The following is a 65,261-nucleotide window of genomic DNA, read 5'->3' as shown; positions in this document are numbered from 1 at the left end:
GATTACTGAGCCTCGAAAACATTAGTTGCTTAATCTGTTTTTGTTGAATCTTTAATGATCAAATGAACTTCTTGATGGGAAGGCGAATAGGAGGAGAGGAAAAAAGAGAGGGAGAGAGGAGAAACATTTAAATTCATTTCAGAATGACCAAATTTGGACTTTTCTTAAGTCATCATGGTCACAAGTATGAGTCATAGAGTACTGGCTCTTAAAATTACCCATGCGGGCCAATCTTACTGTAATTGGCCATGACCAGTCTATGCATAACTTCATAAGCCTGAAGTCAATTCACATTATTTACAGATCCCTTAAGATAGATGTATCTGAAATATAACCCTCTTTGTGTGTTTCTGCAGCATTTTCATGTTTTACCAAGTCATGTATATGTACTTTGAACATAGTTATTATAACTACGAAACAACTTTGCTACACCTTTAAATTATTAAATTTTTATAAAAATTTTCTCGGTATCTTATGTTCCTATTTGTCTACTTTTTAATACTTTTTTTTTGGAATCTTAAATTTCATATTACTTAAAATTGAGAAAAATAAATGGTACTGAGAACAGTGGCATTGGAGTGGACTTAAGTTATAAAACATTTATGTTGAAACTATGTTTAATTTTTAAACTACATAATGTAAAAGTTGCTAAAGAACTTTGATGTGTTTTGTACTTTACAGATAAGGTTTCTGAGCCAGATTCTCCACTTCCTTATTTTTATTGGAAAGATTCATTAATCTGAGTAATTGGCCCCTCTCCAAAATTGCCAAACTGAATTCCTGTCAGCATGAGATACTTTTGATATCATCTGCCAAGAATATGTGGGGTGAACACGGGCACAGACTCAGCTATTGGATGGTAACTTCATTACTCATAAACTGTCTCTAGAGAAACAGTATACACTCCCCTACCAAAATGAAAAGTCAAAACCAGAGTTCTGTGATTGAGTTCATCCTCTTGGGCTTTTCAAATTTTCCTGAACTCCAAGAGCAGCTCTTTGGGGTTTTCTTGACTATGTATCTGGTGACCCTGGTAGGAAATGCCATCATCATAGTCATCATCTGCCTGGAACAGAGCCTCCAAGTTCCCATGTACTTGTTCCTCCAGAACCTGTCTGCGGTGGACGTGAGTCTCAGTGCAGCCATCATGCCGCAGATGCTGGTGGTTCTCTCCACTGAGAAAACACCGATTTCATTTGTGAGATGCTTTGTGCAGATGTATTTTATTATGTTTTTTGGTGGGACCGAATGCTTTCTCCTTGTGGCAATGGCATATGACAGATTTGCTGCAATCTGTCAACCTCTGAGGTACCCAATGATTATGAACAAAAGGGTTTTCTTGAAATTAGTTACCTTCTCATGGGCCTTTGGTTTTGTGGTAGGTACTGTGCAAGCATTGTGGGTGTCTAGTTTTCCCTTTTGTGGTCCCCGTGAAATCAATCATATCTCTTGTGAGACTCCCCCAGTTTTAGAGCTCACATGCGCAGACACCTTTCTGTTTGAAATCTACGCATTCACTGGCACCATTTTGATGATCATTTGTCCTTTCTTGTTGATACTCTTGTCTTACATTCGAATCCTCTTTGCCATCCTGAAGATGCCATCAAGCACTGGGAAGCAAAAGGCCTTTTCCACCTGTGCCTCCCATCTTACGTCCGTGACCCTCTTCTATGGCACAGCCAGCCTGACTTATCTACAACCCAGATCTGGCTACTCTCCAGAAACCAAGAAGCTGATGTCATTGGCTTACTCACTTCTTACACCTCTGCTGAATCCACTGATCTACACCTTGCGAAACAGTGAGATGAAAAGAGCTTTGATGAAATTCTGCCGAAGAAAAGTGGATTTGCACACATTCTGACAGCTGGGAAGCCTCGTGATAATTGGTCATTGCTTGACTGAACTCTATTTTAATGTAATAAATGGCCAAACATTCTGTATTCCTTGGTGTGAATATGCTTAATTGGTTGAGTTTTTGAAGTTCAATAATATATTAGGGCTCCTTCCCTAATATATTAATAATGTACTATTGTCATTTATTTTCATAGATATATGTTTTCATAATGTATAATACAATTATTTATTTATCAGTTCTTCTAGAATGATCATCCAGGTCATTACTGAATTATTGTCATTAAGACAAAGCTTCAATAAACACCTAGTTTCATATATTCTTACGAATTGATGTTTTATTTCTGCATGATAGACTCCTCACAGTTTACCTGATGGGATGCCATAGGCATGTTTATAAATTTTAACAGCTGTTGGAAGATTACTTTTCAAGATGATCGTAACACCTTCAGATGGACCTGAAGGCCCTCCCACTCGGCTGTACTGAGAGGGTCAAGTTCCAAGAGACCAACAAATAGATGAGAGTTTTATTTCTGGCGTGAAAACCTGTTCCATGAATGACTAAGAAAGTAGAGTTATTTTGGGGAAACCAAACTGGTTCTACTTCCTGAACTTGCACAGATTATTATTCCAGATATTCATGAGAATGTTGGTGACCAGAGAACTAGATGGGAACCTCCCTGAAGTCTCACTCGGTAGTTTTAGGATCTTTTTCAGTTATAGACCACTGTTTGTAAAACTTTTGTTAAATTTCCCTTTGTAGGCCCCCAGGTCTTCTAGTACTTTGTTTATAAACTTATGATTCTTTTATTATCATGGAAAACTAAGTGATTAAGTATATCTGCTACATGCTTGAGTCACATCCTTAACTATCACATGGAGAGAAAGGGATAATACTTTCTCATCTAGCAACATGTGAAACTCTTAACGTTTGCCTCCTATTTTAATGCTGTTCGTCATAAGCAGAGAGGCGTCCCTTCATTGAATCTATAACACATGAGCTCCTACTGCTCTTAATTTCTGCTCTAGGGATGATGACCAAGAAGTAAAACACTATGTCCATTGTCCTTCTGAGTGGGAAAAACAATCTTTTAGGTACTACTGCCTCTGCTAAATATGAGAAGCAGAGATGAAAAACTGATTGTATTTTCACGAAAGGAAATTTTGTCATCAAATGATTGAAACCAATTTGAGTAATATTTGAATGTTGTATAATGTGTACAGTAGGGATTAAACAGGCATTTGGAAGGCCTTCAATCAGATTATGTCTCTTGGTATCCTGAAATGTTCTTCTCCTAGCCCTTAAAGGGTTCAATTAAATAGGGCCATTCAAGGGAAAGAAATCTCCCAAAGCCTAATGCCCAAGACAAATATACAACTTCATTTTGAATTTTGTTCTTTTTATTTGTTTGCTTAGTCATTCATTGATTTTGTTAGGAGTGACTCAGTTTGACTGTCCCTGGGGAAATACAGTCTGTGTCCTTGAGGAATTCAAAGTTTATTGAAAGATCACTAATTTTGGGAGATCACAGAAGCCAGCCACACCGTATCTTATGTCTCCACCCTAGGTGAGGAATAGAGGTTGAATGTTCAAGGGCAATATTCAAGGTTTGGTTGCATATGCGATGATTTCAAAGTCACAATGATTCTCCATTTAGTTATGATTTTGACAAAACAGCCAGTCCAGAAGGACCCTGTTATGATTCTACTGTAAATAGCAGCAATACTGGCAATACCAATTTTACCCTCATGGTTGCTAATAGGACTGATCCTTGAAATCATGCTTTCCTGGCTTTGAAGCTGACACCAAGATTTTGAACCATAAAAGAAGAGTAAATTTTCAAAATAGAAAACTTAAAATGTCTCCCTTTGCTTAAAGCATGTCAAAAACATGCCTTTCTCTCATTTGAAATGTTTTTTCAGCTAATTAATTTTCTTTATGTTTTCCTTTTATTGAGTTTTTATTTTTAGAGAGAGAGGAAGAGAGAGGGAGAGAGAAATAGACATGTGATGAGAGAGAACATCAATTGGCCGCCTCCTATACGCACCCCTGGGAACCAGCGTTCTCTTGGTGCATGGGTTGATGCTCAACTACTGAGCCACACTGGCCCGGCTAATTCTTTCTTTATTTAAAATTGTTTTTAAATTGAACTTATTGGAGTAGCATTGGTTCAAAAAACCACACAAGTTTCAAGTGTACAATTTGGAAAAACATCCTCCGCACACTGCAAAGTGCTGCTTGTTTAGACCTTAAAGTGTGCTTTCTTAAGGCAACCATTCTTGACTCTCTATTCTTCATCTTCTTCCAAATTATTCTCCCTCTGAACACTTCGTCTTTTCCTCAGAGCCCCTTATTAAGTGTTATTTCTTGCAGGAGTTGCCTGGTTGATATTTGACAGGTCCAGGCTGCTTTGTGTTCGTCTCCGTTCTCCTTATCAGGCCCAGCCTGTTCCAGGGTGGGATTTGTTGTGATTTAACCCTATGTATAGGCCTGGTGTCCAGGAGAGAATGTGAAGGTTCTTAATGTGGTACCTTTAATATCATTATCCTGCTCTTAATGGGAGGGAGTGGCCACTTCTGCAGTTTCCGAAGGTTCAGAGATGTCTTGAAAGTGAAAATCACTGGGGACATCCATCCAGATTTGCCATCTCGTGTCGAGTCTTCAGATTTTTTCAACTCTGGTTTCAGTTGGGCATCATAGAACCTCCTCAACTGAGCACTGAACTATCTTTGAAGTGAAGCCATTCGGATGATTAAACCTTGGACTGGATCCTCTGCTTGGCCATTGCAAGCAATGAGGGTGCTTGTGAACTACTGAAATGTTCTTTGGCTCTCATACTTCGTTTGCAGTGGTTTGTTGATTGCACTCAGCTATTTGGTTGTCTCTCTGCAGGGATCAATACAATATCGTAACAACTATATAATTCTATTATCCTTTGATTTATTAATCTTCATCCCCTCCAATGTTTGGATGCTTGAATTGTTGTACTGGCCAGTACATTTCCTGCCACAGTTACATATTTCCAAGTCACCATTTCTGAAAGCTTTTATTGCTAAACTTGGTCGCCTAGTATATGATCAGATTTTTAAAAAATGTTCTGTATGTGATTGAAAAGGATGTGCTTTCTTTCAAGTTTTTGATACAATGTTCTCCATATGCATACTAGACTAAGTTCTATTGTGAATATTTTCTTTATCCTTACCGATATATTTCTTTCTTCTATCAATTAGGTAAAGAGGCATGTTACAGTCTTAAGTTTTCTTGTGATTCAGTCAATAATTGCTGGATGTATTTTGCAGCCATATTAATGGATATCCTTAGGTTTAGAATTATTATATCTTCTTGGAGAATAGGACCATTTCTCATTATGAAGTGACTTTCTTTATCTTTAGTAATGTTTGTTGCTTCATAGTTTGCTTTTTTCTTCATAATAATACAGTTACATAAATTTTCTTTTATATAACTATCTTATTTTGGATTATCTTGTTATTTTTAACCTTTCCATTTCCTTATGATTTATCTGTATCTACACCGAGGAGTGCTGTGAAGGAAAAAAAAATAAACTAGAATAGCATCATTTTGGTTGGGATTCCATTTTAAATAGGTTGATTTGGGAAGATCTCATGGAGAAGATGCCACTTGGGCAAAGGGACGTAAGGGAGTTAGCATTTTAGTGCATGTTCAGGGAAACACAAAGGCAGGAGCTCTGAGATGAGAACATGGCCAGAGGATTTGAGAAATAGCAAGGAAGCTGCATGGCTGAGTAGGATTGAACAAGGACTGTTCCAAGGATGACTCCAGAGAACCCCGAGGGGGAAACAAATCTGTATTTATTTATTTATTTATTTATTTTTTGATTTAATGATTGATTGATTGATTTTTAGAGAGATAGGAAGGGAGAAGGAGAGAGAGAGAGAGAGAAACATTGATGAGAGAGAACCTGCATCCTCCATGCCCCACATTGGGGATTAGACCCACAACTTGGGCATGTGCCCTGACCAGGAATCGAACCAGGAACCTCCTAGAACATGGGTCGACGCTCAGCCACTGAGCCACACAGGTAGGGCAACAGATCTTTATTTAAAAAAAAAAAATTTTTTTTAATCCTCATCTGAGGACATTTTTTGCATTTATCTTCCTATAGAGTGAGAGGGAGCTAAGGAAAAGTGAGAGATAAATACATCGAGTGGTTGCCACCCACATGACCCCTACCGGGGCCAGGGACAAACTGCAATTGAGGTGCGTGACCTTAGTGGGAACTGAACCAGGGACTCTCTGGTCCATGTGCTGACGCTCTAACCACTGTCAATACCAGCCATGGAAAGGAAACATATCTTTAATCTCTGTTTTCGAGTTGGGCTTCTACATGGAATGGGATAGGGTACTACTGAAGTATGCTGAGCAGAGGAAAGGGCGGAAGAAAGCAGAAGTTTGGAGACTAGGGCAATTATCCAACTGAGAGAAGATAGGTTGAATCAGTGTTAGCTTTGGGAAAGGTGACAATTTTTAACACTGTATTTTGATATGTTATGGGTTAGACATGGTTTGGGAGGAAAAATGGATTCATGGATGACTCTGAGGCCTTTGGCCACTGTAACTAGAAGCTTGAAGCTACTATTACCTGGCATGAGGAATGCAGAGGGTGGAGAAAGTTTTAGGAAAAGACCAAGAGTTCAGTCCAAAACTGAATGAATTGTGTTTTACTTAATTACAAATGAATTTATTAGTAGTCTCTATTTAATTTCTGAATTGCTGTTAAATAAGAGATACTTCCAGAATATTTAAAAAGTTCCAAGACTTTAGTTTTCTTTTCTCTATTTGGTTGTTGTTTTGCAGTTTTATTGCAAAGTATGTTATGTGTATGACTCCCAAGTATTTGGATTTATTAATATTTTCTTTTAACATATACATAGTCAAATTTTATAAATATCCCATGAATATTTCGGGAAGAAAATATAGAGTTAGCAGCATAAAAAGTATTGTTTCTGTTTGATATTTACTCTTTCATTATCACATCTTAAATAAATATTTTATTAATAAAATCTTCCCATTTGTATGTCTTCTTTTTGTCTCTTTTTTCTGTCATTCATTGAAGGAGACATGTTAAAATTTCCACATTTTTATTTCTGTTTTATTAGTTAATACTATTGGCTATGAATTATAGTTTGATATTAATATAACTTTCCTTTTATATCACTTAGCATGTACTTGAAATGTTTCTACACACTTTTCCTTGCAGTTGGATACACACAGAGGAAAGCGTAACGATCATGGCTCTGTCTTGCTGACTTCTCATAAAGTACACATCACCTGCGTTCCCATTGCTGACACCAGTGAACAGAATGCATCAGTATAATAGAAACCCACAGGGGATTGTATGGGGTTTGATTCATGGAAAGTACATAGTAGGCAGCATTTCCCCCGCCTGGTGCAGGTGACTTGTTCATGCACCGGGTGTAATCTCACCATGGTGAGTGACATGGGAAGGTCCCTTGAACTTGAATCTGTGAATGAAAATCTCTTTTCCTCAGGATAACTGGTACATTTTCCACTGCATACAGATTACAAAGAATGAAGCCTTATTGCTGCCAGGAGGAGTGAACTACCTTGAGAATGAAATCTACTCCAGGAAAGGGGTGGTGAGAAATAGACGAAGGTAACCCGCATTCAGGCCACATCATCCCATCTCGACAAAGCCAAGTATGCAGACTTGTTTATCTCTTCACTCTGCCAGGACTGAGCTAATGGCCTATTCATTGCTCAATCCAGTTTGGCCTGATCCCCAAGTCCCATTCGCACATGTATTCCATGAGATTAATGATGATGTTATGCTTATTTTATAAGGAACGTAATAGAATCAGGGGAGCTAAATGACTTACTCAAATCATACGAACTAGTCCAGATCTTTTGACCTAGATTAAAATTTCCATCCATGTAAACAATTGTAATGACACTTTTCTCGAAAATTATCAGTGCCCTTATGGTTTTTCTAGAAATGATCAAATATTCATGGAGGGGTGGGGCATCTAGGCTTCCTACAAAGCTTCAGTAGATTTTCCCTAATTTGTTTGTGGACACTGTCCTAACTGTGCATCTCATCTAACCATATTCTGTACCTCCAGCTCACCTGCATTTGCTTACACCCTCACCCTCACCCCACCACCCTCTTCTCTCCCCATTTACAAACTTTATTCAGCCTCTTCTTCTACCCACTATTGGGAGTTGTCACGGTGAAATTGAGTCTCTTGTGTGAAGAGGCATTTCCCTACAGGAACATGAAGGAGAGGTGGCTCCAGGTTCGTGCTCTTGAGCTTTCTCACCAGAGAGGCCAAGTGCAAGTCTCTTTAGTTATCCTGGGAGATCATTGTTTATGAAGTGATTCCACATTCTCCAGGGTGGGACTCTTTAGGACATACTATTCAATGACATATAATGTTCTGGAATCAGTGCACTAAATCACTGAGTTGTATACACGAGAAGGTGGCTCTGGTTTGGGGTAAAATTTATGATTCAGTAGTGTGAAATTAAAGAGACAGAGTCAGTAGGTAAGGAAGTGAAGCTTCTGCTTGTGTGCTTGATGTTGGATTTTCCATGCACATTTCTTCTCCCTGATAGCTAGAGATGCTGTTGGAGGGATTTCTCTGTGCTCAGGAATCATCAGACACAGCAGCAAAATTTAAATCAGTAGCTGTTAGTTTTGATGCTATTCAAATTGTTCTCCTCTTCCTTTTAGAGAAGAGTTCAGGCAATAATTAGGGGTAGAAGTACTTTGGGTGAACTAATCATCAAATCTTATACGTTTGCAACTGGAAGGGAATTTGGTGAGTAAGTATAATTCTCACCTTTTTCAATGGCAAGGATGAAACCTACAGAGGGGAGTGATCGGTGAGTTATCAGAGGCAGCATAAGGGTCTTCAAAGGTACAAAGAAAACGTGGAGTATCTGTGCTCAGTGGCTCTTTACCACTCACAACCATTCTGTTCCATAACATGCTTATGGTCAGTCCTACAAGGTTTTCTACTTTGTTTATAAGATACCCTAAGTTTCTAATAAAAAAAAATAAACCATCCACTTTTAAATATTTGCAAATGAATGCATGTTATACTTTTCTCCTATTTAGAGATTTTTTTTTTAAATTAGAAATAGGATTTTTTATTTGTCCCCATTAAATGTCTGAATTTTAAACAGATTCTTGGACTGGGGGCTCACATCCATCAGCTTGTTCAATTTTAGCCCCTGTCTCATCCCCAGTAGCTTTTCCAGGACTGCTACCTACACCATAAAGCTCCATGAGTTTTCCCAGTTCAAACTTGGGCTTCTTCAACATTTTGACTTTACCAACAAAGACATCATAAAGCATCGGAAAAATTGAGTGGTGAGCCTTTTCTATGTCTTTTCCAATAATGCCTGGAATCAATTTATTCATGAATTCTTTCAAGTCATTTGTCTGCACCTCCTGGGTCATGATTTCCATCTTCTTCTGGATTGGGCGGACCTGTTGATGCTGAGCAGAGGAGGTCTTCAGAATCTGATTGCTGTGTTTTTTCATAAAACCAACACTGAACACTGGAAGCAAATGCCATCAGTAGTCTATATATCAACATGGGCTTAAATCGTGGTCTACCATTATTTGATCATGAAGCACCTTTTGTCACAGGTATAATCCATGCCATAGAAATTAGGCAGTCTTTACCCTGAACATCCTCAGTAATAAGCTTGAATTTTCTAAATGCAACGTCATCATTCTGCAGATCAGCTAATCTCACTTCAAAAACACTACCTTTGATATAATCGGATGCGATTTTGTTTCCTTGAGTTCCAGTGCCTGGTGTTTTCTGATATTTCTCACATTGAACACAGCGGGTGCTTTCACATCACACCCATCTTTCTTAGGACTGAGTCATCCACTCTCTGCTTGGCTCCCTTTTTGTCGCCTTTGTCAGGCACTTGTTCTTGCTCACCGCCCTGGTGCTGCTCAGGGAGCCGAAAAGGCTTTAAATGTTTCATCATGCGACTACATTTTACTAATTTCAGGTGAGTTTTCGATATCCAAATTATAATTATTATGGTTAATGGGTGATTATGGTGAACCACCGAAGCAAATCAAGTTGCCTTCTGTCTGCTAATATGCTACTGATCTGCACTCAAGACAATATTAAATGACTTCAGCTTACTTTGTCCTTACTGAGTTCCCCTGGGTTTCTCACCTCCCACAAGTGTATCTGCTGGTTTTCAAATCATCACATAAAGGACAGTAGGCCTTCTTGTAATAATAAGGTGTCATCCAATATCCCCCACCTGAGCAAGTCACCCGTCCTTTTGCCTTTGTCCTTCCACCTACTATAACTTCCACTGATGACATCCCATGATTACAGTTGTACACTCTCCCTCCCCATTAAAACTAATCTGACTCTCATTGAAATGTCTAAGGCACTTTTTAATATTTCTGCTTCCCAAAAGTTTTGTGAGGTGGTTTCACTCTTAAAAAGACACTTGCCCTGGCCAGTTTTGCTCAGCAGTTAGAGCTCAGTCTGTGGTCCAGAGAGACCCGGGTTCGGTTTCTGCTAAGGGTATGTACCTCAGTCACAGTTTGTCCCTGGCCCCAGTTGGGTTTGTGTGACAGGCAGCCACTCGATGTGTCCCTTTCACATCGATGTTTCTCTCTCTCTCTCTCTCTCTTCCTCTCTCTCCCTCCCACTCTACCTGAACAAAAATAGAAAAATGTCCTTGGGTTGGGGGGGTGGGAAAGACACTTTATTCCTTAAAGTTATCATGGATTTTCCTTAATTTTTAAAAATTCCTTATTCATCAAACATGGGTTTAGCATTTATGACAGGCTAGGCACTGTTTAGATGTTGTGAATATAGCAAAGAACAACAACAACAATTTTGAATTCTGGACTCTACATTTTTGAGGGATTTAGATTTCAATATATATTAAACATACATTATATATAATATATTGTGTAATATATTATATAGATAAAATTTGCCTGTTTGTATGATAATGTTAGTCGGTGATAATGGAGAAAATAGAGCAAGGGGTAATGGGAGGAGCTAGAGTGAAGTGAGAAGAGGCTGGAATGCTAGTTCACGTAGTGTTTCCAGTTCTCTGCTGAGGTGTAGGATCAAATGTGTGCCTGAGATTACTGAGCCTCGGAAACATTAGTAGCTTAATCTGTTTTTGTTGAATCATTAATGATGAAATGAACCTCTTTATGGGAAGGCGAATAGGAGGAGAGGAAAAAAGAGAGGGAGAGAGGAGAAACATTTAAATTCATTTCAGAATGACCAAATTTGGACTTTTCTTAAGTCATCCTGGTCACAAGTATGAGTCATAGAGTACTGGCTCTTAAAATTACCCATGCGGGCCAATCTTACTGTAATTGGCCATGACCAGTCTATGCATAACTTCATAAGCCTGAAGTCAATTCACATTATTTACAGATCCCTTAAGATAGATGTATCTGAAATATAACCCTCTTTGTGTGTTTCTGCAGCATTTTCATATTTAACCAAGTCATGTATATGTACTTTGAACATAGTTATTATAACTACGAAACAACTTTGCTACACCTTTAAATTATTAAATTTTTATAAAAATTTTGTCGGTATCTTATGTTCCTATTTGTCTACTTTTTAATACTTTATTTTTTGTATTCTTAAATTTTATATTACTTAAAATTCAGAAAAATAAATGGTACTGAGAACAGTGGCATTGTAATGGACTTAAATTATAAAACATTTATGTTAAAACTATGTTTAATTTTTAAACTACATAATGTAAAAGTTGCTAAAGAACTTTGATGTATTTTGTACTTTACAGATAAGGTTTCTGAGCCAGATTCTCCACTTCCTTATTTTTATTGGAAAGATTCATTAATCTGAGTAATTGGCCCCTCTCCAAAATTGCCAAACTGAATTCCTGTCAGCATGAGATACTTTTGATATCATCTGCCAAGAATATGTGGGGTGAACACGGGCACAGACTCAGCTATTGGATGGTAACTTCATTACTCATAAACTGTCTCTAGAGAAACAGTATACACTCCCCTACCAAAATGAAAAGTCAAAACCAAAGTTCTGTGGTTGAGTTCATCCTCTTGGGCTTTTCAAATTTTCCTGAACTCCAAGAGCAGCTCTTTGGGGTTTTCTTGACTATGTATCTGGTGACCCTGGTAGGAAATGCCATCATCATAGTCATCATCTGCCTGGAACAGAGCCTCCAAGTTCCCATGTACTTGTTCCTCCAGAACCTGTCTGCGGTGGACGTGAGTCTCAGTGCAGCCATCATGCCGCAGATGCTGGTGGTTCTCTCCACTGAGAAAACACCGATTTCATTTGTGAGATGCTTTGTGCAGATGTATTTTATTATGTTTTTTGGTGGGACTGAATGCTTTCTCCTTGTGGCAATGGAATATGACAGATTTGCTGCAATCTGTCAACCTCTGAGGTACCCAATGATTATGAACAAAAGGGTTTTCTTGAAATTAGTTACCTTCTCATGGGCCTTTGGTTTTGTCCTAGGTACTGTGCAAGCATTGTGGGTGTCTAGTTTTCCCTTTTGTGGTCCCCGTGAAATCAATCATATCTCTTGTGAAACTCCCCCAGTTCTAGAGCTCACATGTGCAGACACCTTTCTGTTTGAAATGTACTCATTCACTGGCACCATTTTGATGATCATTTGTCCTTTCTTGTCGATACTCTTGTCTTACATTCGAATCCTCTTTGCCATCCTGAAGATGCCATCAAGCACTGGGAGGCAAAAGGCCTTTTCCACCCGTGCCTCCCATCTTACGTCCGTGACCCTCTTCTATGGCACAGCCAGCCTGACTTATCTACAACCCAGATCTGGCTACTCTCCAGAAACCAAGAAGCTGATGTCATTGGCTTACTCACTTCTTACACCTCTGCTGAATCCACTGATCTACACCTTGCGAAACAGTGAGATGAAAAGAGCTTTGATGAAATTCTGCCGAAGAAAAGTGGATTTGCACACATTCTGACAGCTGGGAAGCCTCGTGATAATTGGTCATTGCTTGACTGAACTCTATTTTAATGTAATAAATGGCCAAACATTCTGTATTCCTTGGTGTGAATATGCTTAATTGGTTGAGTTTTTGAAGTTCAATAATATATTAGGGCTCCTTCCCTAATATATTAATAATGTACTATTGTCATTTATTTTCATAGATATATGTGTTCATAATGTATAATACAATTATTTATTTATCAGTTCTTCTAGAATGATCATCCAGGTCATTACTGAATTATTGTCATTAAGACAAAGCTTCAATAAACACCTAGTTTCATATATTCTTACGAACTGATGTTTTATTTCTGCATGATAGACTCCTCACAGTTTACCTGATGGGATGCCGTAGGCATGTCTATAAATTTTAACAGCTGTTGGAGGATTACTTTTCAAGATGATCGTAACACCTTCAGATGGACCTGAATGCCCGCCCACTCGGCTGTACTGAGAGGGTCAAGTTCCAAGAGACCAACAAATAGATGAGAGTTTTATTTCTGGCGTGAAAACCTGTTCCATGAATGACTAAGAAAGTAGAGTTATTTTGGGGAAACCAAACTGGTTCTACTTCCTGAACTTGCACAGATTATTATTCCAGATATTCATTAGAATGTTGGTGACCAGAGAACTACATGGGAACCTCCCTGAAGTCTCACTCGGTAGTTTTAGGATCTTTTTCAGTTATAGACCACTGTTTGTAAAGACTTTTGTTAAATTTCCCTTTGTTGGCCCCCAGGTCTTTTAGTACTTTGTTTATAAACAAACGATGATTCATTTATTATCATGGAAAACTAAGTGATTAAGTATCTACATGCTTGAGTCACATCCTTAACTATCACATGGAGAGAAAGGGATAATACTTTCTCATCTAGCAACATGTGAAACACTTAACGTTTGCCTCCTATTTTAATGCTGTTCGTCATAAGCAGAGCAGCGTCCCTTCGTTGAATCTATAACACATGAGCTCCTATTGCTCTTAATTTCTGCTCTAGGGATGATAACCAAGAAGTAAAACACTATTCCCATTGTCCTTCCGCTGTGGGAAAACAGTCTTTTAGTTACTACTGCCTCTGCCAAATATGAGAAGCAGAGATGAAAAACTGATTGTATTTTCACGAAAGGAAATTTTGTCATCAAATGATTGAAACCAGTTTGAGTAATATTTGAATGTTGTATAATGTGTACAGTAGGGATTAAACAGGCATTTGGAAGGCCTTCAATCAGATTATGTCTCTTGTTATGCTGAAATTTTCTTCTCTTAGCCCTTAAAGGGTTCAATTAAATAGGGCCATTCAAGGGAAAGAAATCTCCCAAAGCCTAATCCCCAAGACAAATATACAACTTCATTTTGAATTTTGTTCTTTTTATTTGTTTGCTTATTCATTCATTGATTTTGTTAGGAGTGACTCAGTTTGACTGTCCCTGGGGAAATACAGTCTGTGTCCTTGAGGAATTCAAAGTTTATTGAAAGATCACTGATTTTGGGAGCTCACAGAAGCCAGCCACACCGTATCATATGTCTCCACCCTAGGTGAGGAATAGAGGTTGAATGTTCAAGGGAAATATTCAAGGTTTGGTTGCATATGTGATGATTTCAAAATCACAATGGTTCTCCATTTAGTTATGATTTTGACAAAACAGCCAGTCCAGAAGGACCCTGTTATGATTCTACTGTAAATAGCAGCAATGCTGACAATACCAGTTTTACCCTCATGGTTGCTAATAGGACTGATCCTTGAAATCATGCTTTCCTGGCTTTGAAGTTGACACCAAGATTTCAAACCATAAAAGTAGAGTAAACTTTCAAAATATAAAACTTAAAATGTCTCCCTTTGCTGAAAGCATGTCAAAAACATGCCTTTCTCTCATTTGAAATGTTTTTTCAGCTAATTAATTTTCTTTATGTTTTCCTTTTATTGAGTTTTTATTTTTAGAGAGAGAGGAAGAGAGAGGGAGAGAGAAATAGAAATGTGATGAGAGAGAACATCGATTGGCCGCCTCCTGCACGCCCCCCCTGGGAACCAGCGTTCTCTTGGTGCATGGGTTGGTGGTCAACTACTGAGCCACTGGCCTGGCTAATTCTTTCTTTATTTAAAATTGTTTTAAAATTGAACTTATTGGAGCATCATTGGTTCAAAAAACCACACAAGTTTCAAGTGTACAATTTGGAAAATCATCCTCCGCACACTGCAAAGTGCTGCTTGTTTAGACCTTAAAGTGTGCTTTCTTAAGGCAACCATTTTTGACTCTCTATTCTTCATCTTCTCCCAAATTATTCTCCCTCTGAACACTTCGTCTTTTCCTCAGAGCCCCTTATTAAGTGTTATTTCTTGCAGGAGTTGCATGGTTGATATTTGACAGGTCCAGGCTGCTTTGTGTTTGTCTCCATTCTCCTTATCAGGCCCAGCCTCTTCCAGGGTGGGATTTATTGTGATTTAACCCTATGTATAGGCCTGGTGTCCAGGAGAGAATGTGAAGGTTCTTAGTGTGCTACCTTTAATATTATTATCCTGCTGCTAATGGGAGGGACTGGCCACTTCTGCAGTTTCAGAAGGTTCAGAGATGTCTTGGGAGTGAAAATCACTGGGGACATCCATCCAGATTTGCCATCTCGTGTCGAGTCTTCAGATTTTTCCAACTCTTGTTTCAGTTGGGCATCATAGAACCTCTTCAACTGAGCACTGAACTATCTTCGAAGTTAAGCCATTCGGATGATTAAACCTTGGACTGGATCCTCTGCTTGGCCATTGCAAGTGATGAGGGTGCTTGTGAACAACTGAAATGTTCTTTGGCTCTCAAACTTTGTTTTCAGTGGTTTGTTGATTGCACTCAGCTATTTGTGTGTCTTTTGCAGGGATCATTGCAATATCGTAACAACTATATAATTCTATTATCCTTTGATTTATCAATCTTCATCCCCTCCAATGTTTGGATGCTTGAATTGTTGTACTGGCCAGTACATTTCCTGCCACAGTTACATATTTCCAAGTCACCATTTCTGAAAGCTTTTATTGCTAAACTTGCTGTCCTAGTATATGATCAGATTTTTAAAAAATGTTCTGTATGTGATTGAAAAGGATGTGCTTTCTTTCAAGTTTTTGACACAATGTTCTCCATATGCATACTGGACTAAGTTCTATTGTGAATATTTTCTTTATCCTTACTGATATATTTCTTTCTTCTATCAATTAGGTTAAAAGGCATGTTACAGTCTTAAGTTTTCTTGTGATTCTGTCAATAATTGCTGAATATATTTTGCAGCCATATTAATGGATATTCTTCGGTTTAGAATTATTATAACTTCTTGGAGAATAGAACCTTTTCTCATTATGAAGTGACTCTCTTTATCTTTAGTAATGTTTGTTGCTTCATAGTTTGCTTTTTTCCTGATAATAATACAGTTACATAAATTTTCTTTTATATAGCTATCTTATTTTGGAATATCTTGTTATTTTTAACCTTTCCATATCCTTATGATTTAGCTGTTTCTACACCGAGGAGCGCTGTGAAGGAAAAAATAAACCGGAATAGCAGCATTGTGGTTGGGATTCCACTTTAAAGAGGTTGATTTGGGAAGATCTCATGGAGAAGATGCCACTTGGGCAAAGGGACGTAAGAGAGTTAGTTAGCATTTTAGTGCATGTTCAGGGAAACACAAAGGCAGGAGCTCTGAGATGAGAACATGGCCAGAGGATTTGAGAAATAGCAAGGAAGCTGCATGGCTGAGTAGGACTGAACAAGGACTGTGCCAAGGATGACTCCAGAGAACCCCGAGGGGGAAACAAATCTGTATTGATTGATTGATTGATTGATTGATTGATTGATTGATTTTTAGAGAGACAGGAAGGGAGAAGGAGAGAGAGAGAGAAACATTGATGAGAGAGAACCTGCATCCTCCATGCCCCACACTGGGCATTAGGCCCACAACTTGGACATGTTCCCTGACCAGGAATCGAACCAGGATCCTCCTAGAATATGGGTCGACGCTCAACCACTGAGCCACACAGGTAGGGCAACAGATCTTTATTTTTTAAAAAAAAAATTTTTTAATCCTCATCTGAGGACATTTTTGCATTTATCTTCCTATAGAGTGAGAGGGAGCTAAGGAGGAAGTGAGAGATAAATACATCGAGTGGTTGCCACCCACACGACCCCTCCGGGGCCAGGGACAAACTCCAACTGAGGTGAGTGACCTTAGTGGGAACTGAACCATAGACTCTCTGGACCATGTGCTGACACTCTAACCACTGTGAAAACCAGCCATGGAAGGGAAACATATCTTTAATCTCTGTTTTCGAGTTGGGCTTCTACATGGAATGGGATAGGGTACTACTGAAGTATGCTGAGCAGAGGAAAGGGAGGAAGAAAGCAGAAGTTTGGAGACTACGGCAATTATCCAACTGAAAAAAGATAGGTTGGACCAGTGTTAGCTTTGGGAAAAGTGACAATTTTTAACACTGTATTTTGATATGTTATGGGTTAGATATGGTTTGGGAGTAAAAATGGATTCATGGATGACTCTGAGGCCTTTGGCCCCTGTAACTAGAAGCTTGAAGCTACTATTATCTGGCATGAGGAATGCAGAGGGTGGAGCAAGTTTTAGGAAAAGACCAGGAGTTCAGTTTTGGACATATTAATAAATGAATCGTGTTTTACTTAATTACAAATGAATTTATTAGTAGTCTCTATTTCATTTCTGACTTGCTGTTAACATAAGAGATACTTTCAGAGTATTTAAAAAGTTCCAAGACTTTAGTTTTCTTTTCTCTATTTGGTTGTTGTTTTGCAGTTTTATTGCAAAGTATGTTATGTGTATGACTCCCAAGTATTTGGATTTATTAATATTTTCTTTTAACATATACATAGTCAAATTTTATAAATATCCCATGAATATTTTGGGAAGAAAATATAGACTTAGCAGCATAAAACGTATTGTTTCTGATTGATATTTACTCTTTTATTATCACATCTTAAATAAAAATTGTATTAATAAAATCTTCCCATTTGTATGTCTTTTTTTTGTCTCTTTTTTCAGTCATTCATTGAAGGAGACATGTTAAAATTTCCACATTTTTATTTCTGTTTTATTAGTTAATATTATTGGCTATGAATTATAGTTTGATATTAATATAACTTTCCTTTTATATCTCTTAGCATGTACTTGAAATGTTTCTGCACACTTTTCCTTGCAGTTGGATACACACAGAGGAAAGCGTAACGATCATGGCTCTGTCTTGCTGACTTCTCTTAAAGTACACATCACCTGCGTTCCCATTGCTGACACCAGTGAACAGAATGTATCTGTATAATAGAAACCCACAGGGGATTGTATGGGGTTTGAATCATGGAAAGTACATAGTAGGCAGCATTTCCCCAGCCTGGTGCAGGTGACTTGTTCATGCACTGGGTGTAATCTCACCATGGTGAGTGATATGGGAAAGTCCTTTGAACTTGAATCTGTGAATGAAAATCTCTTTTCCTCAGGATAACTGGTACATTTCCCACTGGATACAGATTACGCAGAATGAAGCCTTATTGCTGCCAAGAGGAGTGAACTACCTTGAGAATGAAACCTACTCCAGGAAAGGGGTGGTAAGAAGTAGACGAAGGTAACCTGCTTTCTGACCACGTCATCCCATCTGGACAAAGCCAAGTATGCAGACTTGTTTATCTCTTCACTCTGCCAGGACTGAGCTAATGGCCTATTCATTGCTCAATCCAGTTTGGCCTGATCCCCAAGTACCATTCGCGCACGTATTCCATGAGATTAATGATGTTATGCTTATTTTATAAGGAACGTAATAGAATCAGGGGAGCTAAATGACTTACTCAAATCATACGAACTAGTCCAGATCTTTTGACTCTGCTAGTTTAAAATTTCCATACATGTAAACAATTGTAATGACACTTTTCTCTAAAGTTATAAGTGACCCTATAGTTCTTCTAGAAATAATTAAAAGTTCTTGGAGGGGTGGGGCATCTAGGCTTCCTACAAAGCTTCAGTAGACTTTCCCTAATTTGTTTGTGGACACTGTCCTAACTGTGCATCTCATCTAACCATATTCTGTACCTCCAGCTCACCTGCATTTGCTTACACCCTCATCCCTCACACCACCACTCTCTTCTCTCTCCATTTACAACCTTTATTCAACCTCTTCTTCAACCCCCTATTGGGAGTTGTCATGGTGAAATTGAGTCTCTTGTGTGAAGAGGCATTTCCCCTACAGAAACATGAAGGAGAGGTGGCTCCAGGTTCGTGCTCTTGAGCTTTCTCACCAGAGAGGCCAAGAGTAAGCCTCTTTAGTTATCCTGGGAGATCATTGTTTATGAAGTGATTCCACGTTCTCCTGGGAGGGATTCTTTAGGACATACTATTCAATGACATATAATGTTCTGGAATCAGTGCACTAAATCACTGAGTTGTATACATGAGAAGGTGGCTCTGGCTCAAGGTAAAACTTCTGATTCAGTAGTGTAAATTAAAGAGACAGAGTCAGTAGGTAAGGAAGTGAAGTTTCTGCTTGTGTGCTTGATGTTGGATTTTCCATGCACATTTCTTCTCCCTGATAGCTGGAGATGCTGTTGGAGGGATTTTTCTGTGCTCAGGAATCATCAGACACAGCAGCAAAAATTAAATCAGTAGCTGTTAGTTTTGATCTATTCAAATTGTCCTCCTCTTCCTTTTAGAGAAGAGTTCTGGCAATAATTAGGGGTAGAAATACTTTGGGTGAAATAATCATCAAATTTTATAGGTTTGCAATTAGAAGAAAACTTGGTGAATAAGTGTATTTCTCACCTTTTTCAATGGCAAGGATGAAACCTACAGACGGGAGTGATCGGTGAGTTATCCGAGGCAGCATAAGGGTCTTCAAAGTTACAAAGAAAACGTGGAGTATCTGTGCTCAGTGGCTCTTTACCACTCACAACAATTCTGTTCCATAACATGCTTATGGTCAGTCCTAAAAGGTTTTGTACTTTATTTAAAAGATATCCTAACTTTCTAACTAAAAGACAAAATAAAGTATCCACTTTATATATTTGCAAATGAATGCATGTTATACTTTTCTCCCGTTTAGAGATGTTCTTCTTCTTCTTCTTCTTTTTTTTAAAATTACAAATAGAATTTTCGTATTTGTCACCATTAAATGTCTGAATTTTAAATAGATTCTTGGACTGGGGGCTCACGTCCATCAGCTTGTTCAACTTTAGCCCCTGTCTCATCCCCAGTAGCTTTTCCAGGACTGCTACCTACACCATGAAGCTCCATGAGTTTTCCCAGTTCAAACTTGGGCTTCTTCAACATTTTACTTTACCAACATAGACATCATAAAGCATCGGAAAAATTGACTGGGAAGCCTTTTCTATGTCTTTTCCAATACTGCCTGAAATCAATTTATTCATGAATTCTTTCAAGTCATTTGTCTGCACCTCCTGGGTCATGATTTCCATCTTCTTCTGGAATGGGCGGACCTGTTGATGCTGAGCAGAGGAGGTCTTCAGAATCTGATTGCTGTGTTTTTTCGTAAAGCCAACACTGAACAGTGGAAGCAAATGCCATCGGTAGTCTTGATATCAACATGGGCTTCAATCATGGTATGCCATTATTTGATCATGAAGCACCTTTTGTCACAGGTATGATCCATGCCATAGAAATTAGGCAGTTTTTACCCTGAACATCCTCAGTAATAAGCTTGAATTTTCTAAATGCAACGTCATCATTCTGCAGATCAGCTAATCTCACTTCAAAAACACCACCTTTGAGACCATTAGATGCGATTTTGTTTCCTTGAGTTCCAGTGCCTGGTGTTTTCTGATATTTCTCATATTGAACACAGCGGGTGCTTTCACATCACACCCATCTTTCTTAGGACTGAGTCATCCACTCTCTGCTTGGCTCTCTTTTTGTCGCCTTTGTCAGGCACTTGTTCTTGCCCACCGCCCCGGTGCTGCTCAGGGAGCTGAAAAGGCTTTAAATGTTTCATCATGCGACTACATTTTACTAATTTCAGGTGAGTTTTTGATATCCAAATTATAATTATTATGGTTAATGGGTGATTATGGTGAAACACAGAAGCAAATCAACTTGCCTTCTGTCTGCTAATATGCTACTGATCTGCACTCAAGACAATATTAAATGACTTCAGCTTACTTTGTCCTTACTGAGTTCTCCTGGGTTTCTCACCTCCCACAAGTGTATCTGCTGGTTTTCAAATCATCACATAAAGGACAGTAGGCCTTCTTGTAATAACAAGGTGTCATCCAATATCTCCCACCTGAGCAAGTCACCCGTCCTTTTGCCTTTGTCCTTCCACCTACTATAACTTCCACTGATGACATCCCATGATTACAGTTGTACACTCTCCCTCCCCATTCAAACTAATCTGACCCTCATTGAAATGTCTAAGGCACTTGTTATTATTTCTGCTTCCCAAAAGTTTTGTGTGCTGGTTTCACTCTTAAAAAGTCACTTGCCCTGGAAGGTTTGGCTCAGCAGTTATAGCGTCAGTTTGTGGTCCAGAGAGACCCGGGTTCGGTTCTTGCTAAGGGCATGTACCTCGGTCACAGTTTGTCCCTGGCCCCAGTTGGGTTTGTGTGGGAGGCAGCGACTCGATGTGTCCCTTTCACATTGATGTTTCTCTCTGTCTGTCTGTCTGTCTCTCTCTCTCTCTCTCTCTCACTCTCTCTTCCTCTCTCTTTCTCCCACTCTACCTGAACAAAAATAGAAAAATGTCCTTGGGTGAGAATTAAAAAAAAAAAAAAAGACATTTCATTCCTTAAAGTTATCATGGATTTTTCTCATTTTTTAAATTCCTTATTCATCAAATATTGGTTTAGCATTTATGAAAAGCTAGGGACTATTTTAGATGTTGGGAATATAGCAAAGAACAACAACAAAAACGTTTCAATCCTGGACTTTACCTTTTAGTGAGTGAGTTAGATTTCAATATATATTAAATATACATGTTTGCCTGTTTGTATGATAATGTTAGTCGGTGACAATGGAGAAAATAGAGCAAGGGGTAATGGGAGGAGCTAGAGTGAAGTGAGAAGAGGCTGGAATGCTAGTTCACGTAGTGTTTCCAGTTCTCTGCTGAGGTGTAGGATCAAATGTGTGCCTGAGTTTACTGAGCCTCGAAAACATTAGTTGCTTAATCAGTTTTTGTTGAATCATTAATGATCAAATGAACTTCTTTATGGGAAGGCGAATAGGAGGAGAGGAAAAAAGAGAGGGAGAGAGGAGAAACATTTAAATTCATTTCAGAATGACCAAAATTGGACTTTTCTTAAGTCATCATGGTCACAAGTATGAGTCATAGAGTACTGGCTCTTAAAATTACCCGTGTGTGCCAATCTTACTGTAATTGGCCATGACCAGTCTATGCATAACTTCATAAGCCTGAAGTCAATTCACATTATTTACAGATCCCTTAAGATAGATGTATCTGAAATATAACCCTCTTTGTGTGTTTCCACAACATTTCCATATTTAACCAAGTCACGTATATGTACTTTAAACATAGTTATTATAACTATAAAACAACTTTGCTACACCTTTGAATTATTAAGTCTTCATAAAAATTTTGTGGGTGTATTTTTTCCCATTTGTCTACTTTTTAATACTTTATTTTTTATAATCTTAAATTTTATATTATTTAAAATTGAGACAAATAAATGGTACTGAGAACAGTGGCATTGGAGTGGAAGTTATAAAACATTTATGTTAAAACTATGTTTAATTTTCGAACTACACAATGTAAAAGGTGCAAAAGAACTTTGATGTATTTTGTACTTTACAGATAAGGTTTCTGAGCCAGATTCTCCACTTCCTTATTTTTACTGGAAAGATTCATTAATCTGAGTAATTGGCCACTCTCCAAAATTGCCAAACTGAATTTCTGTCAGCATGAGATACTTTTGATATCATCTGCCAAGAATATGTGGGGTGAACACGGGCACAGACTCAGCTATTGGATGGTAACTTCATAACTCATAAACTGTCTCTAGAGAAACAGTATACACTCCCCTACCAAAATGAAAAGTCAAAACCAAAGTTCTGTGGTTGAGTTCATCCTCTTGGGCTTTTCAAATTTTCCTGAACTCCAAGAGCAGCTCTTTGGGGTTTTCTTGACTATGTATCTGGTGACCCTGGTAGGAAATGCCATCATCATAGTCATCATCTGCCTGGAACAGAGCCTCCAAGTTCCCATGTACCTGTTCCTCCAGAACCTGTCTGCGGTGGACGTGAGTCTCAGTGCAGCCATCATGCCGCAGATGCTGGTGGTTCTCTCCACTGAGAAAACACCGATTTCATTTGTGAGATGCTTTGTGCAGATGTATTTTATTATTTCTTTTGGTGGGACCGAATGCTTTCTCCTTGTGGCAATGGCATATGACAGATTTGTTGCAATCTGTCAACCTCTGAGGTACCCAATGATTATGAACAAAAGGGTTTTCTTGAAATTCGTTACATTCTCATGGGTCTTTGGTTTCCTGGTAAGTACTGTGCAAATATCGTGGGTGTCTAGTTTTCCCTTTTGTGGCCCCAGTGAAATCAATCATATCTCTTGTGAGACTCCCCCAGTGCTGGAGCTCACATACGCAGACACCTTTCTGTTTGAAATGTACTCATTCATTGGCAGCATTTTGGTGATCATTTGTCCTTTCTTGTTGATACTCTTGTCTTACATTCGAATCCTCTTTGCCATCCTGAAGATGCCATCAACCACTGGGAGGCAAAAGGCCTTTTCCACCTGTGCCTCCCATCTTACATCCGTGACCCTCTTCTATGGCACAGCCAGCCTGACTTATCTACAACCCAGATCTAGCTATTCTCCAGAAACCAAGAAGCTGATGTCATTGGCTTACTCACTTCTTACACCTCTGCTGAATCCACTGATCTATACCTTGCGAAACAGTGAGATGAAAAGAGCTTTGATGAAATTGTGCCGAAGAAAAGTGGATTTGCACACATTCTGACAGCTGGGAAGCCTCGTGATAATTGGTCATTATCTGACTGAACCCTTAAATTTAGTAAATGCTGAAAAAATAGTTTTAATTTCTTGGCATGGATATGCTTAACTCTCTGAGTTCTACAAATATGCTAATATATTGCATCTATCTATATACGTTTTTATTTTCTTAGATGCAGTATAATCCTCGATATTGGGTATAATGCAGTTTCTTTAAAAAATTGTTCATTGGAGGACATCCAGTTGTTTGTTAGATTTTTGTTCCTTTAGAGAATGTTAAATATGAAACCTGGTTTTATACATTCATACATATTGGTGCTTAATTTCTACCGAGTAGGTTTACCAACATGAGTTTGATGGGTTAAAGCAAAGAAACTGTGTTTGCAAACTTTCATAAATATTACAGTAGTTTAAAAAATTTCATTAGTAGATGGCCGAAACTGTGGGTAATACCTGAATGTTGTATAATATTGTTTTCAGTTAAACATCAAAGAAGTATCGGTAAAAAAGTTTGGTTGAATTCTATTCCTTGATATCCTGAACTTTCCTTCTCATAGCTCTTAAAAGAAACAATTAAATAAGGCTTATCTAAAACAAGGAAACAAGCCTGGCCAGTGTGGCTCAGTGGTTGAGCATCGACCCATGCACCAAGAGGTCACTGGTTCGATTCCCAGACAGGGCACATGCCCAGGTTGTGGGATAAATCCCCAGTAGAGGGATGCAGGAGATGGCCAGTCGTTCTCTCTCATCGATGTTTCTCTCTCTCTCTCCCTCTCCCTTCCTCTCTCTAAAAAGTAAATAAAGAAAAAATATTTTTTAAAAATAAAAGAAGCAAAAAAAAAAGGAAGCTAAATAGTTTCCTTTTAATTATTCTTTAGTTCATTTGTTCATTCACTGATTGTATAAACCATTTTTTCTTTTTTAATACCTTAATTTATTTATTTTCCCAGCTTTAATGAGATATAATTGAAACTTAAAATTGTATGTATTTAAAGTGCAATATAATGATTTGATATACATACATTGTCAAATGATGACCACAGTCAAGTTAATTAACACATTCATCACCTCATAACTGTTTGTGTTTTGGTTGAAAACATTTGAGATATATTAGTACATTTCAAGTATTTAATAAGTTGTTACTAGCTATAGTCACCATGCTGTACATTAGATTCCCAGAACTTATTCATCTTGTAACTGAAAGTTTGTATCCATTCACCAACATCTCCCCATTTCCCCCACTCCCAGGCCCTGGACACCACCATTCTACTGTTTGTTTGTACGAGTCAGACTTAAAATAGTTGTTAATTAATTAATTTATAATTCCATGGATAAGTATTTGTCTTTCTCTGCCTGGCTTATTTCACTTATCATAATGTCCTCCAGGTTAATTCTTATTTATAATGAATCATAAATGGCAGGATTTCCCTCCACCTCCCTTTTTTTATGGCTGAAGAATATTCTTTCATATTATATATACATCACATTTTTAAAAACCCATTCTTCCATTGACAGTCCAATTGTAGATTGTTTTCATATCTTGGCTATTGTGAATAATGTAATAAACATGGGAGTGCAGATGTCTCTTCAAAATCCCTTTTTCACTTTCTTTGGATATATATACCCAAAAGCGGGATTTCTGGATCATAATGTAGTTCTATTTTCAACTTTTCGGGGAATCTCTTTTCTGTTTTTTATAGTGGCTGCATCAACAGATATTTCTACCAAGAGTGCACAAGAGTTCCATTTTCTCCACATCCTTGCCAACAATTTTTAGCTTGTCCTCTTGATGATAAACATTCTAACAAGTATGAGGTGACACCTTATTGGGATTTTGATTTGCATTTCCCTGATGATGAGTGATGTGGAGCATCATTTCATGTACCTGTTGGCCATTTTTATGTCTTCTTTGGAAAAATGTCTCTTCAGTTCCTCTGCCTAATTTTTAATCAGGTTGATTTATTTTTCTGTCATTGAGTTGTATGAGTTCCTTATACATTTTGAATATTAACCCCTTAACAGATGCATGATTTACCAATATTTTCTCCCATTCGGTAAGTTGCCTTTTCATTTGGTTAATTATGTCTTTTGTTGTGCAAGAGCTTTTTAGTTTGATGTAGCCCCACATGTTGATTTTTGCCTCTGTTGCTTGTGCTTGTGGTCTCATGTCCAAAAAATCGCTGCCATGAGATTTTCATTGTCAAGGAGATTTCCCTCTATGTTTTATTCTAGGAGTTTTACAATAGCAGGTCTTAGGTTTAAATCTTTAATCCTGTTTGAGTTAATTTTTGTGATGGTGTTAGATAGGGGCCCAGGTTTTATTTTTCTGTATGTGGCTATCAAGTTTGCCCAACACCATTTATTGAAGAGATTATCCTCTCCCCACGGAGCCTTCTTGGCTCTCTTGTCAAATATTACATGACCATATGTGTGAAGTTTTATTTCTGTGCTCTCAATTCTGCGTCTCATTCAACTACATGCCATTTTTTATGCCAGTCCCATATTGTTTAATTGCTATACCTTTGAAGCATAGTTTGACATCAGGAAGTGTGAAGTCTCCAGCTTTGCTCTTGTTTCTCAGCATTGCTTTGCTTATTTGGGTCTTCTGTGGTTCCACATGAATTTTAGTATTGATTTTTCTATTTTTGTGAAAAATGCCATTGGAATTTTGATAGGAATTATATTGAATCTATAGATGGTTTTGGGTAGTATGCACCTTTTAACAATATTAATTTTTCCAATCCATGACCAGGAAATATATTTCCATTTATTGGTGTCATCTTCAATATTTTTCACCAGTCTTGATGTGTTCATTGAACAGATCTTTCATTTCCTGAGTTAAATTTATCCCTATTTTATTTTTTGATGCTTTCATGAACAGAATTTAGAAATTTTCTTTTTTGTATATTTTGTTTTCAGTGTATAGAAAGGTAACTAATTTCTGATTGTAGATTTTATATCCTGCAACTTTACTGAATTTGTTGATTAGGTCTCACAGTTTTTTTGTTTGGATCTTTAGGCTTTTCTATATATAAAATTATACTGTCTGCCAACAAAGATAATCTTACATCTTCCTTTCCAATTTGGATAGCTTTTATTTCCTTGTCTTGCTTAATTGCTCTGACTAGGACATCCGTTATTCTGCTGAATAGGAGGGGTTGGGAATGGTACTCTTGACCTGATTTTAGAGGAAAAACTTCAACCTTTCACCTTTAGTGTAATGTTCCTTGTGAGCTTGTCACATGTGGCCTTTATTATGTTGAGGTACATTCTTTCTATACCCACTTTGTTGAGAGGTTGTATCATGAAAGGATGTTGAATTTTGTCAAGTTCTTTTTCTACATCTGCTGAGATGATATAATTTTTTAAATCTTTCTAATGTAGTTTGATTTACTGGTTTGCATGTGTTGAAAATCATCCTCATTTCATAGAGATAAATTCCACTTGGTCATCAAGTATAATTTTTTTAGAACACGGTATTTTTTTTTTAATCCTCACCCGAGGACATTTTTCCATTTTTTGTTCAGATAAAGTGGGAGGGAGAGACAGGAAGAGAGAGAGAGAGAGAGAGAGAGAGAGAGAGAGAGAGAGAGAGAGAGACAGAGAGAGAGAAAGAGTGACGTGAAAGGGACACATCAAATGGCTGCCACCCACATGACCAACCAGGACCAGAAACAAACTTCAACCAAGGCACGCGCCCTCAGTGGGAACCAAACCCGGGTATCTCTGGACCGCAGGCCGATGCTCTAACTGCTGAACCAAACTGGCCAGGGCTTTTGTTGAGAATTTTAGCATCATTATTCATCAGGGGTATGTGAGATAGTAGAAAAATATATATTGGTTTCTGCTCCAGGTTCCAGACACAGGTCCCCCAAAACCCTTGTAATTTCCAGGGTGAAAGGAATGTCTTTTGTTCTAATGAGGCAACCTTGGGTGGCTCCTGAATGAGGTACTGGTCACTAGAAAGACCAAGCCATGATTAGAAACTTGGAATTTTCAGCAACCCTACCCTGTCCATTCTCTTGAGAAGGGAAAAGGGCTGAAACTGGAGCCAATGATTGATCAGGCCCCAAGGGATGAAGCCTTCATAAAAATCCCAAGAGTAGTGGGTTTGAAGACCTCCCAGGCTGATGAATACATCCACGTACTAGGCACATTAGTTATGGCACTTGGGACCCTCCCAGACCTCAGCCTATGTATTTCTTCATCTGTATCCTTTATCATATCATTTAATGAACTGGTAAATGTAAGGAAGTGTTTCTTTGAGTTCTGTGAGCTACTTTAGTAAACTAACTAAACCTCAGGAGGGGTCATGGGAACCTGTGATTTGTAGCCAAGCTGGAAAAGCTGTGGGTAACCTGGAGACCTACTCCTGGTGACTGGCATCTGACGTGGAGCGGGAGTAGGCCCGTGGGATGGAGTCCTTAACCTGTGGGATCTAATGTGATCTCCAGGTAGATAGTGTAAGAGTTGAATCAAATTGTAGGACACCCAGCTGGTGATGTAGAGAGCTGCTTGGTGTGGGGAGAAGCCCCAATGTGCTTGCTGACCAGAAGTGCCATGACTGTGGTAGGTGGTAGGGGGAGAGTAAGGAACAATACCAGTGGAAAGCAGTTTTTCCCCACTGTGTGAAAGCAGAGTGTTCCCATGAAGCCTGTCATAGGCCAAAATGGTAAAGAGGCAATTACCATTAATATATACGGCAAAATATTTGAGTGTTTCCAGAGAGTTTCAACGGAGGCACAATATCTATTTTGTTCACCGTGACGGAAATGCTTAATTACGTCCAGTTTTACCCCAAGTGTGACACCCTTCTGAGCTCCCTTGGGTTTTTCTGATACCTTAGGATTCATCCTGCAAGCAAATGCACACAGTATGTCAAGGTAAAGCCCGGATGCTCACAGAACTCAAAGCCACAGGCTTCATGCTGAGGTGCTGAGGGCAGTTTCCGGGCAAAGAGCTGGGAGGCTCCACTCTCAGTGCATGGGGAGGAGCCGCCTCTTCAGAGGCGCTCTGCAGAGCCAAATCTGACCGCTGTTTTTGCTTTTGCTTTCTCTGGCAAGAACAAAAATCCTCTTTGGATTTCTTTTGGTTAGCGGAAACAGGTACAGGTACCGCTGCTTCTCAAAAGTTTACTGCATGCCACTTTGCTTTCACAAAAGACCTACGTCACTACGTTACTACGTTTTCTCTAATCAAAAAAAGAGAAGAAGCAGCCAGTACTGTACTGATGTAGGCCTTTCAAGAGAGAAGCGGTGGAAAGGGGACTTTCGGAAAGGGGGGATGTCCGCACACAGCCCTAGCAAACTAACACAGCTTGTGACACTCGAGGCCTGGGGTCCGGTGCTGGAATTAGCTCAACATAAGGAGCCTTTTGGGTTTCTGTGGTCCCTCAATTTGCTCCCTGCCACCAGGTCACAGGCTCGCCTTTCCTTTGCCTGGTTCCATAAGGTCTTGGAAATACCTGTGACTGTGCAGACCCCAAGGGATAAAGAAATAGACTTACTATGGAGACGGAGGAGCTAAGGGGGCACTGCTGCTGTGCCAACTTCTTTTTCTCTAGGCTGGTTGTGGCAGACCACTTCTATCTGATCTGACCATGCCCACGAGCGCCTGCTGAGACAAAGATGTCATTTTACTCAGTATACCACCCGGGCTGAGGCTGAGCCAGCTGCCTGATTCCCAAGGACTCTCTCGGGGAACACCCTCACTGACTTACAAGGATGGCCCTGTTATTTCCTGGTGGTACAACCAGGACCGGCTTTTCAGTGTATGAAATGTCGAGATTACCTGACACTGTTTAACAAGGCAGAGCAGGGCTGCGCCTCTGCTTCCAGAGGGAGGAAAGGAAGCAACCTCTCCAAGCTGCCTTCCGGGAGAGCGCAGCAGCTGGCAAACAAGGGCAAGATGTGCAAGACTCACCTCCTTGTGACCTCCAGCTAATGAGAAGGTCAGAGAAATGCCCCACTGGGCGCTCCCAGTCAGCGACCCATGTTATGGCGAGTGTTCAGTATCTTTGCCAAGCAAACAAACTAAAACAACTAAGAACAGAAGCCGATGGAGTTCTAGGGCCAGCCTGCATTAAGTGTCCAATCAACATGTCAGCCAAGCCGAATGCAGTTACCTTGCAGCAGTGAAGCAGAACAGCTGGGAGGGACTGGAGACCTCGGAGCCCAGTTTCCGGAGTCCTGCATGAGCCACAGGGCCAGAGGCTCCCCTGTGGTGCCAGGGTCCTGAGGGAATGGCAAGATGATTGTCTCTTAATCCTGTGTCACCATTAATTAGGACTACTAAATTTCTTAGAATCTGCAGTATATCAATACCTTGTGTGTTTCTACAAGGATTATTAAATAGGATTGTTGTGGGTTGAATTGTGTCCCTCCCAATTTCCATATTGAAGTCCTAGTCCCCAGTATCCAAGAATGTGACCTTATTTGGACATAGAGTCATTACAGACATGAGCAAGTTAAAGTGATATCACTAGGGTGAGCCATCATCCAATATGACTGGTGTCCTTATAAAAAGTGGAAATGTGATAAAGACACATGCAGAGAGAAAAGACAACGTGAAGAGACAAAGGGAAAAGATGGGCCTCTACAAGCCAAGGAGAGAGACCTGGAACAAACCCCTCCCTCACAGCCCTCAGAAGGAACCAGCCTGCTAACTTGGTTTTGAACTGCCAACCTCCAGAACAGTGAGATGATACATTTCTGTTGTTTCAGTTACCCAGGGTGTGGTACTTTGTTATGGCAGCCCTAGCAAACTAATACATGGATATTTTGGAGGGATATTTAGGTTTAGGTTTTAGTGAAATGCAATATTTGTTCATTAAAGAAAATTTGTAGAAGCTTCATAACTTGAAATCAACCAAAAAATATTTTGGTATCTATAAATACATATTTAAGGAGTACAATAAGAATTGTACAATCCAGATTATGCTTGCCAGAATGATTCTTTGAAAGGAATTTCTTCCATGCAATGATAGGATTATTTTATAATGAGGGATAACAATCAGTAGTTAAATAATCTGCCTTAAGCTTCATATCAATTCCATCATGAACATTAAAACACTCCACTTACATTCTTGAAGGTTCATTACTTTAGGATTTTAAGCAGGTTTGGTTTGCTGAAGTACTATTTCCCCTGAGGATTCTTATTATGAGTTGGAAGCTGGGTCAGTACAAAGCTCTGATGGTTCTGTTGGAAGAGTATGCAACATTCTATTTAACCAACTATCACTATTCTTCTTCTTCTTCTTTTTTTTATTAATTAAAAATTAATTAATTTTTCCCCCCTGATTCACCCCTACCCCTCCCTCTCTGCCCTGTCCCCAGCTTTGTTGTCCATGTCCATTGTTCATGCATACATACATATAAGTTCTGTGGTTTATCTCTCCCCCACCACCCCCTCTTCTGGGAATTGTCAGTCTGTACCCCACTTCCATGTCTCTGGGACTACCCCATTCCTCAGACTGTTATGTTCATTATATTCCACAAATAAGTGAGATCATATGATACTTGTCTTTCTCTGTTTGGCTTTTTTCACTTAGGATGATACTTTCCAGGTCCCTCCATGTAGTCTCAAAGGATAAGATATCTTTCTTTCTTATAGCTGCGTAGTACTCCATTGTGTATATGTACCACTGCTTTTTTATCCATTCATCTACTAATGGACACTTGGGCTGTTTCCAGATCTTAGCTATTGTAAATAGTGCTGCTACAAACATGGGGGTACATATATTCTTTCTGATTGGTGTTTCAGGCTTCTTAGGGTATATTCCTAGAAGTGGGATCACTGGGTCAAATGGAAGTTCAATTTTTAATGTTTTGAGGTAACACCATATTGTTTTCCATAGTGGCTGCACCAGTCTGCATTCCCACCGGCAGTGTACTAGAGTCCCCTTTTCTCCACACCCTCGCCAACACTTGTAGTTTGATGATTTGTTGATGGTGGCCATTCTGACAGGTGTGAGGTGATACCTCATTGTTGTTTTAATTTGCATCTCTCTGATGATTAATGATGTTGAGTATTTCTTCATGTCTCTTAGCCACTTGTATGTCCTGTTTGAAAAGGTGTCTATTCAGCTCCTCTGCCCATTTTTTCATTGGGTTCTTTGTCTTCCTTTTGTGGGGTTGTATGAGTACTCTATATATTTTGGAAATTAACCCATTATCTGATATATTATTGGCAATTATGCTCTCCCATACAGTGGGTAGCCTTTCTGTTTTTGATGATTGTATCTTTCGCTGTGCAGAAGCTTTTGAGTTTTATGTAGTCCCATGTGTTCATTTTCTCCTTTGTTTCTATTGCCTTAGGTGATGTATCAGTGAAAATTCTCCTGCATATGATGTCTGAAATTTTGTTGCCTACAGTTTCTTCTAGGATTTTTATGGATTCATGAGTCACATTTAAGTCTTTTATCCATTTTGAGTTTATTCTTGTGTAGGGTATGAGTTGATGGTGTAGTTTATTTTTCTGCATGTAGCTGTCCAATTTTCCCAATACCATTTATTAAAGAGGCTGTCCTTACTCCACTGTATGCTCTTGCCACCTTTGTCAAATATTAATTGAGCATATTGCCTTGGGTCCATTTCTGGGCTCTCTGTTCTGTTCCACTGGTCTATATGCCTGTTCTTGTGCCAGTACCAGGCTGTTTTGATTACAGTGGCTTTGTAGTATAACCTGAAATCTGGTAATGTGATCCCTCCAACTTTGTTCTTCCTTTTCAAGATTGCTATGGCTATTCAAGGTCGTTTTTGGTTCCATATGAACTTTTGAAGTACTTGTTCTAATTCTGTGAAGTATGCCATTGGTATTTTGATGGGGATTGCATTGAATCTATAGATTACTTTGGGTAGTATGGACATTTTAATGATGTTAATTCTTAGAATCCATGAACAGGGTATGTGCTTCCACTTTTTAATATCTTCCTCTATTTCTTTTTTCAATGACCTGTAGTTTTCTGCAAATAGGTCCTTTATTTATTTGGTTAAGTTTATTCCTAGGTATCTTAATTTTTTTGCCACATACTAAATGAAATTGTTTTTTTAGTTTCTCTTTCTGTGAGTTCATCATTGGTGTATAAGAATGCCAACGATTTCGTGACGTTAATTTTGTATCCTGCTACTTTTCCAAATTCATTTATTAAGTCAAGTAAATTTTTGATGGAGTCTTTGGGGTTTTCTACGTATAGTATCATATCATCTGCTAATAATGACAGTTTCACTTCCTCCTTTCCAATTTGGATCCCTTTGATTTTTCCTTCCTGTCTGATTGCTGTGGCGAAAACTTCCAGTACTATGTTAAATAAGAGTGGTGAAAGTGGGCATCCTTGCCTTGTTCCTGTCCTTAAGGAAAATGCTTTTAGTTTTTGCCCATTGAGTATGATGTTGGCTATAGGTCTTTTATATATGGCCTTTATTATGTTGAGATATGATCTCTATTCCTACATTGCTGAGCATTTTTATCAGAAATGGATGCTGGATTTTGTCGAAGGCTTTTTCGGCATCTATTGATATGGTCATGTGGTTTTTATTATTCATTTCATTTATGTGGTGTATCACCTTTATTGATTTGCAAATATTGTACCGGCCTTGCATCCCTGGGATGAATCCCACTTGGTCATGGTGAATAATTTTTTTGGTGTATTGCTTGATTCGATTTGCTAGTATTTTGTTCAGGATTTTGGTGTCTATGTTCATCAGGGATGTTAGCCTGTACTTTTCTTTCTTTGTAGTGTCTTTTTCTGGTTTTGGAATTAGAATTATGCTGGCTTCATAAAACGAGTTTGGAAGTCTTTCTTCTTCTTGAATTTTTTGAAATAGTTTGAGGAGAATGGGTGTTAGTTCTTCTTTGAATGCTCGGTAAAACTCCCCCATGAAGCCATCCGGGCCTGGGCTTTTGTTTGCTGGGAGAGTCTTGATTACATCTTCAATTTCTTCTGTTGTTATTGGTCTGTTCAAGTTTTCTATCTCTTCCTGGTCCAGTTTTGGGAGACTGTGTGTTTCTAGAAATTTGTCCATTTCGCTTAGATTGTCGAATTTGTTGCCATATAGTTGTTCATAGTAGTTGTTAACAATCTTTTGTATTTCTATGGTGTCTGTTGTTACCTCTCCTCTTTCATTTCTGATTTTGTGTATTTGGGTTCTCTCTCTTTGTTTCTTGGTGAGTCTAGCTAAGGGTCCATCAATCTTGTTTATCTTTTCGAAAAACCAGCTCTTTGTTTCATTGATCCTTTGAATTGTTTTTTTGGTCTCTGTGTTGTTTATTTCTGCTCTAATCTTTACTATTTCCTTCGTCCTACTTGCTCTGGGGTTTTCTTTTTGTTTGCTCTCTAGTTCTTTAAGTTGTGAGGTTAGATAGTCTATTAGAGATTTTTCTTGTTTTTGAGGTAGGCCTGTAGTGCTATGAACTTCCCTCTCAGAACTGCTTTTGCCGCATCCCGTAGATTTTGTGTTGTTGTGTGTTCATTTTCATTGGTTTCCAGGAAGTTTTTGATTTCTTCCTTGATCTCCTCGGTGACCCATTCATTGTTTAATAACATGCTATTTAGCTTTCATGTGTTCAAATGTCTTTGTATGTTCTTCTTGCAATTGATTTCTAGTTTCATGCCATTGTGATCTGAGAAGATGCTTGATATGATTTCAGTCTTCTTGGACTTGTAGAGACTTAGTTTGTGTCCTAATATGTGGTCTGTCTTCGAGAATGTCTCATGTGCACTTGAGAAGAATGTGAATTCTTCTAGTTTTGGGGTATAATTCTCTGTAGATATCTATTAAATCCATTTGGTCTAGTGCGTTATTTAGAGTCTTTGTTTCCTTGTTAATTTTTTGTCTAGAGGATCTATCCAGTGATGTCAGCAGGTTGTTGAAGTCCCCTGCTATGATTGTATTGCTATTGATTTTTCCTTTGAAGTCTTCCAGAAGATTTTTGATATATTTTGGTGCTCCTATATTGGGTGCATATATGTTTATTAAGGTTATATCTTCCTGTTGGATAGATCCTTTAAATATTATGTAGTGGCCTTCTTTGTCTCTAGTTATGGCCTTCATTTTGAAATCTATTTTATCAGATATGAGTATTGCTACCCCAGATTTTTTTTCTTTTCTGTTTACTTGGATGATTTTTTTTCATCCCTTCACTTTCAACCTATGTGAGTCTTTTGTTGTGAGGTGGGTCTCTTGTAAACAACATATAGGTGAGTCATGCTTTCTTATCCATTAGCTACTCTGTGTCTTTTTATGAGAGCATTAAATCCATTTACATTTAAGGTGATTATTGATATGTACTTATTTATTGGCATTTTGATTACCATGTGTCTTGGTGTGGGCCTGTTTGGGTTCTTCTTACTTGGGCCTCTCTGTGCTTCTTGAACTTGAATGCCTTCTTCCTTCACCAAATTAGGGAAGTAACTATTTCTTCAAATATATTCTCTAACTCTTGCTCATTTTCTTTAGTGTGGTTCTATTTTTCTTCCCATATCTCCTGCTAATTATAGCAGTCCTTTTAACATTTCTTGCAGTGCTGGTTTGGTGCTAATGTATTCCCTCAGCCTTTTTTTTTGTCTAGGAAGCTCTTTATTTGACCTTCTATTTTGAATGATAGCCTTGCTGGGTAGAGTAGTCTTGAATTCAGATCCTTGTGTTTCATGACCTTGATTACTTCATGCCATTCCCTTCTGGCCTGTAGTGTTTCTTGTGAGAAGTCAGCTGAGAGCCTTATGGGGTTTCCTTTGTAGGTAACCTGTTGCTTATCTCTTGGTGCTTTTAGGATGATCTCTTTGTCTTTAATTTTTGGCATTTTGATTACCATGTGTCTTGGTGTGGGCCTGTTTGGGTTCTTCTTACTTGGGGCTCTCTGTGCTTCTTGAACTTGAATGCCTTCTTCCTTCACTAAATTAGGGAAGTAACTATTTCTTCAAATATATTCTCTAACCCTTGCTCATTTTCTTCTTCTTTGGGGACTCCTATGATGTGAATATTATTACGTTTCCAGTTGTCCCACAGTTCTCTTAAGCTGTCTTCCTGTTTTTTAATCGTTTTTTCCTTTTGGTTTTCTGATTGGTTGATTTTTTCTACCCTGTCGTCTAATTCACTGATCCGGTTCTCAGCTTCCTCTACTCTGCTTTTTAGACCTTCCAATGTGTTTTTCATTTCTGATATGTCATTCATTTCTTCTTGGTGGTTTTTAATTTTTAACTGGTTGATTTTCAACATCTCTATGTGTTTACTCATGGTGCTTATATTCTTACACATGCTGTTGAGCTTCCTCAAGATGATGGCTCTGAATTCTAGTTCTGTTAACTTACTTAAGTGCACCTCATTTATCTCATCTTCGGTAGAGGTCTCTTGTTCTTTCATTTGGCTTTTGTTTCTGTTTTTCACCATTTTGGTTATCACAGTGGTCTTTGGAGTCTGCCAAATTTTCGCTTTGGGTGTTGGTGTTCTGCTGTTTGTGGCTCCCTCTCCTGGGTTTGGATGAGGCAGGGAGGACCCGCTTTAAACACCACTGTCAAGTCTTAACTTTCCTGGTTAGAGTTGCTAGCCCAGGGAATGGTAGTTATCCTCTAGCTTTTTTGCCTGGAGGCTATTAGGAGCAGTTACCTGAAGAACCTTGGTTTCTGAGTTGACTGAAAAACTCCTTCAGGTGCTCAGTGTAAGAGGATTTCCTGAGGGTGGGGCAGATACTAATTGTTAATGGGCCTCAATTAGCATTTCAATGGCCACCGGGTAGGATTGAATCTCTGAGGGAGGGGCAGCTGCCTCTCCCCAGGGTCCTGTGAAGGAGTAAGATGACCACAGTCCTGTGTGGCTGCACTCAGCAAAAGCTCTGAGCACTCTCCAAATCCCGAATGCCCCCACACAGTTCCAGTCCAGTCTGCCTTCCCACTGCCGGAGCCCAAGGTGAGTGGCTGCTGCCAAATTAGCCTCTGTCCGGACTCTGCGTTGTGGAGCCAGCCACCTGGGACTTTTTTCTTTTATCCTCACCCGAGGACATTTTTTCATTTTTTGTTCAGATAGAGTGGGAGGGAGAGGAAGAGAGAGAGAGAGAGAGAAACATCGACGTGAAAGGGACACATCGAGTGGCTGCCACCCGCACGACCAACCAGGGCCGGGGACAAACTGCAACCGAGGTACATGCCCTTAGCGGGAACCGAACCCGGGTCTCTCCGGACTGCAGGCCGACGCTCTAACCACTGAGCAAAACTGGCCAGGGTCCGCCTGGGACTTTTAACCCGAGGGCGCTGCTTCCAGCTAAGGGCGCCGGAGGCTGCGGCACCGGCCGAGGGCATAGCACCCAGCCGAGGCGGCCGCAGGGCCCAGCCGAGGCAGCTGCTGGTCCCAGACGAGGCCACAGGTCCCAGCCGAGGACATAGCTTCCAGCCAAGGCTGCTGGCCCCAGCCAAGGTCGCAGAACCCAGCCGAGGGTGTAGCACCCAGCCGAGGGCGTAGCACCCAGCCAAGGCCACAGAACCCAGCTGAGGGCGCAGCTTCCAGCCGAGTCCCTTGGTCCCAGACCAGGCCGCTGCGGACCGTGGGCTCCCGGCCCCCTCTTGCGTCCCGCAAGCCTACCCGGATTGAGTCAGTGTCCCTGGTTATGTGGTTCTCCAAGCTGCCTTTTGGTTGCCCCTTCCTGACGATTTGTCTTTATTTTCGTTGTAAATCCAGTTTGGTCCTGGGAGATGTTCTGTGCAGCTTCCATTCACTCCGCCGCCATTTTTTCTCTCCCTACTATCACTATTCTTGAGTTCACAATTTTAATGGCTGACCACAGTAATTACTTTAAGAAGACTAAAAGTGTGGAGTATTTTTAGAAGTAATTGCACAATCCAGTGTGGTTCTGTTGCCTTCACACATATATGACAACATATCTTAGTGACGCTAGTTTCGATCACAATCAGTTCCCTTTAAAACTCTGAAAACATTGTAGCTGTGTTTTGAGATTCAGTGTAAAAGACTGAGGCCAGCCTCACTGTTACTCATTTATTTCTGCAATAGATATTGAGATGACCCTAACATTCAAATCAAAATAGCCACACATTTTGTCTGGGGATTCCCCAGCACCCCCTTACTCAGCTCAAAGGCTTGCAGCTCATGGTGTCTACCTGCCTAGCACCTGGTGGCTCACACGTGGCTACCATGTGGGGAGAGCCATGAATGGCTCATTCCGCATCCACCCTGCGCCCCTACCCCAGACATTCCAGAAAAGAGAGTCTTGTTCTCTGATAAACTCAACTGAGCAAGGGTGTAAAATCTAATGTGTTTGGGGCCACTTTAAATCACCAGGATAAAACATGGAAAATAGAGCACGCCACGAGTTAGAGCCGATCATTATAAATAAACAGAGACGGTGAAGATGTACTGGTCAGACCATACCTGACAACAGAGCTCTGACCCACAACCCCTGCAGCAGTCAGCCCGGAAGAGTCAGAACTTGGTCAGTGACTGCCGTTCCCTTTATCACTCCCCTCCAACTAAGGAAACCAGAGAAGGCCTGAGAGAATCCCCAGACCAATCACATAAGATGCCCACTTCTAGTTCACCACCTCCAGCTTTCTTGTGGCATCAACCTCCAAACAGAACATCCTTGAAGTCTCTTTTTTTCACTATAAAATTTTTCCTGTCTAGCCAGTGTGGCTCAGTGGTTGAGCATCAACCCATGCAATAAGAGGTTGCTGGTTCTATTCCCTGTCAGGACAAATGCCCAGGTTGTGGGCCAAATCCCCAGTGGGGGGCATGAGGGAGGCAGCCAAATGATGTTCTCTTTCATTGATGTTTCTATCTTTCTCTCCCTCTCCCTTCCTCTCTCTCTCAAATTAATAAAGGGGCAAAAAAAAAAAGTCTTCCTACTCTTCTTCCTGGCTTTGAACTAAACCCAAGTGACTCCTTTTCTATAACCAACTCTGAATAAACAGTCTCCGTTCTCATTTGGATAAAATTTTTTCTTGACCAAAAACATCAGGCCCTGGTTTGACCCCTCGTATGATGTTGCACCTCTGTCAACCTTACTACGTCTGTCTCCGTGAATTTATATTCTTGTTGTGTAAGTTAGCATAGGGGAATTCTCTGCCACTTGCAACAAAAGGATCCCAACTGCTACAACTGATACGTGTTATTTGTTGTGCATTTAAAAGAATGGGTTTGGCTCTGGCAGGTTTGGCTCAGCAGTTAGAGCGTTAGCCTGCGACCCAACGAGACCTGGGTTCGGTTCCCGCTAAGGGCACGTACCTCGGTTGCAGTTTTGTCCCCTGCCCTGGTTGGGTCGTTTGGGAGGCAGCCACTCGATGTGTCCATGTTTCTCTCTCTCTCTTCCTCTCTCTCCTTCCCACTCTTTCTGAATAAAACAGAAGGAAAAATGTCCTTGGGTGAGGATAAAAAAAAAAAAAGGAATGGGTTTGCTTCAACACAAAAGAAAGGAACCAATATTTTCAGTACCACCCACTGTACCAAATTATGATTCACCTCGTTTAAATCATACGGTATCGCTACGAGGCAAATTCCTACTTAATTTCACAGATTAGGAAATCTAGTTTTAGAGGAAATAAGCAATATTCTAAATGTTAAGCTTCTAAGATTCCAGCAAATAAATATAAATGATAATGAAAAAATAAAATAATGTATTTTTATTTCACTTTTTCCTTCCTGAGGGTACACCTAAATTTTGATCTCTCTTCACTGATTTTGCCTAGAATGTGAGGTCGTTTCATTGGGAAGTTCAGTTCTGTTTCTGCCACATAAAACATTTATTCAAACATGTTTGTCATTATTGTTTCTGCTGCAATTATTCTGACATCATGAAACACCTATAATTCTTGAGGTGCAGCTTCGTTGCTGCTTCACTGAAACAGCTCCTGGTGTGACCGTTCCCCCGCTTTGGGAGCCCCAACAGACACACGAGTGGGTTTGCTACGTCACCTCCACTGTCCTCACAGCGAGTGGATCCAGACACCTGTAGCAATCAGATTCTTGGCATATCCTGGGAAGAACATTCACAAACTCTCATCACTGAAGTTCCCTTTCTAAATTTTATTCAGCATGAACTCAGTGGGCTTTGCAGAGAAGTCTCTGATCAAACGGGGTGTGCGTATCCCTCTGAAGGGAAGACATCGGATGAGTATCAGGGTAACCCTGCCCTCACTCTCCAGAGGCTATGCTCTCAGTATCTGTTACTGCACCTGTGTGTCTTTTTGAGGCCGAGAGCCTCTGGAACCAGTCAGAATTTAGTGAAGGCATTACTTAAGATATTTCTTCACTGGGCTGAAAATTTACGTCTATTTCCCAACACAAATTGCACACCACCTAGTTCACCAAAAGGTTGTGCAATAAGGACTCCAGCACAGCAGAGCCCAGACGACTCAGGGCACAGACAGACAAATGCCTTCGAGTTAAGTAACGTCAACACCCCAGCCAAGACGGTCTTCCATGCTCCCCTGGGCTTGAGTAAACATTAGACAGGTGTCTTTCCTCATTATAAGCCTCACTTATAACCTCACTTCCCATAAAGCATTTTATTTTATTTTTATTTTTTAAATTAATTTATTTTTGATACAGATGTTTCTCCTTTTTCCCCTCACTGATTCCCCCTCCCTCCCCACCCTGTCCCCAGCTTTGTTGTCCATGTCCACTGTTCATGCATACATGCATATAAGTTCTGTGGTTTATCTCTCCCCCACCACACCCTCTTCTGGGGATTGTCAGTCTGTACCCCACGTCCATGTCTCTGGGACTACCCCATTCCTCAGACTGTTATGTTCATTATATTCCACAAATAAGTGAGATCATATGATACTTGTCTTTCTGTTTACTGGTGAGCGCAAATTCTTTCTCTGCCTCCTTTGAAACCACCTCCCACCATGGAGATAGGAGAAAGTTGACTTTTCCTTTGGGCAAGATTGGTTAGCAAGCAGGTGGCTCATAATTTCCCTCACTCCAGCTCTCAACATCTCTCCATCCCTCTGTCCAGTCTTCCATCATGCAGGGACAGAGCTCTCTTAAAATCATTTAAAATCTGCCCTGGTTAGTTGGTTGGAGTGTCTTTCATGCACTGAAAAGTTGCTAGTTCGATTCCTGGGCACATACCTAGGTTACAGGTTTGTCCCCTTTCTCATTGGAGGTGTGAACGGAAGGCAACCAATCGATGTATCTCATACATCCATGTTTCTCTCTCTCTCTCTTTCTCCCTTCTTTTCTCTCAAATCAGTAAAATATATCCTTGAGTAAGGATTACAAAAAATCATTTAAAATCCTTCTGAAGTTTGAAAAAAGGCTTTTACAAACCACTCCCTGGATTTGATCTTTGCCTATTTTTTTTCTTTTAAAATTGTTTGCTGGCAGAGGCTGGAAATGAGAAACAGTTTTATTTTTGAATCCAGAAATTCCTGGCTTTTTAATATTTTCTCTAAATTCTACTGAAAAACTTAATAGTTTGGTCTCTAGTTTGTTTGTTTATTTATTTATTTATTTATTTATTTATTTATTTATTTTTATCCTCACCCGAGGACATTTTTCCATTTTTTTGTTCAGACAGAGTGGGAGGGAGAGAGGGGAAGAGAGAGAGAGAGAGAGAGAGAGAGAGAGAGAGAGAGAGAGAGAAACATCGATGTGAAAGGGACACATCGAGTGGCTGCCACCCGCATGACCAACCCGGGCCAGGGACAAACTGCAACCGAGGTACGCGCCCTTAGCGGGAACCGAACCCAAGTCTCTCAGGACCGCAGGCCGACTCTCTAACCGCTGAGCCAAACCGGCCAGGGCTCTAGTTCATGTTTTGGTCCTAGGATTTTATTATAAGCAGCTGAAAGAAACCAGTTAGCACCTCTGATATTCTGCCTGAAACCTCCTTAGTCAGATTTGCTACTTTATTAGTATGTTTTTCTTTTCTTTTATTTCTTTATTGCTTTTAGAGTGAGAGGAAGGGAGAGGGAGAGAGAGAGATAGAAACATCGATGAGAGAGAACATCGATTGGCTGCCTCCTGCATGTCCCCCAATGGGGACTTGGCCCACAACCTGGGCCTGTGCCCTGATGGGGAAATCCAACCAGTAACCTCCTGGTGCGTGGGTTGACGCTCAACCACTGAGCCACACTGGCCAGGCAGTATGTTTTTATTTTCTACATTGTTCCAAGTGATAATTTTGATGTATAACAGGTACATTATTTGGGTGCCCTTTTATCCAGCATCTAATAATAACCTCCAATGAGTCTGCAAGCCCTACATCAAGAAGCCCTTGGAGCTTTCGTCAGCATTAAGACAGGTCCTGATTCTGTCCTTTGCTCCCATCCTGGAGTCAGTGTCATCTTTTAGGGTTTGATTATGGTTGTGTCGATGGTGTGATATTTGAACTAAGAACTGAAGGATGAGTGTTATCTTATTTGTCTAGAGTTGATATAGAGCCAATGTGTGTGTGAGTGTGTGTGTGTGTGTGTGTGTGTGTGTTGGACTGTGGCTTTCTAACAGTCTGTGCAAAGACACTGTTAGGAGGAAGAATGATCATTTGAGAAAGGCAAGGAAAGCCACTTAATCTATTTAACAACATTTGTTGAATGACTTCTGTGTATCGGACACTATGCCAGGTGCTATAAACACAAAGGTAAGCAAGACAGTCTAATGGGAGGTACACCTATTAAACACATAAATGCATAATAAAAATATTATTATAATCATATTTACAGTTATAAAGAGAAAGCACAACATATTGGGTTTATAGCAGAAAGACCTTCTCTAACCTGGACAGGATAAAGCAGAGAGAAATGGCACTGGGAAGAACAGAAAAGTCCTCCCTGAGGGAAGTGACATTTAAGCTAAGCCTTAAAGGCTGGTAAGAGTTAGCTAGACCCAACTGTGGAGGGTGGAGAAGTCCAGGAGGAAGAAATGAAGTGTTTGAAGGCCTTAATGTAAAGGAATTTGATGTCATTCCAGGACAGGGAGAATACTGGAAAGGGAAAGAGGGGAGTGAGGTGAAGAGACAGGCAGAAGTCCGGCCATTCGAAGTCTGGTAGGGATAGTAGAACTCAGAACTTCACCTGCTAGCGAAAGGTAGCCAATGAGGTGGAACCAAAGAAGTGACATGGACATATTTGTACTTTTATTTATTTTTTATTATTTTTTAAAAATCCTCACCCGAGGACATTTTTGCATTTATTTTCAACTAAAGCGGGAGGGAGAAAGGGAGGAAGAAAGAGAGAGAGAGAGAAACACTGACATGCGCGAGAGACACATTGAGTGGCTGCCACCCACACGGCCCCAACCAGGGCCAGGGACAAACTGCAACCGAGGTACGTGCCCTTAGTGGGAACCGAACCCGGGACTCTCCAGTCTGCAGGCCGATGCTCTAACTGCTGAGCCAAACCGGCCAGGCAATATTTGTACTTTTAAAATGTCCTCTGACTGCTGAGTAGATGCTTGATGGGTGAGGTTCAAAGAAGAGGCACTTGCTGCAGCCCAGGTAAGAGATGAGGCTTGGACTAGGCACCTGCTACAGCCCAGGTGAGAGATGATGCTTGGACTAGGCACCTGCTACACCCAGGTGAGAGATGAGGCTTGGACTAGGCACCTGCTACACCCAGGTGAGAGAATGAGGCTGGGACTAGGCACCTGCTGCAGCCCAGGTGAGAGATGAGGCTTGGACTAGGCACCTGCTACAGCCCAGGTGAGAGAATGAGGCTTGGACTAGGCACCTGCTACACCCAGGTGAGAGATGAGACTTGGACTAGGCACTTGCTGCAGCCCAGGTGAGAGATGAGGCTTGGACTAGGCACCTGCTGCAGCCCAGGTGAGAGATGAGGCTTGGACTAGGCACCTACTGCAGCCCAGGTGAGAGATGAGGCTTGGACTAGGATGGCGGCTGTGGAAACAGAACAGCAAAAATGGTTCTGCCCATATTTAAGAGATAAAATGGACAAGACTTGGTAATAAATTGTATGTGGAAGGGAGTAGAAGAGAGAGGTGTCAAGGATGAACCCATATTTCGGGTTGGAGTAGAGAGTGGATGGGGTTCCACTTGCTGAGACATGGAGCACTGGAAGGGAAGACTTTTTGGGGTGAAATCCAGTTTGGGATGAGTAAAGTTGAAGATGCCTGTGTGGAATCAAAGTCAAGTAGATAGCTGGGATTTATCGACCAGGTTCAGAAGGAAGGTCTGAATTAGGGGAATAGAGCTACAGGGCAATAGGGGAAGAGACTGCAGAAGGTTTGAAGTTCCTGGAAAGAATCCAAAAGCAAAGGAGAGACACTGAAATAGTGTGGTTGGGGCCTTGTGCGCATGTCTTTTTATCTGACGAAGAGATAGACACTAGTGGATGAAGTCCTACAGGAATAACAGAGAACGGAAGGGAGAGCTGTGAAGTCACAGGATTCCAGGGACCAAGGAAGTCATAGTAGGGGGCTATGGGACAGGGTAGCTGGACAGAGAAAGGGGATCTGGGAAGGAGCCTCCAGACTAAATGAATGAAAGCTTCAGGAGGGATTTGGTTAACTATCCCAAAGGATGGACTATATTCTTGCTGCCATCTAGTGGCTCAAATATGTAATTGCTATAATCTCACTTCTCAAAGTCCAGGGAAACTAAACTTGTTCATGGATTCACAATATCATCTCAGATGATTTCACAGAAAGTAATAGAATCAGTGACATCTGTTCTGGGCACAATAAGTGTGGGCAGGTGGCAAAGGCAGTGGCAACGTCCATGTCCTTGATAGGTGTAGGTGTATCTTTTTTGTTAGGGTTAGGACCAGAAGGACTGAGGTGCATCGTCCATTCTTACCCTCTTCCATCTCCGTCCCCAGTTTTGCTCTCTTCTTTAGCCATCATCATCCCATCATATCATCGTCAGCAGCATAACCATCATCCCGTACCCAGAACTACACATCCACAATAATAGGCTATGCCTGTTACTTCATTTGAATATCCTTCATAGATTCGAAATCATTTATTGGGTACCTACCATGTGCCAGTTGCTCTGCTAGGTGTTAGGCACAAAGATCAGGCACAGTCACCCATTTCTAGGAGTGTACAATTGACTACTGGAGCAGATGAATAAACTCTGTGTGGTGAGTGTTACAATTGTGGTGAACACTTGTGCTGTGAGACTTCATTGTGTGTCTTAAGAGTAGGAGTCAGGGAAGACTTCCTGGAGGAGGTGATTGTGGTCACAGTATGTAAGACTAGTAAGAGTTAGTTATATGGCAAAAACAAGAAAGAGGATTTTACATCTAGAGAAAAATTAGTGTCTGAAGAGCATGATGAATTCTAAGATCTTGAGTCTGTGTGAAGCTGTATAGAATACTTGGGAGTGACAGAAAATGAGTTCAGAGTGTGAATGACTATGAGCTAAACAAAGGAGTTTGAATTCAATTTTGAAAGGTATGGGGGAGTTGCTAAAGGACATTACACAGGGTGAAACAAAATCAAATTTGCATTTTAAAAATAGCTGGTCACTTCCTATACACCTGGCTAAGCCTCTTACACAGATGAGTTTATTTTATTCTTCACAAAACCATTTAACAGAGGAGCTGAGAGATACTAAATAATTTGTCCAAGTATTCAAAATTATTTTGTGGTTGGGTGGGATTAGAACAGTTTTCTTAGACTTAAGTGTTCATGCATTTGACCAGTAGGCTTACTCTATTGTCTCTGATAGAAGTCAGGCTTACGTGCCCCAGGCATTGCTGCAGTGGCCGTGCACTGAGCTGTTGTCTCTAATGTACATTCCAGGCTGGAGCACCCTCGGAGGTGGCCACACTGGGTACAACTGTTTGCCTGGAATCAGTCACAAGCAGAGATCATGGGAAGAATTGTACATCAAGACAGGCTGTTCTTGCAGGAAAGACAAACCCCCTGAGATCATCATGGTTCTTGTGCAGCTTTACTGGGACTGAAAGGAGCCATCAACGCGAGGGATTTGGGTATACGATGCAGTTGCGTTGGGGAAGTAAAAAGGGCAGTTCTTTTTAGCACGTTCCTGTTTCCCCTATCCGTTGACTTCTCAGGCAGGACCTAGGAGGGGAAAACCAGGCATTTGTTGTCAAGACAGTTCTTCCAATCTTTGCTATTACTATTTCCAAGTAGTAAGTGCTTTTCCCCCAACATTGTAGCCTTTGCTAATAAAGTCTGTGAACCTGTGATAGTTGACAATTTCTAGAATTTCAGGTCACTGTTTCAAAATAAAATTATAGTAAACCTGTTTTGGGTGATAGGGTTTCTGGATGGACGACTTCTCTGTTTTTTTAAATCATCCTGAAACAGGGACAGACCATCCCAGATGTCATTATAAGGATGTCTCAGCAGAAGGCCAGAACTCCTTATATGTTGGTGGCCCAAAGCCGTGGAAACAGCAGGAGCAGGGCACAGACATGCCCATCTTAATAACTGCAAGCTCCTTCCTTAGTCTATTGCTTTGCTTTATGTTTCACTCAGAAACAATGCTATTCGTTGACCATCTTTTATTACAGTTTTGTTTAGAGAAATAGTTCTCAAAGTTGGGTTGGGGACCCCCTGGAGACCTCGAGACTCTTTCAGGGGTTCTGTGAGGTCAAAATTATTTTCATAATAATATCAAGATATAATTTGCCTTTTAGCTCTCATTCTGTCAGAAATGTAGAGTTTTCCAGAAGTTACATGATGCATTCCATCACAACAGATTGAATTCAGAAGCGGATGTGAGAAATCAGCTGTGTTCTATCAGGCCAGACAGCAAAGAGATCTGCAAGAATCCAGCACAGTGTCATTCTTCTGGTTTTTGAATGTATGATTATTTTTCATCACAATATGTTATTTCTGTGGACACATAATGGCTTATTATTGTTATTTTAAAATGAGTTGATACACTAATATTTTAAAAATGCCTTTTATCTTTAATTTCCAATATAGTGAATATCAATGACTATACTCTATATAAAGAAAAGTTCTTTGAGGTTCTCTATACATTGTCTAGGTGTCAAGGACTCTGAGACTAAAAAGATTGAGGGTGGTGGTTTAGAGAATTCAACTGTAGGCAATTTCTCAATGATTTGAAGAGGAGGCTGTCTGTCCTGATTTTCTTGGCACCCCTTCCTTGTTAAGAAAAAGCAGCAGAAATACGCAGGTTTACGGGTCCCTGGTCTTCCACGTGTCTCTGTACAGTTGATGTGTTTCCTTGGCACCTAAACGGAAGCCACCACCTGTGGCCCATTAACACCTCTCTTGGCCGCCTGGATTCCACAGGGTGACGACTGGAAATAATTAGGGAATTGGGTAAGAAAGTTGCCTCAGGCAGGAAATTGGTTCCTCTGGAGCTTGTTAAACATTAACTCCGCAGCCAAGTTCATGAAAACATTTGCTGAAATTAGTAAGAGTGCTCAGGTCCGCAGGGGGACCAGTGTCAGGACGCAGGGACTGGGTTCAGGTGTCAGTTTTACACTGTGATGAGGGAGTAATTAGGTTAAAATGACTCCTGCATGTCTAATGAAGCCTCTCCCCAGGGGCCGAGCACTGGTCTGAGTGAGTGTGAGATGAACTGAAGTCTCCTGTAGATGTACATGCTCTGAGCTCCTCTGGACACCACAGCTTCATGAGCAGCAGGGGCTTGAAGCTGGCCAAACCTCAGTCAGTCTCAGTCAGTCCTGAACCTCTGACAGCGTGAACAGTTTCAACTCTGAGGAAAAAGCAGCAGAGTTTCCCCTAGCTGACACTCGGAGGCTTTAGGGCTTGTCTAATATAAGCACATAAACCTAATGTCAACAAAACAGAACAAACATATTAGCACACCACAGCTATATTTTCCCTAAAAAAAAAAAAAAAAAGCTGAGAACTCAAAAGAAGTGAAAGGACAGAGCACAGTGGCTTCCCCCCCAAGGACACACCCTGTCACCTGGGTGTGCACCCTAGTTCTGAAGGCAGGTGTGACAGCTAGAAAGGGGGTGCTCTCACCTGCCCTTTTGAATATCATTCAAATGCTTTATAAATGGTCTGAAATGGAAAACAATGAGCAGACAACATTTCAACATAAAATTTTGTACTAATAAAAGAAAAATGAAAACATAAACATAATAACAAACACCTGTGAGTGTCTGCTATGAGCTATGCCCTGTGCGGAGTGTTTTGTGTTCTCCAGCTAAGTGCCTAACAATCCTGTACCGTGGGCATGACCAGGACCTTCATTTCACCAAGGACACCTGGCTGTTCAGAGCTGACATGCACTGTCCAAGCCTAAGTGGCAGAAGTGGCAATAGAACATCTTTCCCTTTAATTCCGAGTTCCAGGTTTTGACCATAGCCTACTACCCTACACTCATCATGTCTCATTTACTTCTTCATTCATCTAATGATGACTCCATGCCACATCCTAAAATAAGGAGCCCAGAAAGACATTTTTCCTGCCCACATATATAATCCCACAAATCAGCATATACAAGTCAAGATACATATTTAAAGGATAACATAATGCAAACCAATTATATATATAATTATATATTTATCTCACTTATATTTTAGATATATTGTATTTATATTATAATTATATGAATATATTATATATATTTTATACTTTTACACACACAGACACACACACATACACACTATACTTTTGACTTAGGTTGGAGAGGTCAAGACAGACAGCTCTAAGAAAGCGATATTTGCATGAAAATCTGAAGTTTGAGTAGAAGTTAACCAGGGAGTTTGTGGAGGGTATATGGAGAGTGCCATGGGCAGAAACAACACATATTCAGTAGCAGCAAGAAGCAAATCCCAGGCAAAGACAAAACGAAGAAGCAGGGACAGACACCCAGAAGCTTAATGCTGTATAAATAAAACTATTGAAAAGGCTCTATTGCTATATTTTATTTAGAGTTTTTGTTGTTTGGAAATTTGGGGGCTGTTTTTCTTGTATGAAAAATATTTCACACATAGAGTACAGAGAAGAATGTAAAGCATATTTGGTAACCACTACCAAATTAAATAAAGCATTATAATTGAATAATACTTTTGAATAATATGACTTCGATGATTACTGAAGTCCCTTGTATACCCCTAATGGCACTGAAACATTTTAAGCCAAGGGCAGACATGAACAGATTTGTGTGTTGAAAAGATGGTTGAGCAGCTGTGGAATAGAGAATGAATTATAAGGAAACCCGTGTGGATGCAGAGATTCTGATTATCACACGACTGAGGCTTTCCAAGTGAGAGGTGTGCTGGGCTGGGCTTGGCTGGGGTGGTGGCAGGAGGGACAGGGAGGATAGACAGATTGGGGAGGTATTAGGATGAAAATGGCATTGCTGAGAGTGATGGATTGGTAAGGGGAACGAGGAGGGTGGAACTTCTGAAATACTCGCTCCTGAAATGAAGCCTTATTTCTAGGGGGGGAAATGATATATCCTTAGCAATTATCTCCAGAATTAAGAAATAAAGTATAACCACATTTTAATGGAAACAGAACAAATAAGATAATTGTCGAAAACGGTAGATTATGCGTATTCTCAATTTTTCTAGATAACGTTAAACTGTATTCCAAAATGGTTGTACCAATGTACATTCCAATGTAAATCGATGAGTTAAATTTCTGAATAAGCTAACTTCTTAAAAATGTTGACTTATATTTTAGATTGACATATATAATTAACCAATGTTTCTGTCTATCATATCCTTTTCCTTCAATAAGATTAAAACTGTAGCACACTCTAATTTCCCTCTTCCCCTAACCCAGTCCCTCGCCCTGCATTATAATCTCTCATGTTGACATTGTTTGAGATTTCTTTTCAAGGTCATATCTTTGCAGAATGCAGCAAAAATTATTGAGGTTTATTGATATGGTTTACTTGTTTTGTCATTACTTGTGTGTGTGTGTGTGTGTGTGTGTGTGTGATCTTCCTTGAACTTGATTTCCTTTTTTTATTTTGCTGAAGACTATCCTTGAGTAGTTCTTTCAGAAAGATTCTGAGAGCAATAAACTTTCTGAAATCTTTTATATTTGAAAATGCTTTGTTTTGTACTTCAATTGACTGCTAGTTTGACTGGATATAGGATTTTAGGTTCAAAATCAACTTTCTTCAGATTTCTGAGTATACTGCCCTATTGCACTCTAGGAAAAAAAAAAGTTTCCTGAAAAGAAACATGGGATTAATGTTTCCCTTAAGAAACATTTGTAGCACTACCCTTTATTTTTGGTGCTCCAAACTTACCATGAGATCTGGATTTGGGCCTCTATTACACTCATCATGCTTATTACTTAATGGGACTTTCTTTCTTTCTTTCTTCTTTCTTTCTTTCTTTCTTTCTTTCTTTCTTCTTTCTTTCTTCTTTCTTTCTTTCTTTCTTTCTTTCATTTTGTCCAGATAGAGTGGGGGGGGGGGGAGAGAGAGAGAGAGAGAGAGAGAGAGAGAGAGAGAGAGAGAAACATCGACAAGGAAGGGACACATCGAGTGGTTGCCACCCTCACAACCCAACCAGGGCCGGGGACAAACTGCAACTGAGGTACATGCCCTTAGCGGGAACCGAACCTGGGTTTCTCTGGACCACAGGCTGACGCTCTAACCGCTGAGCCAAACCGGTCAGGGCCTTAATGAAACTTTTCAACCTGAAGACTATGTCTCCTCAGCTGTGTGAAATATTCTTAAAGTTATCTTCGACCATTTCCTTTCCTCCATTTTCTTTCTTTCCTTCTTTGGAACTGTTAAATAGGGTTGAGTTTCTGGATATGTCTTTTCATATTTCAACTTTTATGTTTTCCAAATCTTTTCTCTCTGCATTGCTTTTAGGGGAGAATAACTCAGTTTACTGTACCAGTCCATCAGTCCTTTCTTCAACTGTGTGCATTTTCTTGGTCCATTTTCCTTCTTCTCTAGTAAGTTTTCCAATATTTTTCAATGAACATAATTTAAAGGACTTCCTTTAATAAAAGCATAATCGTGTTTAGAGAGTATGATTATATTAATTGAGGTAATTAAATATCGTTGTTTTGTGATCTCTTTTATTAGATATTATCTCTTCTATTTATGAAATCAGGTTTCTCTTTTTCAAAGCAGGGTTTTCCTCAAATGATTGGTGATTCTTGTTAGTCATTTCAACTTTTTTTTTTAATCCTCACCTGAGGACATCCCTTCCATTTTTTGTTCAGATAGAATGGGAGGGAGAGCGAGGAAGAGAGAGAGAGAGAAATATCGATGTGAAAGGGACACATCAAGTGCCACCCACACAACCCAACCAGGGCTGGGGACAAACTGCAATTGAGGTACGTGCCCTTAGCGGGAACCGAACCTGGGTTTCTCTGGACCACAGGCCGACGCTCTAACCACTGAGCCAAACCGGCCAGGGCGTCATTTCAACTTTGAATGGAAAATCTGTGTTTACTTATCTACAGAAGTGGTTTCTGATGAGCTTCCTTTCATTGTTTGGAGGAGCAGAACACGTGTCATATGGACGGCCAATGGTTTTTAATTTTTTTTGGAATGTTGGTACAATCCATCCATCTTGGTTTTCCTACCCCACCTGGAAAACTATCCTGAGTTTCCGTTCCCAGTGTCTACACTCACTGCGTTAGTCTCACAGAAAATGAGACTGTGGCCTACTGCTCAGCACAGGCAGAGGAAGGGGACTGGCCAACCTCTGATACTTCCATATTTAATTGTTCTGATAATTACTTCTGCCTTTTGCTGCTGCTGGCACTCAGAGTTTCCCTAAATCGCTCCTAATTCTCTGCTTAGGGCTTTATCTTGGGGTGTTCCTCATTTTTTCTCTATCAAGTTAATGAGATAATATCTGCAAAAAATGGTAATTTTTATATTGTTTCCTCCTTTTAGCATTTTATTCTTCTTTTTAGCATTTTATTCCTTATTTTATTCCTTTCTTGACCTCACCTTGGCATACTACATGGACCAGGACTTGTAGAAAACAGCTTCTGACCAGTCTACTGTAAGTGGGTTACAGATATGCTGGATGTTTTTGCTGTCTGTTACCTACTGGCACAGAAAACTTTTAAAATGATTATGCCATAAACATTATCATTTTAAATATGCTGTGTTGTATGCCCTGGTTGGGTGGCTCAGTTGGTTGGAGTGTTGTCTTGTACATCAAAAGGCTGTGGGTTCCATTACTGATTAGGACACATCCCTAGGTTGTGGGTTCCATCCTGCTCCCTAGTTAGGGTACATATGGGAGGCAACTGGTTGATGTTTCTCTCTCCTCCCTTGCTCTCTCTCTAAAAATCGATAAACATATCCCTGAGTGAAGATAAAAAAATATATATTGGAAACTACTGCTTTAGAACAGTAACCCCTTTCATTTATATTTTAAAAGCTATTTATTACAAAATGGTACATAGCATCATATTGAATCTACCAAATTATTTTTATCTCTGGTTATATATCTTTGTCCTCATTCTAACTTTGTGCTTTCTCTTCTCTCTTTCTACATCTCTTTTTTTTCTTTTCTTAATTTAAAAATCTACCTTGGCAGACTTGCCTATGAGGTATCAGTTATTGGTCATTTCAAAGAAGTAGATTTGTTTCTCCCTTTATGTATATTGATTTTCTGTAATTCATCTAATTCATAGCTTTACATGTATTTGTTTATTCTACCTCTTTTGCTATATTATTAGTAGCTTTTTCTAGTCCTTTTGATTGAATGTTTCATTTTATTAATCATTCTCATTTTTACATAAAGTGTTAAGACTACAGATTTTCTTAAGTTTACCACTCTGGATGCACAGTGATGTGCATTACTTTAATTTAACAACAATAACTCATTTCTAATTATGTCATAAAATCAACGTTATTTTAAAAATTCATCATTTATATGAGAGGTATTTGTTTCTAAGTGCTTAGAACCTTTCTTCTTTCTATTTTTCTGTTATTAGTTTTTAGTTTTATTTTGGTGAAACACAGTATGATTTTTATATTTTGAAATTGAGCTCTTTGTAGTCTAATATTTATGTAAGCACATCACAGGCATTTGAAAAGCATGTGTGTTCCTATTGGGATCTCAAGCACACACACACTCACACATGTGCATCACACATACATCTCCTGTTCCCCCTGCTTCATCCTGATCTCCATGATCAGTTCATTCGATCATTCGCCTGCTGCCACGTGCTGGCCCAGTAGGAGCACAGGTACTCTGTCCTGCTACGGACCTGGAAAGTCTATCTGATCCTCTCGCCGACTCCAGTGCATCCCTGGGATTCACTCCTGTTGCACAGAGGCTTGATTGCTGCTGGAACCTGGATAGTCTGGCCAGTTCAAAAGAAAAAAAGGAGTCTGTTGGAGAAATATTAGCTAGAATCACTAAAACTTAGCATTTGCTAGTCATGAGATAGGAAGAGGGGAAAATCAAGAATACATATACACAATGGAGTACTATGCAGCTGTAAGAAAGAAAGATCTCTTATCCTTTGAGACTACATGGAGGGACCTGGAAAGTATTATCCTAAGTGAAACAAGCCAAACAGAGAAAGACAAGTATCATATGATCTCACTGATTTGTGGAATATAATGAACATAACAGTCTGAGGAATGGGGTAGTCCCAGAGACGTGGAAGTGGGTAGACTGACAATCCCCAGAAGAGGGGGTGGTGGGGGAGAGAGAAACCACAGAACTTATATGCATGTATGCATGAACAACGAACATGGACAACAAAACTGGGGACAGGGCGGGGAGGGAAAAGGAGGGGGGAATCAGTTGGGGGGGGGGAGGAGAAACATCTGTAACAAAAATAAATTAATTAATTAAAAAAAGAATAATATATGTTTTATGACAATTATGGAACTAGCCAGCTTATTTATAAAATGAAAACATATTTATAAAATGTTTTAAAGTTGATTTCCTTGGGCTTCACAGGCATCATCAGCAAATAGCAATGATCTGATGTTTCTTTTTGGTGATTATAGTCTCATAAGTCTGATGACAGCTAAAACCTCAGAGATCTTTCTAGGTCTCAAGGAGTTAGAAAGCCCAGTGGGAGCTGGGTTAGGACAGCTGGTCTCCTGAGTCCCGGGGCTTCCAGCGCATTGGCATCATGCAGAATTCGAACAGCAGTTTGGCGTCACAGCCAGAGCTCAGGAACTCACTTCCTCGGAATTCACCTAAAAACGGTAGATTGGAGCGCTAGGTCACCTCCAATAAAGATCAGTCTGATTATGAAGAATTTCTTATCAAGCCATCTCAGAGGAGACTGCAGTTCCCATGTGTTGGCGGACGTCATCAATCGGACCCGTCCACCCACAAGTGGGACTGGGCGATGGAAGGCTCCTCCACGCCCCCTGCGCTTGGAAGGTCTGTTCTGCCTTGGTTCCCACAGTGGGAGGCAGTTTCAAAGGCACAGTCATGAGAGAACAATGTGTTAACACAGGTATATGCGACTGAACCCAGTTAAAGCCTCTATGTCAGCTATTTTCAACCTTTTTCATCTCATAGCACACAAACTAATTACTAAGATTCTGTGGCAAGCTAAAAAATATATCTTTTGACAGAAAAAACAGGTATAATTTTGATTCATTCACACTGGATGACTATTGTGTTGGCTGTTGTCATTTTTTTTTAGCCCTGGCCGGTTTGGCTCAGCGGTTAGAGCGTCCGCCTGCGGTCTAGAGAGACCCGGATTCGGTTCCCGCTAGGGGCACGTACCTCGGTTGCAGTTTGTCCCCGGCCCTGGTTGGGTTGTGTGGGTGGCAGCCACTCGATGTGTCCCTTTCACATCGATGTTTCTCTCTCTCTCTCTCTCTTCCTCTCTCTCCCTCCCACTCTATCTGAACAAAAAATAAAAAAAAAGTGTCCTCGAGTGAGGATAAAAAAAAAGAAGAAAAGAAGCCTGAAACACCAATCAGAAAGAATTTATGTACCCCTATGTTCATAGCAGCATTTTTTGTGTGTGTGTGTGGTACATGCCCCTAGTGGGAACCAAACCCAGGACTCTCTGGTCCACAGGTCGATGCTCATCCGCTGAGCCAAACTGGTCAGGGCCATAGCAGCACTATTTACAATCACTAAGATCTGGAAACAACCCAAGTACCCATCAATAAATGAGTGGATAAAAAAGCTGTGGTACATATACACAGTGGAATACCATGCACTGTAAGAAAGAAAGTTTTCTTATCCTTTGAGACGACATGGAGGGACCTTGAGAGTATTATGCTAAGCGAAATAAGCCAATCAGAGGAAGACAAATACCACACAATCTCACTTATTTGTGGAATACAGTGAACAGGGTGAGCTGATGAACGAAATGACCCAGAGACATGGAAAGGAGTATGGTTCAGACTGACAGACCTCAGGGTAGGTGGGCGTGGGGGGAGGGATGAGATGAACCACAGAACTTAAATGTATGTATGTGTAACCAGTGGACATAGACAACAATGCTAGTGGGGTGTGAGGGGGGGGGGCCTGGGGTTGAGGTGTCTAGGGGAGGAAAAGGGAGAAACATCTGTAACAAAAATAAATTAATAAAAATTGGAAAAAAAAAAACAAAACTGCCACCTACCAAACTGGAGTGGTCTGCCTCTTTTTTTGGTTTCTCCTTGTCCTCTGTGTGTACAAGCTTGCAAACATGTACAGGGTTGGTTGCCAGTTAACAAACACTACACCTTGTCAATTTTCAATAACCTTGGGATCATCTACTCTCTTAGTCAGGGATTATAGGAAATAAAAGGCACATTAATGAAGATTTCAAAGAGAACTGAAGGGACTATTTACCAAGGTATGCACAGGGGACCCACAAAGAATATTGAGATACTCAGAGTCTAATACAACCATTAACTAAAAATAAAGCCATTCACATTGCCATGCAGGAAATGGTAAAAAGGCATGAGTTACCAGAGACCAGTGAAAGGTGAAGCCATAGAGCTGTGGCGAAGTGCTGCCAGACAGGAGTGCCGGTTGCCGTGGGACAGGCACTGCCAGAACCACAGTGCTGGGCAGGGAAGAAGTCAGAGAATGCACACTCTGAAATCTCTCTCCCCAATCTCTAATCTGCCGGTGCCTTAGGTCGGCTGGAACCAACCCAAGCAGAGGCTAGAGAGCCTGAATGACGCAGAGCGCATGCGCCTGTGTGTGTGTGTGTGTGTGTGTCTGTATGTGTGTGTGTGTGTGTGTCCACAGCCCACTGGGGCAGAGCAGAGAGGGGCAGGAATACATTGCTGTGAGGTCATAAACAAAGAACCAGTACTTACACCGGTGCTTGTTTCAGTTAGTTGGGGCCAGGGTGCAGGATATGTTTTCCATGATATATTAGAATCGTAGTACCTGAGGCAGAAGAATGAACTGGGATTGCTGTTCTCTGATGGGGATCGTGGATGTAAAAGACACTAGCCAGTAGAGATATAATCACAGTTAATTTTTACTTTATGAGAACTCTATTAAGAGCATTTACTGTTTTCATTTCTTGACAACTATTTTTCAAAACTTTCATTTAATGTGACTTGTTTGAGTATAGAGAACATTTTAAGTTATATTGTGAAATCTGTCCTTTTTACCTGCATGATTCTGCCTTTCATATCATACTTAGCAAGTGTTTTCCTATCCCTAAGGATTTATAAATTTCACTTAGTAATCTGTACTTTATGGCTTTTCTGAAAAATAATTTACTGTGTTATTTACTGAAATATCCATAAATGTTCATATATTTATATATATCATATGTCAGTTTATAAATATTTATACAGTATCAGATATATATTGCATTGGGAACAGAAGTAAAAATAATGAGATAGAGAAGAGGTCATGTGATTTCATGGCCACCAATCTTATTAAGATGGAACAATGATAATATAATGAAGATGACAAAGCAGAAGTCATGAAATATGTGACAAACAAAGCAGGAGATGGAGAAACAAGCAAGTCAGAGTGAAAGGAGGCAGAGTGGATGTGTCACAAGTCTCTGAGCCATGTTGATGGTACCCACATACCAGACACCCCTTTGCTCAAACCTTCCCAGTGGTTTCCCTGATCACTCAATCATCACCATACCTACAAGCTCTGACCTCCTGCTACCGCTCCATTTCATGGCTCCCGATGCTATCTCTCTCTCTCTCTCTCTCTCTCTCTTTTGTTAATCTTCCTTTCATGTTACTTTTATTTATTTATGTTTTCAATTTTTATTAATTTATTTTTGTTACGAATGTTTCTCCTTCCCCCTCCCCCCGACACCCAATCCCCATTCCACCCCCCCCAAACTCCCTAGCATTGTTGTCTATGTCCATTGGTGACACATACATGCATATAAGTTCTTTGGTTCATCTCATCCAGCCCTCCCCACCCCCCACCCTTCCTCTGATGGTTCGTCAGTCTGAACTGTACTCCTTTCCATGTCTCTGGGTCTATTCCAACACTCTCTTTCTTGCTAATTCCATGTAACCACCTTTGCATCCCTGTTGTTCCTCCCGTACACCAAGGCCCCGTCTGCTCTGGCCTCTGTGCTTTCTGTTCCCCACTGCGTGCAGCCCTCTTTCCTCAGAGAGCCTCCGACTCTCTTCCTTCACTTCAAACCCTGCCCTTTCAAAGGCCTGACCTAACCAACCTATCATAAACAGCTACTCCATCCCCATCACCTTCTCTTCTCTTACTCTATTTTTTTTTTAGTCCTTATAACTACCACTTATTTGTTTGTTTAATGTTTACTCCCTCAGGTAGAATAAAAGCTCCATGAGATCTTTTTTTATTTTTATTTTTGGTGTGTGTGTGTCAGGGAAGTTGAAACAGAACAGTGCCTGAGATATGGCAGACACTCAATAAATATTTGTCAAATATATAAATGGACTGAAAACAGTAATTGCATGACATTTTACCCCCCTTTACAGGCAGCTGATCTCCTCCCTCAGTCCCACCATGTTTGCAGAATGTTTGTTAGCAAGGCTTCTAGTTCCCAGGTAAAATATTGAACATGTATTAATTATTATCAAAGCTTGAAAAAAGCATGTCCATTTTGACATTAAGGGTCTGGTAAAGAACTGGCTTTCCACTAATCACCTTGAAGCAAAGCCTATCAGTTGAATATCTTACCTACATAAGTAGTGTTGCTAAACCACATTTTAGTGCCTTACTTTTAAGGATGGGCCAAGAAGAATCATCAGGCATGAAGAAAACCCTCCGGAAAGACAGCCTCCGAGTAACAAATAGGAAAAGTCACCGGGGAATAGAGATAACATAAGGGACAGAAGAAAGCTGAGACAATATTGAATCTGTAAATAAAACATAAAACTATTAAGTGTGGTAATTGAAGAATAAGAGTAAATTATAAATTAATAATAATTGAAAAAATATATCAATAGAAAGGCTGGAAAATCAAGATGAGTAAGTCAGAAAGAAGAGCAAAAAGACAAAAAAGAAAGAAAAAATAATAGTGACTGAGAATCAATTGATGAGCTATAATTTTTTCAATACAAATTTTAGAAACAGTAAAAAAACAAGAACAAGGAAGACAAATGATTGCAGAAACTATATAGGAAAATCCCAATTGTAAGAATATGGATTTTAAGATTGAAATGGTCCTTTGGATAAAGAACTCGTACTTAGGAACAAAAGTATAAAATTTCAGCACACAAAGGATAAAAAATACTAACACTAAGAAATATAGAGAAAGGAATGAAGAGTATCGGGGGCCCTCGTGGGTGGCAAAGCCTCAGGCATTTCTTTAGCCTGGCTGACCACAACTCCTCTGCCCCCTTTATCCCTCCTCAGAATAAGTCGGGGCTCATTTCTCCCCTCTACTTTCATTTTGGTTTTTCTTACTTCTTTTCCTATTCCCCCTTTCTGTATTTGATTCTTTTGTCTTTCACCCTAGTCTTTTTCTTTTCATGACATTTTCCCCTCTTCATTTTATTTTCTGAATATAAAGGGCCCCAGTGTGTGAGAAAGAAGCTTATGCATAAAGTTGCTGGATCTCTTGTAATCTGCAAGATTGCGGAGGCCAGCAGCCACTCTAGTATGTATAGCATTCATAGCATGTTTACCAAGTGCCAGGCACTGCTGGGCTTTACACATAGCATCTTATTTAATCCTCAGTTCACCTATGCTTTTGGTACTATCATTGACCCCATTTTATGAGGTTAAAACAGGGATTACATAAGCGATGGACCCAAGATTCACACCCAGGCTTCTTGGCTCCTGAGCCTTTGACCAAGTCTTCTGAGCCCTGTGGTCCTGCCCCTTATTCTAGCCAGTGGTTGGCTGCTGACTGCTGGCCCCAGGCTTGATGGGGTGCTGTGGCCTCCCCAGTCAAAGGGAAGGTTTGTTGTTTTAGAGGGAAGAATTCTGCATTCTTATTCTGCTGGGTCCTCCATTCACTTAATAAAGGAGGGGCCTCAAAATAGAGAGGCAGCTGGAGACTCCAAACATGTATTTACTACACATAAACCCTATAAATGCTTTCTGAGGTTATTTACCATTGAGAAATCAGCATCGGAAAAACATTATTTAACCAATAAAGTCAGTCAACCAACCTCAAGTTTCCCTGATGTTTTCAGTGGCTCCCTATGTTTTCTTTATTTAGTGCCTCCTCCTCCCATCTGCTTTCTAATGAGCTCTGTCCCACTTCTAGAGGATGTTTGTGGAAAACATACCTTTCTCCCAAAATGTACCCAGATAGGACTGACAGTTCCCTTCATTGCTCCTTCTGTGCCCATACAATCTTCTATCATGGCACAGGACCTAGTTCCCCCTTTTCACTTGTTGGACTGTCAGACTTGCAGTGATCAAGTTTTATTCAGACCTCTCCACTCAGTACCCAGCCTGCAGCCCAGGAAATTCAAAAGAGAATGCTTTTGAAAGTTGTTGTGCTATCCAAAAGGGACCAACTTGTAAATGTACCGTCACCCACACACAGAAACTCTCTTGTCCCAGAGTGAATCTGAGTTGCCCTGACAAAGCTCACAAGAGACTTGTGAATTCAGTTAGATTCCCCTTTAATCGTTTACAATTAGAAAACATTAAAATCTAAGTTCTATATGCATAACCCATAGACACAGACAACACTGTGGTGACGGCCAGAGGGAAGGAGGGGCAGGACTTGGGTGGAGGTGGGCAAAGAAGGGGTGCACGGGGTCATCTCTAACAGAGTCAACAAGAAAAATAAACAAAAGAAAAAAAGAAATTTGCGTTCAAATGACTTGGAAACCTTCCCTCCCCTGCTTAACTGGAATCAGAGTGGGGAGGTTCTTCTGTGATGAAGCATTAATGACAGGAGGTTCTCGTGTCTTGATACATCCATTCTCCAAACAGCACCAGATATTTGGGTTGGACCCACAGGGCCCCTCTCCCGTGGATGGTTTTCAGATGGTGCTGCTACCTGTTGCTCTGCCAGCCTTCTTGCTTCCTTTGTTGATACATTCTCCTTTTAAATGGCACCTTGTTCTGAAGTGTGAAGACTCCTGTACAAGGACCAGCGCCACAGTGCATGAATGGAGAATGAAGTGCACATCAACAAAACTGAGAGAAGCTGAGCATGCAGAGTGGTTAAGACGCATTTCCTGTCCTAAGGAGCTTACAGTTCAGTGGCAGAAACAGGCACGTCAATAACCATTTTCAACGTAGGTGGTGGGTGCTGCAGAGGAAGCCCGGGGAGGAGAAGGTGCACAGTCTCCTTTTGTACTGGCCAAATGTTTTGTTTTTGCATTATTTCTGGGCTTGTAGTTTCAGGCGGTCACTGCTTTTATTACTAAGAAAGGAACACAGATAAAATCATCTTCTGAAAGCAGAAATAACATACAACTTACACAGAGTTGACAAAGACTAGAAAAACCAGACTGCACTGTGACCACATGTGCATGTTTTTCAAGGGGGTCCAAGTGCTATAACTTTCCTAATAATATCCACATAATTTTCTCAATAGCAGGATTCGTATTAAATCCCGGGGGGAAAGTTGCAAGAACCCATTTTCTCAAGTTATTTAAAACTCAGACTGACCCACTCCCCTCAATTATACCTCGGTATGAACCCAGTGGCAAGGCATTCAAGACAGCAAGGACGTGTAAGTAGCTTCTAGCTGCTTTGCCTCAGATATTTTTTGAAAAGTCATTTAAAAATGATAACTCAGAGGCGTACTATTTAACTTAAGGAAGTTTAAGAAGTTAGACTTTACTTCATCAGAAGGTATAATATAACTGACAGTTTAGTTCAACTCAAATTTTAAATCAACATTTTTATTAAAATATGCTTGAATTCAGCAAAGTTTTTAAAGGTATCATAATTTGTAACATTATTTTTTAAAATGCTTGAAAGTCTCTTAATTAAATTATTTCCTCTTAGTGTCATATGCAGGGGCTTGTGAATTATTTGTTGCTCCTTTATCAACCAAGCAAAGGTTTATAAGATTTTAGAGGCTGTTTCTTTCTTTTCAGTATTGTCCCAGAATTTTAAAAATTTATTAGGTCTTCATATATCACTTCTCAAAAATTGATTTTCACTAAAAAATTGAGGGGTTCAAGGAGGATTTAAATTGTCAAAAAAATTGCGTCCGCTCTAATACTTTTTGAATCCTGCCAGCAATTTGATCCTGTAGCTTAAGACTCCCGAGGATGTGGAAGTGAAGGGAGGTGGAGGGCTCAGACATCCACCCTGATGTGAATGATTTCCCAGAATGGCCGTGGGGAGGAGAGCTGCTTGTCATAGGTGCTTCAAGCGTGTATTCGTTGGAAGGGAATATACAAAGCCTTCGGGAAGCCCTTATTCTATTTTGTACTTGAGAACACGTTGGACAAAAGCGAGCAAAGCTTCCGGTACAGACGGCAGACCGAGCGCGGAAAGCTTTGCTGGGCTGGGGAAGCACTGAGGACAAGCTGAGGTCCAGGCCCTCCATCCTCCGCTCTCAGCGGATCCCAGCTCTGGGCTTTCGTGATGAGAATGGGGGGACGCAGTTTGGTCCTGGTGGGCCTTGGAACAATAGGTTGCAGCCCACTGCGGTGCTCCCGGGAGCAGTTTGGACCCTGAACCCAGCCCCATCACTTAGACAGGCACATGGACCAGAGGGCTTTTTGCTATACCCAGCCCCCTGTCTAAGAACATGCCAGCCAAGTCACCATATTCCTCATTTTTTCTTAAAAGGAAAGTGAAGAACTTAGTGAGGGGAGCTCTAAAACCTCTCAGGAGGGCCTCAGACCTGCAGCAGCACCCCCATCTCTGTGAGGAACGGCCCATGACCAACCTCCCCCGGCTGAATCTGAGCCGCCATGTGTACACTGTGTGCGACCCAGTGCATGTCCCTCAGCTGCTCTGAGCTCCGCTTTGCTTATCTCTTTTATGGTTAACCATGATACGATCTGCCACCGTGATGAAGAAATGAGACATTCCCACACACGCCAAGTGCTCAGTGCAGTGTCTGAAGGGAGCCGGAGCCCCGTGCGTGTTAAGGACAGGGATTAAGACCTGTGATCATGGCCCAGCTCTTCTGGGCTGATATCCCAGTTATTCTGAGCAGTCTCCTTGGTGCATTCTTTAGGTCAGTGAAGTCCAACACAGGAGAAGGAAACTAAATATGTCAGTGGCAAGTCTAGACAGGAAGGACAGAGATTTGTGAGTTCTGAGGCTGAATTCTGACAATCAGATGAGTGAGAATAGGATTTGACTTCTTCCTGTTTTCTTGAAGTCAGGGAAGACCTCTCTGAAAAAGTGGTGTTTACATCCCTGTGCAGACTCCAAGGCAGAGGAAAGGGTGACGTATGGTTGGGTAAAATGGGTCTCCTGATCCCATTTTGATGCTCCCTATAAGGCATCAAACTGCCTCTGTTAGCGTCTTCTTGGAACCTCCAGAAATATTTTGGATACAACTGACTATAATAAGAAGCATATGGGACCACATTCATCTATTTTAAAAAACACATCAAATCACTGCCATGTTCAAGGTTCTGTGTTGCTGTCTAAATACCCAGCATCTTTCTGCTAAACCACCTTCCCAGTCAGACAGATGTGAAACCCAGCATCGGTTACTCCTCCATTGTCTCATTCATCCCCTCTCTTCCAGCGAAACTTATTCATTCATTATTCATCTAGACTGTGGTAGAATTCTTTAACTTGGCTCCCTGCCTCTAGGCTTGGCACTGGACGCTAGGAAGTTAAAAATGTAGATTAGAATCTTGACTGAGGGTTTAAGACTATATCTTGAATAGGGCTGATTTCTTATTTTTTGTTTATTTCTAAAGCAAGAAACCAGTAAAAAGCACCTGGTACTTTATCACCTAGAAATAACCAATACCAATCTCTCACTACCAGCAATCTATGTATCTCTATATATTTCACATATATAATTAAAAAATAAAATGATGTTATATGCAAAATTTGATATCCTTTATACATATTTCATGAGCACCTTCATGAAAATATATCTACATTATTTTAATTGATGCATTATTACATATTATATATTATTGTATCACTATTCCTTAATTTATTTCATCGATCCTTTATTGATATATCTTTATATGGCTACTGATGTCTTACTGTTATAAAGATTATAGTAAGCTGCAAAATACATATATCTTTGTACATTTCTTAGAGTACTTTCATCAAATAAATTGATTTTTTTTTTTTTTTTAGAGACAGAGGAAGGGAGAGAGAGATAGAAACATTGCTGTGAGAGAGAAACATCAATCAGCTGCCTCCTGCATGCCCTGCACTGGGGATCAAACCCGTAACCCAGGCACCTACCCTGACCAGGAATCGAACCGGGACTCTCAGTCCATGGGATGACGCTCAATCCACTGAGCCACATGGGCTGGGCTCAAATAAATTCTTGTAAAGGAAATTGCTGGATCAAAATGGTGTTTAATTGTAAAGCTTTGGGTGGATATTGTCAAATTGCCCTTTGGAAATTTTATACCAATTTACACTCTCAAAAGCAGACTATAAGCATGCCTCTTTTCCTACACTATCACCTGGTTATTAATATTCTTTAATATCTTTGCCAATTTGATAGGTGAAAATGATCTCATTATTATATTAATTTGTATTTTCTTGTTCCTAATGAGATTGAGTATTGTCTTTTGCATATTTTAGACCATTGATATTTCTTATTTTGTGAGTTGTCTGTTCATATCTGGTCCCTACCCTTTTATTGATTTATTTCCTATTTTGTCCATATTAGTTCTATCTTTTATACATGGTGACTTTTTTGCATTTGCCATTTGCCTGTATTTACTGATTACTGTTATAGAAATTTAAAATTTTGATATCACCTAAACTGTCAAACTTTTTATTTATAATTTCTGACCTTATTGCTCTTCTTAGAAAGGCTTTTCCTATTTCCAGACTAGCAAATATTCATCTACATTTTATTCAAGTATTTTTAAGGTTCCATTTATTACATTAAATCAGATTAATCTTGAATTTATTTTGATGTAAGGTGTAAGACATATAAGTGTGTTTATGACTTGCATTTGTTCTAACTTACATTTCCCCACTGGTCTGAAATGCTAATATTATCATACACTATACTCACACATCTGTGACTCTACCATGGATCTTTGACTTAGGGGATTAGAAGCAAAGACACAGGGAGGTTCAGGAGCCTGAGTGAATGATAAGTGTTGTACTAAGACTGGAAAGAAAGGGGACAGATGTCAGAAATCCTGAGTTAATGCACAGTTAAATAATGAATACTTCTTATCTCCTCTTTGAAAGGTTAAGATAAAAAAGGAGAGGTCAAAAGTAACTATCTTTTGAACCAGGAGATTGGGGAAAAGAGGCATGTACAAAAATAAAAAGCAGTAATTGGCTGTGAAGTAGAAGATGATGATCAATTTGATCATTAAGATGTTGAGCTCATGGTCTCAAAAGAACATCTATGTGATTGTGATGATGATGATGATGATGATGATGATGATGATGATAATGTGTGTGTGTGTGTAACAGAGATGGAAAGCAAGATTGAGAGAGTAGATTAAACCAAGATTCAGTTAATATTTTAAATTTTTTATTTTTATTCTTCACCTGAGGACATTTTTCTACCTATTATCAGATAAAGTGGGAAGGAGGGGGAGAGAGAGACAGAGAGAAACATCGACATGATAGAGCTACACCGACTGGTTGTCTCCTGCACGACCAGACCAGAGCCGGGGATGAACGCAACTGAAGCACATGCCCCTGACTGGAATCGAACCCGCGACTCATTAGTCTGCAGGTTGACGCTCTAACCGCTGAGCCAAACCGGCCAGGGCAAAATTCAGTTAGTTTTTATTGAGAATCTATTTTATTTAATAGCAATGCTACATTTCCCTGTAGCATTCATCAGTACTTGAAAGATTTTACTCTCTTCCTCACAGAAGTAAAGCAATCGGCCGCACCTCCATGGAGTCTGGGAAATGATACATTGGCTTCTCCCTAGACCTCTCCTTTGCACTCTCTTCTCCCCTGCTGCCCAAATTTAGACCCTCACATCTCAGGCCCCTGATCACCCTCCCTGGTGTGAGAGAGGAGGTGGAAGGCCCATCCGAGCAGCCCTGAGTGGGCAGGCGGAAAGCAC

General features: G+C 40.2%; 3 protein-coding genes and 3 pseudogenes across 3 annotated transcripts; 3 read left to right on the top strand and 3 right to left on the bottom strand.

Moving 5' to 3' along the window:
• Window positions 1-250, bottom strand: part of LOC118628613 — a 23,126-nt pseudogene extending 22,876 nt beyond the window's left edge.
• A 606-nt stretch (window positions 251-856) lies between these two features.
• On the top strand, window positions 857-1,898 carry LOC118628917 (olfactory receptor 10A3-like). Its single transcript, XM_036259919.1, is given in 1 exon segment — window positions 857-1,898. A coding segment is annotated over 1 exon segment (1,005 nt). The 3' UTR covers window positions 1,862-1,898.
• Window positions 1,899-9,032: 7,134 nt separating this feature from the next.
• LOC118628612 lies at window positions 9,033-11,245 on the bottom strand (annotated as a pseudogene).
• Window positions 11,246-11,852: 607 nt separating this feature from the next.
• On the top strand, window positions 11,853-12,894 carry LOC118628937 (olfactory receptor 10A3-like). Its single transcript, XM_036259991.1, is given in 1 exon segment — window positions 11,853-12,894. A coding segment is annotated over 1 exon segment (1,005 nt). The 3' UTR covers window positions 12,858-12,894.
• Window positions 12,895-20,039: 7,145 nt separating this feature from the next.
• LOC118628611 lies at window positions 20,040-20,865 on the bottom strand (annotated as a pseudogene).
• A 2,050-nt stretch (window positions 20,866-22,915) lies between these two features.
• Window positions 22,916-23,860, top strand: LOC118628961 (olfactory receptor 10A3-like). Its single transcript, XM_036260039.1, has one exon. The coding sequence runs from the start codon at window positions 22,916-22,918 to the stop codon at window positions 23,858-23,860; it is 945 nt and encodes a 314-aa protein (XP_036115932.1).
• Window positions 23,861-65,261: the final 41,401 nt, after the last annotated feature.

Source organism: Molossus molossus, unplaced genomic scaffold, assembly GCF_014108415.1.
Source record: "Molossus molossus isolate mMolMol1 unplaced genomic scaffold, mMolMol1.p scaffold_m16_p_13, whole genome shotgun sequence".
NCBI classification, from domain to species: Eukaryota; Metazoa; Chordata; class Mammalia; order Chiroptera; family Molossidae; genus Molossus; species Molossus molossus.
The sequence above is the reverse complement of the archived record's forward strand: the minus strand, read 5'-3'. Positions and strand labels throughout refer to the sequence as shown.

What these genes read in the sequence shown, in the direction of transcription:
- LOC118628961 (XM_036260039.1), top strand. Translation starts at nt 22,916, where the DNA reads ATGAAAAGTCAAAACCAAAGTTCTGTGGTTGAGTTCATCCTCTTGGGC.